Source organism: Zingiber officinale, chromosome 1A (genome assembly GCF_018446385.1).
Source record: "Zingiber officinale cultivar Zhangliang chromosome 1A, Zo_v1.1, whole genome shotgun sequence".
NCBI classification, from domain to species: domain Eukaryota; kingdom Viridiplantae; phylum Streptophyta; class Magnoliopsida; order Zingiberales; family Zingiberaceae; genus Zingiber; species Zingiber officinale.
Window position 1 is genome coordinate 12828130 of NC_055987.1, and position 72089 is coordinate 12900218.

Sequence of the window (72089 nt, forward strand, 5' to 3'; positions counted from 1 at the left end):
GTCGAGTTCCTCCGTGGAAAGCGTCACCGTGTGTTGTCGTCCAGCCTCTTCCATTGTTTCCGTTCGGATGCAGGAGCGTTCCCACAGACGGCGGCAAATTGATCCGGTCTGAATCGCTGAACCAACGGACGCTGGACACGTGCCACTCTCCTAGTCGATGACGTGGGCCTCCGTCTAGTCATACGAAACTCCGGCGAACCTGCACAGAAGTCGGGCCGGGAAGGGGTTCCCGGCGGCGACCCTCCGACGCTCAAGTCAGGCAAGCAAGCAGTGAAAAAAGTGGCTCCAAAGTTGTATATCGCGCGTACCTCCGGCAAAGTATGAGGCTCTTTATATAGAGTGGTGAAAGAGCTCCTGCACATCCTCCGAGGCACATACGTGTCCGCAACCCATACCTCGGTATGTGTCTGTCAGAAAGCTTACCTGACGCCATACTGCTACAGTCCAAGCACGTCTTCGATGGGACAACATAACACCTCGTTGTCAGACTTGGAGTATGGCCTAGCCGTAGGACTTGACAGCTGTCATAAGATGTTCTTGTCCTTCTCTACCGACCACAGGCCGGGGCGTTCGGCAGGCCGGCTGGACGAGGAGTCCGTCTGGCCAGCCCTCATCTTATGCACCGGTCGGACGACACTCACATCACGTCCGGCCTGCCGTTGGCATCGATATGCTGGGGATATTTTCGGTAGGGTACTATGTAGGGACTGTTTAGCAGTATGTCACCTTTTCTTAAGCCTTCCGCTTGGCTCTTTGCTACTGTTCAATTGAGCGTCGGAACCCCGACTTCTGTCGGGGCGACTTTTGCCATCGGCTATTCACCGGTCGGCCGGCGGGGAGGTCGGCCCATCCTTCTCCGGTCGGCCACCTGGCCTTTTGACTCCCGCGTGACATTGACCCCTCAGAATGGGGGTCCCCTGTTCTAACCGCCGGATCATCTACTATATAAATTAATTGAATAAATTACATTTAACAAATAAATGTAGATATTGACCACTGTGATTCTTTATTTCTAAATAAATGTTTATACAAAAGCTAGACTTTTAGTATACACTCTAACAATCTCTCACTTATACTAAAAGACTATGCTGCCATAAATGCTGCCATACATCTGATTCCCAACCCTTCAACATGGCCATCAAAAGCTCTTGCCTTAAGGACCTTAGTGAAAGGATTTACAGGTCATCACCTAATGCAATCTAGGCGGCAACAACTTCTCCTCGTTTATACGATTTCTCGTATTGGGTGGTACTTACGCTCTATTGTATTTACTTGCCTTATGGACTTATGGTTTCTTCGAGTTTGCTATTGCACCACTATTATTACAATAAATTGTAATAATTTTTGGGCAAACCAGAAAACATGTCTAAGTCCATCATGAAGTATCTGAGCCATACAACTTCTATGATTGCCTCAGAGGCTGCCACTTACTCAGCTTCTATGGTGGAGTCCGAAAAAGCACCTTTGCTTATCACTTTTCCATAGTTATGACTTTACCTCCTAAAGTAAACACAAAACCCCGAGGTCGACTTACTATTGTCCCTGTCAAAATCCGTGCAACCCACAGGGACCAAATTATCTGCCTTGTAAGCTAACATATAATCTCAAGTGCCTCTAAGATACTTCAATATATGCTTTACCGCAGTCCAATGTCCTTGTCCAGGGTTACTTTGATATCTGCTAACTATGCCCTTGGCAAAATAAATTTCTGATCTCGTGCATAACATACATTAGGCTTCCAACAGCCGAAGCATAAGGAACTGCCTTCATTTCCGCTATCTCCTTTGATGTCTTCGGAGACATCTCTTTAGATAAAGCTACTCCATACTGAAAAGGTAAGAAACCTTTCTTAGAGTTTTGCATGCTTAAAACGAGCAAGGATTGTTTCGATATATGAAGCTTGGGATAAGTAAAATATTTTTTTTCTTGTGATCCCTTATTACTTTGATCCCAAGAATATATGCATTCTCCCAAGTCCTTCATATCAAATTATTTGAACAACCATATCCTTACTTCTGACAACACTTTGATATTATTTTCAACTACCAAAAATGTTATCTACGTATAGTACAAGAAATACCATCACGTTTCCATCACACTTCTTGTATACACAAGACTCATTCAGTTATTAAATAAATCCATAGGTCTGGATTACTTTATTAAACCGAATGTTCCAAGACCTTGAAGCTTTACTTCAGTCCATAGACTGATTGAGCTTACACACAAGATACTCTTTGCTCTTTGTAATGTACCCTTCTGGTTGCTATATATGGATGTTTTCTTCAAGACTTCCATTAAGGAAAGCTGTCTTGACATCCACTTGCTAAATCTCATAGTCCATATGAGAAGTAATATATAAAAGAATCCGGATAGACTTAAGCATGGCTACCGGTGAAAAAATTTCCTTTTTCAACAAGCCTTACTTTGAAAGTTTCTACCTTCCTATCTATCCTTCTTTTCCTATTGTAGACTTATTTTTACCCAATGGCTTTTACACCATTTGATGATTTTATAAGCTCCCAAACTCTATTAGAATACATATATTCTAATTCTGTATTCTTTACAAAGATGCTGCGTCTTTATCTTGGAGTGCTACGTCATATGTCCGGGGATCAGGTTCATGTCCACCAGGGATCAAGTCCAAAGACTTTCCCAAAACATGAATCTTTTAGGTTGCCTAACAACCCTCCCACTACGATGAGGCACTTTCTGCAATTGTGTATCATTTGTGATACGTGTTGCAATTTCTTGTGATATTTCATTTTGTACAGTTGGTACTAGATTATACGTGTCCTTTAATTTCCTTAAGAACAATTTTTACTCATGGGCTTGTGGTTCATAGTATAGTCCTTTTCTAAAGTTGGGCATTAGTGCCAATAATGACCTTCCGATTTTAAGGACTATAAACCTGTAACAACCCACCCTTCTTACTACTACTCTCTAAGGGCGACCGTTACCTAACTACTACTCTACTTACTAGTGTCACTGATGCTATTATTAGAATCAGTTAGATTTATCACGGTTCAGAGGAATTCCTACCGAAAAATTTCGGCAGAGTCTCCCCTGTACCAGTGACCAAATCCATAGTACATAAGATATATACGCAGCCACAGGTGGCTGGAACACATTTTTCACAACCACGCAGTTATAAAAACAACAGTAAAAGAAAGAACTACTCTAGTAAAAACAACCAACTATATCACTCCACAAATAATTAAAGTGACTAAATGCATATGCGGAAATAAACTCAACTACAATCTCACAAACTTCATAATAGTGTTAAAGAAAAGAACTAAAGCATAAACTCTAATCAAATAGGTCTTGCAGGTTTGGTAGCACTCTCTGGATCTCTCCATAGTCCAGTCACCACACACCTTCATCACCACCACCACCCTATCGCCTCCCTTTCATATCTTAGCTTTTTCCTTTATCTGCAGTAGGAGGAAAGAAAACAAAACTATAAGCGAAAACGCTTAGTAAGTACTAATCTATCTCACAAAAACTCGAAGTGCATAAAAGTAATGCAATAATACTGAAACTGAAATGCTAAAGCAAAGCTGCATGTACTCATGTTATACAGAAATAAAACTGAATACTAAACATACTCACTAACTGACAAGAAAAATAAGGAAACTAACACTGTAAGCTTAGAATTAAAGAAACTAAACTTCTATTGATTCTAAGCATAAAGCTTATTTCATTTTCTTAGATCCTTGTACCAGAAATTAATCTTTTAATTTCTTTTTTACTTTCTTCTTTTCTTTTCTTTGGGCCCAGGCTTAGTACCATCTTTGTTTTGTGCGCTCTCTAATAGTGACTGAGGTAGCGAGCCTCTAGTCCTATGAGGTAAAGACCTTGGTCTTACCAGGGCCAAGACCTTGGAATTGGTCACCTGGATTTATTTAACGACAACCTTGGAAGTCGGGTACTAGCCTCTTACTTTAATTTACTAGTTATCTCTTTTTAACTAGACCTTGGTTTTTTCTTTACTCATTTTTCTCATAATCCTTTATTAGAGTTTATTGGAATCCTTTAGATATACCTAACAAGTGTAGGATTACAATTAACTAAGCATGCTATATAAAAACAATACAAGGGAAACAAATCTAAACTCTCTCTAAGCATGTTATAAAACAAAGCAAAAGAAAAGAAAATCTGAACTTTCTAAACATGCTGTAAAACAAAGGAAAAGAAAGCACATCTGAACTTACTAATCATGCTATAGAATAGAGCAAAAGAGAGCTAGTTTGAACTTTTAAAACATGCTGTGATAAGAGCAAAGAAAGCTAATCTAATCTTGCTAATCTAATCTTACTAATCATGCTACAAAATAGAGCAAAAATAAAACTAATTTGATCTTGCTAATCATGCTACAAAATGGAGCAAAAGAAAACTAATTTGATCTTGCTAAATGGCACAAACGTAACGAAAATGCTAATGTTTGCATGCTGGAACTTACGGCTATTCATGCTCTTGAAATGCCAAGAACTGAATCTGTTCATCAATAAGGAACATAAGGAGACATGCTTGAAGATGTAATTAATCAGGCTCTTCAATGGCAAGGAAATTCAAGCACAAAACACAACTCAAAGAACTAAAACAGCAAGCCAAATGAATGCCTAGTGTTGTCTTGAATCTAATCCAAAGGTTTTTAAGTAAAGATTTCTCTCACAGCAGTATCATAATTCTAAATGCTACACTTAGGTTCAAAACTGAAGTTTACAATCTCTAATGTTGAAAGGCATTGTTCGGCTTGATAAAAAGGGCAAGGAAAAATAAAGCCCTAGCATATAATTCTACTCGGCATAGCAAAAACCGAAGCAAGGAAACAAGAACCCTAAGTTTGGAGCAACTCCTACCACAGGTGAGTAGTACTTACCCTTGATTGCTTGGACTTACAACCGAGAGGGAGGGGCGGCTAGGGTTTCGGGTGAAGCTTAATCTTCTCGCGACTCCTTGCGTCCTCGTGCTCTCCTCGACGAAAAACTCGTGAAGATGGACATAACTCCTCAGGTTGGACCTTGGTCGATCACCGGAAAACAATCCCGAGCTCCCTTTTGCCTTCCGCCCGAGCCCGCCGTCGCACACGCAGAAGAGGAAGAAGGAACGGGATTTTTAGGTCACGGGATAGAACTTAGGTTCTCTTCTTATAACTAGGGTTTCCTATTACTAACTATACCTTAAATATCTATCTCTACTTATTCGGTTAACAAAACTCGCGTAGCTCAGTTGGTTGGCTGCGCCCGGTTAGGTCGGGTTCGACCCGAGGTCATGGGTTCGAGCCTCACCTTCAACGGTTTTTGTCAAAATTTCTTTCTTTTTGTAAACATACTAAATGACCTCCAAAAATTACGTAAAAATACTCTAAAAATTCCTAAAAATCTCTAGAATATTTTAAAAGTATTTCCAAATATTTTTATGGACTTTTAGAACTCGAAATAGGGAAAATTGGGTCGTTACAAAACCTCTTTTCATTTTTCTAGGATAACTCACAAACAAGTGAACACATGTCCAACTTATCAGTGTCTCTCATGTGCTAAACCACCCAAATCCAAATATGCTTCAGACTAGGCTTACACCCATTCTGCAATTCTATGAAAGTAGAGAGTTCTGACTTAGAAGGTACTATGTTCACTTTCGTTTCCAGTGTATATCCTTAAAATGAATTTGGTAATTTTCTGAATAACTCATCATCGATCTAATTATTCCATAAGTGCCTTATACCTTCTTTCTACTACACCATTCTGTTGGGGTGTACCAGGTGCAGTTAGTTGGGATTAAATCCTGACTTCTGATAAGTGACTCCTAAACTCTCCTAAGAGGTACTCGTTACTACGATTTCACAGTAGTGTCTTAATACTTTTACTTTGACGTTACTCCACATCAGCCTAGTACTCTTTGAACTAATCAAAGCACTTAGACTTGTGGTGCGTCAAGTAAATGTATCCTTATCTCGAATAGTCGTCTATAAAAGAAACGAAATATTCGAAATAACCTCTTACCTGGATAGTCAAAGGTCTACACAAATCAGAATGAACCAATTCCAACATATCTTTGGCTCCATACCCCTTAGATTTAAAAGCTTCTTGGTTATTTTTCCTTCCAAGTAAGACTCGTAGGTTGAAAATATTTCCACTACCAATGAACCCAAGAGTTCATTGGTTATTATTCTTTGAATCCTACTCAAATTAATATAACATAGCCTTAGATGCCAAAAATATGATTGGTTCATTTCCGAAGGTTACTTTCTTTTATTAAAGTTAGAAAATGTGTTATTAATTTTCATTTATTGCATCGTGGGAGTTATTGGATTATAAATTGTCAACCAACGTACCAGAACAAATAACTTCCCTATTTTTCTTGATAACAAGTTTGTTATCAAAATAGACAGAATATCTATTCTTTGATAGTTTAGAAATCGAAATCAGGTTCTTTCTAAACTTGGTATGTAAAGACAATTTTCTCAAAATCCACTTTTTATTCCTATCAGAGGATAAACATCTCCCACTGCAACAGTTGCTACTTTTGCAGTAGTGCCCATATAGACGGTGATTTCCCTTTTATATAGTTGTCGGGTTTCCTGGAACCCCTGCAATGAATTGCAGACATGATCAGTGGCTCCTGTATCTACACACCAGGTACCGGTAGATAACACCACTAAACATGTTTCAACAACAAATGAATTAATTACACCTAAATTGTTCTCAGTTCTAAGAGGACAGTCTACCTTAATGTCCAAGTCATATTTCCAATCATTATAATTGGGACTACTAAGTCTTTTCTATAGTATAACAACTAGGGGATTGACTAACATTTAAAATTCTAAGAATCACAAAAATATTTGGTCAAGACCACACTTTAAAATCCCCATGAATTTTGTATGCCACGATAGTGTGGACGTATACAAATTCAAAAAGGAGATTTTGTCCATTAATTTTATTATCTCATCATCCTAACTTCATGACAAATAAAATTAATAGTTGGTCAATCTTTGATCAAATATTTTGGTCAAAACTTTGAATTTAAAATAACATTGATTCCTCAAACAATATTATTTAAATTCACCAACACCTCAAATACTCGGAATTTTGTATGCCACGATAATGTGGACGTATACAAATTTGAACATTTGTAAGAGGAGGGTTTTACCCATTAATTATCTTGTCAATAAATCTTTATGACAAATAAAATTACCTCAAACACCGTGAATTTTATATGCCACGATAATGTGGACGTATACAAAACCAAACATTTGTAAGAGAAGTTTTTCCCATTAATTTTATTTTCTTGTCATCCTAACAAATAAAATTACCTCATACACCGTGAATTTTGTATGCCACGATAGTGTGGACGTATACAAAAACTTGACATTTGTAAGAGGGGGTTTTAATTTTATTATCTTGTCAACTTATTTTTTGACAAATTAATAGTTGATTTTCCTTTGGTCACACAAAGTAGTGACTCCGATGGGGAGGATACTATTAGACGTGCCTAAGTGTATACCATTACTTGTCACTAAGTCCATTAATAAGATTGTGCCCCTTCCGATGGGGAAGATCACACGCTCTTAATTAATTTCCTAGTCATCCTAAATGGAAGTTTGATCTAGTGATCCGCAAACAAACTCATCCGATATGGAGGAAGGCACTCAGAGCCAACGCGCAAGTTTGTTTGCATCACTTACAAACCAGTAATGAAGACCGTGGAATTTATTAAAATAAATCCCTCTCCCACTTAGTTATTTAAAGTGAGGAATTTAAACTATCCTAGCATACATCACATGCATACATACACATCACAGTAAATAAAATCAATAAATATGGAAATTATTTTTCCAACTATTATGGCCTTTTCCATCACTGTCCTCTGTGTGCTCCAACCCTAGCTGCTGCCACCTTTAGCCACCGCTATAGGGTCAAGACGTCGCATCCATCTTGCTTCTTATTCCACTGTGCCTCTGGTGCTTCAAAAGTACCACGCCTCGCAAGCATCCGATCCGCGACAAAAATAGAATTTTACATGTGTCGATCCTATATTCCACGAGGGAATGTACACAAAATCTAGATTGAAAATAAAATTCTAAAATCCTAGGGTTAATACAGCTCCTGCTGTATTAGTTACATACAATCATGCACACACACAATAATGCCCTTGACATGTCCAAGGTTCCAATCACACACAACATCTATATGTGTACAGGAGCTAAAGCTGGAGTGAAGAAGCCGAAAGGCAAGTGCTTCATCTGCAAGCAGTCAGGGCATTGGAAGGCGGTCTGTCCTCGTAGGAATCAAAACAACAAAGGTATATCTCATGCTCTGGTTGTTGAAACATGTTTAGCGGTGTTATCTACCAGCACCTGGTGTGTAGATACGGGAGCCACTGATCATGTCTGCAATTCTTTGTAGGGGTTCCAGGAAACCCGACGACTATATGAAGGAGAGATAACCGTCTACATGGGCAATGCTACTAAAGTGGCGGCTGTTGCAGTGGGAGACGTCTACTTATCTTTTGATAGAAATAGAAAATTGGTTTTAAGAAATTGTCTTTATGTACCCAGTTTTAGAAAGAATTTAATTTCAATTTCTAAATTGTTTTTGGATGGATATTCTATTTCTTTTAATAACAATGTAGTTATAAAGAGAAATAAAGTGATTATCTATTCTGGTGCATTAGTTGGTAATTTATATACTTTAAATCCAATTTCTCCTACAAAGCAAAATATGAAAATTTATAACACATCTTCTAACACCAATAAGAGAAAACAACCTTCGGAAATGAACCAAGCATATCTTTGGCATCTAAGGCTTGGTCATATTAACTTAAGTAGGATTCAAAGGCTTATAGCCGATGGACTCTTGGGTTCATTAGAGTTGGAAAATTTTTCAACTTGTGAATCTTGCTTGGAAGGTAAAATGACTAAGAGAACTTTTAAGGCCAAGGGGTGTAGAGCCAAAGAAGCATTAGAATTGGTTCATTCTGATTTGTGTGGTCCTATGTCTATCCAGGCAAGAGGTGGTTTTGAATATTTTGTCTCTTTTATAGACGATTATTCAAGATACAGATATATTTACCTAATGCGCCACAAGTCCGAGTGCTTTGATAAATTCAAAGAGTACAAGGCTGATGTGGAGAAACGACTAGGTAAAAGTATCAAGACACTACGGTCTGATCGTGGTGGCGAATACCTCTTAGGAGAGTTTAGGAATTACTTCTCAGAGGTCGGGATTCAATCCCAATTGTCCGCACCTGGTACACCCCAACAGAATGGTGTGGCAGAACAAAGGAATAAGACTCTTATGGAGATGGTTAGATAGATGATGAGTTATTCAGAATTACCAAATTCGTTTTGGGGATACGCTATGGAAACGGCAGTGCACATTTTGAACTTAGTACCTTCTAAATCAGTATCTTCTACTCCCACAGAATTATGGAATGGCCGAAAGCCCAGTCTAAGACATATTCAGATTTGGCGTAGTCCAACACATGTGCTGAAACCATATGCTGATAAGTTAGAATCTCGTACAGAAGTTCGCGTGTTTGTGGGTTATCCCAGAGGAACGAAAGGTGGTTTATTTTATAGTCCTAAAGATCAGAAGGTTATTGTTAGCACCAATGTCCAGTTTTTAGAAGAAGACTATATAATGGACCACAAGCCCAGTAGCAAAGTTGTTCTAGAAGAACTTAGAGAGGACACGTCTACTTTAGTACCAACAGTACAAGATGAAGTACCACAAGAGACTGCAACATGTGTCACACATGATACACAACCACAGACGGTGCCTCGTCGTAGTGGGAGAGTTGTGAGGGAACCTGAAAGATTCATGTTTTTGGAAGAGTCTTCGGACTTGATCCTGGGTAAACATGAACCTGATCCCCGAACATATGACGAAGCACTCCAAGATATAGATGCAACATCTTGGCAAAAGGCAATGAATTCTGAAATAGAGTCTATGTACTCTAATAAGGTCTGGGAGCTCGTAGAACCACCTGATGGTGTAAAAGCCGTTGGATGCAAGTGGATCTACAAAAGGAAAAGAGGGACAGACGGGAAGGTAGAAACCTTTAAAGCTAGGCTTGTTGCGAAAGGGTACACTCAGAAAGAGGGAATCGACTATGAGGAGACCTTTTCACCGGTAGCCATGCTTAAGTCTATCCGGATACTCTTATCCATTGCTGCTCATATGGATTATGAGATTTGGCAAATGGATGTCAAGACAGCTTTCCTTAATGGAAGTCTTGAAGAAAACATCCATATGAAGCAACCAGAAGGGTTTATTGAAAAAGGTAAAGAGCATCTAGTGTGCAAGCTCAATCAGTCCATTTATGGACTGAAGCAAGCTTCAAGGTCTTGGAACATCCGGTTTAATGAAGTAATCCAGTCATATGGATTTATTCAGTGTTCGGATGAGTCTTGTGTATACAAGAAGTGTAACGGAAACGTGGTGGTATTTCTTGTACTATACGTAGATGATATTTTGTTAATTGACAACAATGTCAAGGTATTATCAGACGTAAGGGTATGGTTGTCCAAACAATTTGATATGAAGGACTTAGGAGATTGTGCACACATTCTTGGGATCAAAGTTATAAGGGATCGCAAGAAAAGAATGTTGTGTCTGTCCCAAGCTTCATATATAGATACAATCCTTGCTCGTTTTAGCATGCAGGATTCCAAGAAAGGTTTCTTACCTTTTAGGCATGGAGTAGCTCTATCTAAAGAGATGTCTCCGAAGACATCAAAGGAGATAGAGGACATGAAAGCAGTTCCTTATGCTTCGGCTGTAGGAAGCCTAATGTATGCAATGCTATGTACGAGACCTAATATCTGTTTTACCGTGGGCATGGTTAGCAGATATCAGAGTAACCATGGACAAGGACATTGGACTGCGGTAAAGCATATATTAAAGTACCTGAGAAGGACTAGAGATTATATGCTAGTTTACCAAGCAGACGATTTGCTCCCTGTAGGTTACACGGATTCAGATTTCCAATCGGATAGGGACAACAGTAAGTCTACATCAGGCTATGTGTTTACTGTTGGTGCAACATCCCTCAGGTCAAGGTTGACCTGGTTGACCAAGCTTGAGTCTTGGTTTGGGTTTCGATGTTTGACAATGCAAGGTTGATTGAAGAAGAGTCAAGTAGGTCAAGGATGACCGGATACTTGACTGGGAAGTCCTAGTGAGTGAAGCTAGGCAGGAGGAAAATCCTGGTGAGTGAAGCCAGGTGAGAGACCTAGTGAGTGAAGCTAGGCAATTGGGAAAGTCCTGGTGAGTGAAGCCAGGTGAAAGACCTAGTGAGTGAAGCTAGGCAATTGGGAAAGTCCTGGTGAGTGAAGCCAGGCAAGAGAAATCCAAATGGGTCAAGGTTGACCAGACATTTGGTGAGAATCCAAGTAGGTCAAAGGGATTGACCGGATACTTGGCACGAGAAAGAAAAGTCCAAGTAGGTCAGAGGGACTGACCGGATACTTGGCAAGAAGAGAAAAGTCCAAGTGGGTCAAAGGGATTGACCAGACACTTGGTGAGAGAGTCCTAGCCGGTCAAGGGTGACCGGATGCTAGGTCTTATGTACCAACAAGTCATGGTTGACTAGATGTTGGTTTAGGGGGCTTTAGACTTGGTTTTGGACAAAAACCAAGGTTTGGATTGATCCGTGGATTGATCCAGCAGGTTTGGATTGATCCGTGGATTGATCCAGCAGGTTTGGATTGATCCGTGGATCGATCCAGCAGATCTAGATCGATCAGTGGATCGATCCAGAAGATCCGGATCGATCCGCCGATCGATCCGGTGAGTCCCCGCGAACAGAACCACTCTGGATCGATCCGTGGATCGATCCAGAGGTCCCAATCGATCAGTGGATCGATTGGGACGCTGTTGCTTCGCGCGATAAGCGCTGGATCGATCCGTGGATCGATCCAGGCATTTTTCCAGAGCACAGAGGCGCTCTGGATCGATCCGTGGATCGATCCAAAGCCTCCCCGATCGATTGGGAGCAATCCAATCGATTGAGATTCGACCGTTGGCATCGTTTATAGCTGTTGGCGTGCGATTCCTTCAGCATCACTTCACAGATTCATTTCAGATCTTCACCAGCTCCTCCATAACTCTTCTCAAGCTCGAGATCGCCAGTTCTTGAAGGTTATTGGAGGCTCTTCCAAGTCAAGAGGTGGATCAAAGCAAGAAGAAGAAACTAGGGTTAGGGTTTGTGCACTCATTGTAAGCTTGTAAGCTTGTATTTCTTTACTACCCTTTCTTCTTCTTGTATTGAGTCTTGTAGGGCTTCTCCGCCCTTGGTAGTTACCATAAAGGAGAGTTTCATTAGTGGAGGGTGCGTGCGTTGTGTGGATCCTTGGATTAGTCACCTCCCTTGGAGGTGGATACCAAGTAAAATCCAAGTGTTAGCGTATTTGTATTTGTTTCTTTGTATTTCCGCTGTGCATCCTTGAAGAAACAAGCAACGCCGAGCAACGAGAACGCGAAGAGCTATTCACCCCCCCTCTAGCTACTTTTCGGTCCTAACATTTACTTTGGGAGGTGGAGTCATTACATGGAGGAGTGTTAAGCAGAAATGCGTTTCGGACTCAACCATGGAAGCTGAGTATGTAGCAACCTCTGAGGCGGCTAAAGAAGCAGTATGGCTCAGGAACTTTCTAATGGACTTAGATGTGATTCCTGGTTTGCCCAAAATCATCACAATTTATTGTGATAATAGCGGTGCAGTTGCAAACTCGAAGGAACCACGAGCCCATAAGGCAAGTAAACATATAGAGCGTAAGTACCACCTGATACGAGATATCGTGAAGCGAGGAGAAGTTGTCATCGCCAATATTGCATCAGCAGATAACTTGGCATATCCTTTCACTAAGGCCCTTCCAGTAAAAGCTTTCGATCGGCATGTGGAGGGAATGAGAATCAGATGTAGATATGACAGCTTAGTCATTAGTATAAGTGGGAGATTGTTTGAGTGTATACTGAAAGCCTAAGTTTTTGTAAACATTTATTTTAAATAAAGAATCACATTTGGTCAAATTGTCTACATTTAGTTGTAGTTATTCAATTAATTTATATTGTAGATAACATAGTATGTGGTGCCACATAAAGAAGACGATGTTATCAGTACCTTATAAATTATAAACAGTAGCTCACGACCAAAATGGAAAGGAACAAACCATTGGAAGGTCGTATTGTATTTAGGAATTAGTTTATCTTAACTATATAATTACACTAGTACACTTAGAGTGTATTGAGTAGGATCATTTGAGGTCGTTTCTTTTATACTGACTTTATAAAGGAACAAATACCTCAGTTATTATGGAAGTGTGTGCTCTTAATCCTAATATAATAACAAGCACATATATTTGATATTTATTTCTTTAATTTATCAATGGATGAGATTTAGTTCTATGAATCAATAAGCCCGATAAGTTGAAAAATGATATCACTTATAGTGTGTGTTGTTGATTATAAAAGGAAACTGTGTCCTAGTAATCTAGGTTGATAATGTCCCCAAGATGAGCTCATAAAGATTGTCATGTTAAACCCTGCAGGTGGACTTAGTCCAACATGACGATATGGTTGAGTGGTACTATTCTTGGATTAAGATATTAATTAAATGAGTTGTCAGTAACTCACTTAATTAGTGGACATTCGACATCTTAAACACAGGGAGACTAACACACTCATAATAAGAAGGAGCCCAAAAATGTAATTTGGGATTGGTATGGTAGTTCAATAATAGTTCTCTAGTGGAATGAATTATTATTGATAAAATTAAGTTGTGTGTTCGGGGCAAACACGGGATGCTTAATTTTATCGGGAGACCAAAACCAATTCCTCCTCTCGGTCCCTATCATAGCCTCTTATTTATAGAGTACTATACCCACCTATACCCACCTTCATACCCATGATGTAGGGGCCGGCCAAGCTAGCTTGTGGATCAAGCTAGGGCCGGCCGATGGGTGGCCGGCCCTAGCTTGAACCCAAGCTTAGGTGGCCGACCCCCATTAAATTTAAAAGAATTTTAATTTTAAAATTTTCTTATGTGGAAGATATAATTTATTGGAGAGAATTAAAATAAAAATATCTCTTCTACAAAAGATTAAGAAAAGAGATTAGATCTCTTTCCTTATTTGTAGATAGGAAAGATATTTTATTTTTTCTCTTTGTAAATTATTCACATGTTGAAAAATTAAAATTATAGAGATTTCTTTTTATCAACCATGAAGGGATTTTAAAGGAAAATTTTATTTTTTAAAATTTCCAAAGACAAATAAGGAATTTTAATTATTGATTGAAATTACTTTGTTTGCCCTTGTTGATATAGCCTGCCAAGACATGGAGTTTTAAGGAAATTTTGTTTAATTTTTCTTAATTAATTCATGTAAAATTTCCTTATTTACCAAAGCTAAGGAATATAAAAGAGAGGGTTGGGGTGCCTTCACGAGATACAACCTCTATTATTCTCTCCCTCTTTTCCTTGGTGTTGTGGCCGGCCATCCTCTCTCCCTCTCTTCCTCTTTGTGGTGGCCGAAACTTTATCTTGCTTGGAGCTTTTGTGGTGGCCGGATACTACTTGGAGAAGAAGAAGAAGAAGAAGAAGGAGAGAAAGCTTGCATCCCTTGGAGCTTAGTTGGTGAAAAAAAGTTCTTCATCCTTAGATTTTGGTGCTTGGCCGAAACTTGAAGGAAGAAGAAGAAGGTGCTAGGTGGTCCTCATCTTGGAAGATCGTTGCCCACACAACGTCCGAGGTTAGAAGAGGAATACGGTAGAAGATTGATAACCATGATTTTGGCTATATTATCTTGATTCATAATGCACATTTTTAATGATCTTTTTATAGCTTAATCTCACATTTACACTATATATCATAATTGCATATGATTTTGAACCTAATTGCAAATTAGTCTATTTTCATGGTATTTGATGCTAATATTTGTTTATTATTTTGTAGGCATCAAAGGATCTTGGATTTGGATCTATTTGGACTGAAATTGGGCTCGAATCGGAGTTCAAACAAGAAGATCAAGCTTTGGGTCGTTTTGGGCCGTTCATCAAGAATAGGACAGATCTGGACCATCCGTTGAAGATCTGGCTGATCCAACTTAATGGGGAGTAGATCTGAGCCATTTATGAAGATCCAGAAGTTTTGATCCAGATCTAAGTTCATCCAGCCATTGACCCAGTCGGATTAATCTGGACCGTTCATTGAAGACTGGGTGGATCTGGACCATCCAGTGATGATCTGATCGATCCAACCTACAGGAGAGTAGATCCAGACCCTAGATTAACATCAGTACCTTCAGATCATATTTCGGGCAAACTTTCACCGTTGATTTAGCTCAGAAGTTTCTCAGCCGTCCGATCAGATTGAGAATTGTTTAAATAGCGAGAAACTACAGTGCATAAGACGAGCTCGGCGTCGCGATTTTCTCCACAGTGCCATCTTTTTCTCTGCTGCGACGCCGGTGTTCCCCATCTTCTTCCAGATTACTCTTCGGTGAGTCTTGTTGGCGTTGGAGCTCCCATCTGTTGGCTTCCAAGATTTGATCGTCTGCACGCGCCAGCACTTGTCCACCCGGAGCTTAGATCTGTGAGCGATTCCTCTGTTTCAGCCATCATCGGAGGATTTCCTTAGTGACAGTGGCTTGCCCTCCATCAGAGAGCATCGATCCAAAGAATTTAGATCCCAGATCTGCAGAATTTCAAGCTTGGCAGTGTTAATCTTTTCCAGCTTTTCTGGAAAAGATTTCTTTGGTGCTGGATGAGATTGTACTGAGTTGGTGGTCGAGAGTTCCTTCTTCATTCAGGTTCCTTGTGTGACGGCAAGGAAAGACTTGTTAGAAGAGTAGATTTGAGTAGAGATGGTTTAGATTTAAATTCTGCAGTTTATTATTTTTGAATTCTGTTATCTTTAGATCTTGATTTCAAATTCTTTGTTTTCTCTATATCTGAACTGAATGCTTGTAGTTTGTTGCTTTAGATCTCAGTTCAGCAGTTGAATTCTGTTCTTCTTACTTCTACAGCAAGATAATTCTGTTCTGCAGATTTTCTTTCTGTTTAATTGTACTGAGTTTAATTGTTGCTATAATTTAGTTATTGGTTGAAAGCTTCACTTAAGGTTTTGATTGTTTATATTTGAACAATATATTTTGAGTGAGCAGTTGAGTATAATTGTGACTTTGATTACGAATGTGAATGGAAAACAAATTTGGTTTCTATAAGTTTGATTGGTGATTCTATATGCTGTAATTGAATTATGAATGGGACGAGATTAGATTATGCTTAGACCTTGTTGATGTTATAATTTCATTTGAATCAATGCTAGAATTCACACATTCCGCTAGTTACCCTTGGAAAAAAATACGACTTGGGACTCGTTGCTACAACGCTTGTATTAATCTTAATGAGTTTCAATTTTAATTAATTTGATGTACCACGTGACATGAAAATGGCTAACACCAAATTTTGGCGCCGTTGCCGGGGAAATAACTAGCAACGTGCCAGTGAAGGGATGGAAAGTAGCGATTCTGTCAAGCCTGACCCTACTTCCATTAATTCACATGATTTTTTAATATTTTTTGTGATAATGATGTAATTATGTAAATTTCTGATCCTAATGATTTTGTTTTTGAGGATGTTGTTAGTGATTCAGGTTCTGAACATATTTTTGAAGATGATTTAAGTGTAGGGGAATGTTTACTGGAAGCATTACCTCAAGAATCACCAAGAGTTGAGGATGAAAGTGTAGGGACTTGTGCTATGGAGCCAAGCAACCAAGGATCACCACATGAGGATGAACATTCACTAGAGCAAGAGCTTGAGCCATATCATGATGAAGAAGAGGTAACAATCACCACTCCAAGTACCTTCCAAGATGAAAAGGTGAGTATTATTTGTGATTCATCAGAAAATTTAATAGAGGTACCATTCATTGATTTCATTAGTTGTGATTCATTCTTTGCTAAATTTTCTACCCACACTAATAATCTCCTATTTTCTTTTTACCCCACATGCGTGTGGGAGTTGGTTTCTTGTATTGATGCTGTAGGAGAATACAAGCTCCCGGAGTGGATGCTTGAACTGAACCGCCTAAGACCTCCGGAAAGAATTTGCGATGGAAAAATGAAGAATAAAAAGAATTTTTGTGGAACCACAATTACACCACTACCGGTGTGGATTTTGTTGTTAAATCTACTTCGACCTCCGGAATTAAAGGGAAGTTGGTTCTAATTTTGCTTTATCTTGCATTTTAATTCATGCTTAGTTAATAAATTCTTTTTATGCATTTCTTTAGTTTCATACTTTGCATTTTGCATTTTATTTCCACATTTTGCTTCCATATTTTGCATTTTTGTTTAGTACATAGAATTTTATTTTGAATAAATTCTTCATGGGAATTTTCTAAGTAATACTTTTAAGATGGTAAGCGTTTCTTAAATTTGATCATCAATTTAGGTCATGTGACATGATTGGATACTCTACTTACATGATATTGGTTAAAATGGTGGTGGAATCTATTTTGATTGATTGAGCTTGTTTGCATGAATAATACCTAGAGAGGACCACTTTAAGCCTAAACACTATTGTATTCTTTGTGTGGCATGTACTCATAGCAATTGAACTCTAGAACTTGCTTAGCTTCTTTTCAAGGTCACAATAGCATTTGTGTGCATGGAGATAAAGGATATTTATCATTCTTATTCCATTATTATTTCCATTTCTTTCTCCATAATTTTCTTGAAATATTCTCATCTAGCATTCTAATCTTAATCATCTTTGCTTGTCAATTCTTCTTTTATTGAGAGTTTTGGTTGAATCCTTGATGAGTAAGATTGCCGAGATGGATTAAATTTTAAGTGTGGGGGAAGATTGAATATGCTCAAAGTTCATGGAGATTAGGAGTTTTGAGATTAATTTGTTAGATTGAATGTGCTAACTACAATGCAGGATGGGAAGCTTAAAATTCAGTTGAGAGGCACAATTTAGTTGGTTTGTTGGAATGATACATTAATGGCAAGTTTTTAGCATCAATTGGTTGGTGGGAATTCTGATTTATCAATATCAATAAACTTCAAGAAAAGCCCTACATGTCTATTGTCAATTGGTGCTGTTTCCTTTTCACTTCTTGCATGATTAGAAGCTGGAAACTGTTGTGTATCGGATGGTGTATCAAAATACAGTAGCAATTTTCATTTCTGCAGAATTCAGAGCAGCAGAATGGAAGCTGCAGAATTTTTGAAGATGTACAATTCTGCACATGGATGCTTCATTAGCCTTGTTTCAATTCTGTACTTAAGCAATAAGAATGCAATTGTTAAGATGTTAAGAGGACAAGTTCATTGACAGAAAAGAGTGCAGGGAAATAGAAGCAATGCACATTCAAACTGTGAAATCTGTGAGATTGCAGAAAACAGAGAAGAAGTTTCAAGCAACAGATTTAAGAAATGTAATTCGACTCTTGGAACTGTAATGCTGACCATTTCATTCAAGAAAAGTTCTAGATTGGAATAGAAGTTTTGGGAAAGGAAAGATTAAATTGGACAGATTCGGATTTCTGAATTTGGAATTGCTGGAAGAAGTTTGAATTTGGAAGAAGTCATCAGTGGCTTTGAATACAGGAATGGAAGGAATTGAAAGCTGAATCTGCAAGATGAAGTACCAGAGAAAGGTTCGCAGAATTTGATTCTTTGTTTATGATTCAAACTGGAAACTGGAAATTCTGAAGCTAAAATCAGGAAACTGAAACTAAGTGCTGTAATTTTCAGAAACTTACAAAATCTGTGTAACAAGTTCTATGCAAACTTATTGAAACTCTATAACTGACTGCATTAATGAAACAGAAATTTCAGCTGTAGTTGGTTCTTCAAACATAGGATGAAAAGGGATCAGTGAATTTGAAGGAGATTTACATAGAGACAGATAAAAAGAAAAGGAAACAGTGGAAGCTGTAAATACAGGAATTTGATGCTGAATTGTCACTGCTGGTTATATAAATTCGATTTGGCTATATATTGGTGCATTACGAGTGTGTTTTAGAATGAATTTGCCATTTGGTTTTCTCACCTTTTCAAACTTTCTGTGAATTTAAGCATGTAGCTACAAAGAATGTGAATTCTGATACAAAGGAGAAAATGCAGAATTCTGCAAAATGATGAATATGACATTTTTGTGCTAATTTGGGAATTGAATTTTAATGAGCTGAAATCTGCTGTGGAATCTGAAACAATCAAAAATTCTGAAATTCAGAAAGTGCTGGAGATGAATCTGGCTGAAACTGATGTATGCTGTCAAATAGTTGTTGTGCAGAAATTAAAAGGATGTTGCAATGCTACAATATTTCAGAATGTTAATGAAGAATGCTGAAATATCAATGTGGCAAATCTGAAGAAGTTTAAATGCAGTAATTCAACAGAAGTAAAAAGATTGAAAAGGTCTCTCAAATTGGGATAACCCAAGGTGGATTAAATGTAACCAATGCTGCTGGAATGCAGTACAATTGCAGTGGTAAGAAGAGTTTCAGAAATGAAGATGAAGTTTTGCAGCTCCAATTTTTATGCAGTCTTGATTAATGTTTGAACACTTAACGAAACCTTCATTTAGACTAAGTTCTTTATGTTTTAAAGTGAAATAGAATTTGGTCCAAAATTTTGAAACTCAAGAGCTGGAACTATGCAGAATTAGTGTTGATGCTGGAATTGGAAATCAGAATCAGAAATTCTGAAATTCAGAGATTGCTAGAGATCATAGAGCTAAACCTTGATATTTTGCAGCTTCATTTCTAAGTTGTGTGGATGGATATCTGAATTTGACCTATGCATTCATGAATTGCAGAGATTAACTCCATTCTAGAGTCTTTGTAGCTAGTGTTGAAATTCCATATGTGTAGGAATTTATTTGGAAATGCAGGATTTGTGCCAAAAGGATATCAGAAATCAGGAATAAAATGTAAACAAATGAGAAGCTTAAGAGAACCTTTGGGATTTGCAGTAACAAATGGTTTTTCATTTCCTTCCATGCCTTTTCAAACTAAATTTTGGCAGAGATCAGAAGTATTAAGTATATGAAAATAGATAATTTGAAGCTGCAGAATTAGTGGTTAACATGCTGGAAATTTGAATAGTATGGATCTGAATTTCTGGAGCTAACCTGCTGGATTTCTATGAACAGGATTACTTTGATTCTGAAACTTTCTGAATCCTGTTGAGTGCTATTTCTTTAAGCTGCTGTTGCCAAATACAACTGGAATTTAATCTGCAGTTATTGACAGTGTTGTCTGAATATTCTGCTTATGTTAGTTCTGAAATTTTTCTTCTTGCTGTCATGATCTGAGTTCCTGCTGGAATTGAGGTTTGGAATCTAATTGCTTGTTTACTTGAGTTCCAACGGAATGAAAACAGAGAGAATATATCCTGCAGATTGAGAATAGAAACAGTGGAGTTCCTTATTATTCTGATGGTATCTGAGTTTAGAGGGAAGTGCATTGCAGGAAAAAAGTTGTGGACCTTTGTAGTACCAGAACCTGCTGCTGTCTCTAACCAGTAATAGCTTGAATTTTAAATGCTACCAGTGTAATGCCTGAAACTAAAATTTAAAGAAACAAAAGGAGTCTTCAGGCTGTCTTTAAAATTGGTTCTGAAGTTTCTTCTGTGTGATGGGGCAATACAACATTTTCATTCCAATTTTTGAGACTTAAAATTTTTGTAAGATCTGATTCTGCAGAGAGGAAGACATATGGAATACGAGTAGAGAACAGAAATTTCACCTTATAGATTCTGAAATTGACAGATTCAAAAATGTAATGGATTGTGCCATCAAATTAATTTTGGCACCAAATCATGGTTGTCAAGAGCTCTTGAGTACTACTGTGAAGAACATTGAACTATTGAAGCTGATTTCTGATATGCATTCTTCTTGCCATTGCTGTGACAAAATGTGTTGTTGTGCTTGGTATAAAATTCAGAATTTCTGAATCTCATTTGAAACAAGTGTTCTTGATTCATATGTGGCAATGTTTGTCTTAAAAAGCTGAACTGATACTGTCTTTCAAAACCTGATTCTCTGAAGTTGGAAGCTTTCTGATACTGAAGTGGTGATAAATTAGATAGTAGAATGATTTCCAAGGCTTATTTGATGGAAAACTTTGTTGAAATGTCATGTTAGTGTACCTGAAAGCTGAAGGACAAAATTACACTAGTCTGAGCATTATCTGAAAAGTTATCAGAGATGGTTGTTGTTGACCAAAGATAAATGGAATTAAGAGCATTCGAGCTATCCATTCAATGCATGGGAGAATTCGAGGTCTGAATTGTAATTTTGAAGCTGATTCTGGAAGCAAATTCTGATATGTTTGAACTGAATTTGAAGAGCTGGATCAGTGATACATAAGGATGACTCTAGTAATCTCGGAAGTAAAAGAATGGAAATCAGTGTAGTGTTTAAACAGTTATGTGATTTGCTGGAAATCTGTTCGACCCACAGAACTACAAATGTAGAAAATAAGGGAATGGATTGCCTGATAAGGAAATTACTGGAAATGAAGCTCCTGCTATTTCATTACTATTTGATATCCTTACATTTGAATTCCAGCAATGATTGCTAATTGCTATTTGGGTTACAGATTTCATAATCCAGAATGGAGATGTCAAAATACTGTTTTTCAGTTCTGTTTTCAGTTCTGAATTTCTTGCTGTACTCAAGTTTTAATTCTGAAATGGCACAGCAAGACTACTGATCTTTGTATGTTATTGCTGATTAAGGTGTATATTCAGAATTTAAGTCAATTTTGAGCGGTAATAAGCTGTTGCTGCAGTAGGTAAACTCTGTTTTTGAAACTGTTACTGCAGCATTTGGTTGCAGAAACAGAAAGGGGAACGATTTTAACTGCTGAGAAGATTTTTGGTTCCAAGTTTTGGAACTTAATTTGTCTAGAAAAAATATGGAATTTCATAAATGAACTGAATTTTTTATTTATTTTGTGCAAGTTGTGGATGCTACTCTGTGAACTGGTGAGATGCATAGAAATGCAGGAAAGAAGGTCAACGAGCTGATGTTGAATCTGATGTTGGGTATTTTGGAACTTTGTACAACTACATATTAGATTGTACCAATCTTTTTACTAGTTTGCTTATCAGAAATGGGGTTTGTAATTTTGGGATAAAGCTGCTGTAAGTCAACGAGCTGAGTTCAGAAGCATATATGTTGAGTGTCAATTGGAGTTTAAAATGCTAAGTTTCAGTTGATAGCTAAAGTTAACACAGATATGCAGTAATTCCAGAAATCAGTATTCAATCTTGATGAATCTGATAGTGCTATAATAGAAGCTGAAACCAGAATTCCATCAAACAGTACATTCTTTATGTTGCCTAACCGCTGAAACCTTGAATTTATCTGCTGAAATTGTTGGAAACCTGAAACTGAATGAAAAACATAGAAAAAAATAGAAACAGAACAGAGAAAGAGAAAAGAACAGAAGTTGCAGCTAAAATGAAAGAGAAACAGTGATTTCAAGTTTTGGTCACATGTTGTGTTGAATTGTCCGAGACGGACATTGTTTTAAGTGTGGGGGAGGGAGCTATTTTCCATTAGCTAATGTGAGTTTGTTTTTGTTTTAAAATGCTAGAATTGAAGTGGAAGAACAGTGAAAAAAAAAAAACAGTGAAGAAGAGAAGAGAAAAAGGGCACATCCAAAGAGTGTATCAAAAGAGTATCAAGATTCTTTGTTTGCCATCAAATTGAAGGGGAGGTTAGCTTGATATGTTGAATTGTTAAAAACAAATGGTATTCATCTCTTTTCACATCAAATGGTCAACTCATCAAGTATATTCCTCCAATACTCTTATCTCTCATTTTCTTCATTAATACCTTTTCTTTTGCCATTTCATTCATTTTCATTGTTCTTTTTGCTTCCATTTTAATTCTTGATGATAAAATCCTTTTGATTCATGTATGCTATGTTTATAGTGGTGGAGAATTAGAAAATAAGCAAGCTTATGGTAGTGAAATGTTGTGAGTGACATTGAGTGAGCTCCACTTATACACATTTTTAAGTGTGAGAGTTAGAATAGGTAAATCCATTGTGAGATTGTAATTTGCTTAATTTTTCAATTGGATTGAAACCACCATACCTACTGATTATTGTTTGGATTGTATTCATGATGTTTGTGATCTTTAAGATGATCTTAGTTAAATTCTTTTTACTATCTTCTAGGTATTGCTAGGGGAATTTATATGGAGATGATTTTAAGTTTTCTTGACTTGAACGGGACGTCCAAGATTAAGTGTGGGGGATTTGATAACCATGATTTTGGCTATATTATCTTGATTCATAATGCACATTTTTAATGATCTTTTTATAGCTTAATCTCACATTTACACTATATATCATAATTGCATATGATTTTGAACCTAATTGCAAATTAGTCTATTTTCATGGTATTTGATGCTAATATTTGTTTATTATTTTGTAGGCATCAAAGGATCTTGGATTTGGATCTATTTGGACTGAAATTGGGCTCGAATCGAAGTTCAAACAAGAAGATCAAGCTTTGGGTCGTTTTGGGCCGTTCATCAAGAATAGGACAGATCTGGACCATTCGTTGAAGATCTGGCTGATCTAACTTAATGGGGAGTAGATCTGAGCCATTTATGAAGATCCAGAAGTTTTGATCCAGATCTAAGTTCATCCAGCCATTGACCCAGCCGGATTAATCTGGACCGTTCATTGAAGATTGGGCGGATCTGGACCATCCAGTGATGATCTGATCGATCCAACCTACAGGAGAGTAGATTCAGACCCTAGATTAACATCAGTACCTTCAGATCATATTTCGGGCAAACTTTCACCGTTGATTTAGCTCAGAAGTTTCTCAGCCGTCCGATCAGATTGGGAGTTGTTTAAATAGCGAGAAGCTACAGTTCATAAGACGAGCTCGGCGTCGCAATTTTCTCCACAGTGCCATCTTTTTCTCCGCTGCGACGCCGGTGTTCCCCATCTTCTTCCAGATTACTCTTCGGTGAGTCTTGTTGGCGTTGGAGCTCCCATCTGTTGGCTTCCAAGATTTGATCGTCTGCACGCGCCGGCACTTGTCCACCCGGAGCTTAGATCTGTGAGCGATTCCTCTGTTTCAGCCATCATCGGAGGATTTCCTTAGTGACAGTGGCTTGCCCTCAATCAGAGAGCATCGATCCAGAGAATTTAGATCCCAGATCTGCAGAATTTCAAGCTTGGCAGTGTTAATCTTTTCCATCTTTTCCGGGAAGGATTTCTTTGGTGCTGGATGAGATTGTACTGAGTTGGTGGTCGAGAGTTCCTTCTTCATTCAGGTTCCTTGTGTGACGGCAAGGAAAGACTTGTTAGAAGAGTAGATTTGAGTAGAGATGGTTTAGATTTAAATTCTGCAGTTTATTATTTTTGAATTCTGTTATCTTTAGATCTTGATTTCAAATTCTTTGTTTTCTCTATATCTGAACTGAATGCTTGTAGTTTGTTGCTTTAGATCTCAGTTCAGCAGTTGAATTCTGTTCTTCTTACTTCTACAGCAAGATAATTCTGTTTTGCAGATTTTCTTTCTGTTTAATTGTACTGAGTTTAATTGTTGCTATAATTTAGTTATTGGTTGAAAGCTTCACTTAAGGTTTTGATTGTTTATCTTTGAACAATATATTTTGAGTGAGCAGTTGAGTATAATTGTGACTTTGATTACGAATGTGAATGGAAAACAAATTTGGTTTCTATAAGTTTGATTGGTGATTCTATATGCTGTAATTGAATTATGAATGGGAAGAGATTAGATTATGCTTAGACCTTGTTGATGTTATAATTTCATTTGAATCAATGCTAGAATTCACACATTCCGCTAGTTACCCTTGGAAAAAAATACGACTTGGGACTCGTTGCTACAACGCTTGTATTAATCTTAATGAGTTTCAATTTTAATTAATTTGATGTGCCACGTGACATGCAAAAAGGTTAAATGCATGGACTGAAGCATGTAGAGTTACTGAAACCTATAAACTTCTCATTCATGTATTGTAAAGGGTTCTTAAGAGACAAGATGAAGGAGATTTAAAATTTCTTGTGGCTAAACATGATAGATTGATACAAAGTTCAGCACTAAGACAAACTGAAATCAGAGGTTGAACACAAACTGAACTAAATTGTAGTCTGAGTTCGGGGCTGTTTGTAGCAGGTGAAAGCTCAAAGTGAAGCTGAAATCTCGTGCTACTGAAAAAGATGAGGTTAAGTATGAATGAAACTCAAGTGCAGCAGATGAAGAATGTTGTAAAATGAAGATTGTTGTAAGTTGCAGCAGTGAGAAAGTTAGACAAGAGATCAGTCCTGTTTAGTGCTAATTTTGTGTGCAGATTCTGACATTTCAGTTTTTAAATCAGTGAGTTGGAATGTGAGAAACTTATAACTGAAAAACATCATGGAAACAGAATAGAAGATTATAAGAAATAGCTACTGCAGAAGAAGCAGTAAGCAAAAAGAAAATGCAGTTGAGATGTACCACATGTATGCCAGAATTTTATTAGCAGTTTTCGAATCAGAGAGGGACTTTAGTGAAGATTTTGTATTTTAGTTTGCTCTACAAATGAAAGTTGATGCCCAGAGATGCATTCTGATATCATTTTGTAAAGTTTTCTGTTAATATCAGTGTTGCAGCATATCTTTAGCTTATTTCCATTTCTGGCCTGCTGGGATTGAGCCTTGGTTTGAGAAGTTGAATTGCTGGAATAGTGTACAATCAGCAGAACCAGAATATGGAGAGAAGGTATTTTCGAGTACATGTTTGATATATGTTTTGTATAAATCCTCTTCAAGTTTTCCAATGAATTTTACCTCTGAAACTGCTCAACTGAAGTTGTATTAGCTGGAGAAACTGAATTTTGACTCTTAAAAGTCTCACTGCCAGTTCTGAATGTGTCAACTTTAATTTGTATGCCAAGTTTTTGTGGCAGTTTACTATCAGTGATAAACTCAATTGATGCAACTCTTAAAAGATTTCTGAAGTTGTAATATGACAAGAAGTAGTCCTTTTGAGTTGGAATTCAAGAGATGCAATTTAATGTTCTTGCAATCGTTTATAACCTGAACCATGATGCAGAATTCAGAGAGCATGGCAATTTTATGTTGACACAGGAACTGAATGTAAATGTTTAGGTTTGCATGGCAATTTTAGAGCAATTTTTCTATAAAAATATGTTATAAATCTAATTTTAATAAATCAAGATTTATCTAATCAAATCAGGAAACTAATTTCTAAATTTAAATAATATATTTCATCTAAAATTTTTCTATCAATCAAGAATCTTTAATTATTTTGGAAACAAATTTTCAAATTAATTTTTTTTAATAATTTAGGAAATAAATAATTAATATTTCTTAGTTTATTACAGAATGATTTAAATCTAGATTTTTTATAATTTTCTAAATCTTTCTAAATTTGATATTTTCTAGTCATTTAGGAAACTTTTCAAAAATTGAATATTTTAATAAATCTAAAAATTCCATAATAGATCATTTTTATAATTTAATTCAGAATATCTTAAATCTAAATTTTTTAAAAATTTCAAAATCTTTTCAAATTTGGTATTACCTAACAAATTAAGAAATTTTTAAAAAATAAAATATTTTCTTAAAATTCCAGAATTGAGAATTTCTAAATTAACAGAATATTTCTAAATTTAATTTTCTAAAATTATTTTTAAAAGTTTCTAAAAGTGGAATTTCTTAACAATTTGGGAAACTTCCAAAAAAGAAAAATTCTTGATAATTCCATAAAAATCTCAAAAATTAATTACAACACTAATTACGAACCTTAAAATAATTTTGTGATCATGTCGAAGCACGATCGAGCTCTAATACCACTGTTGGGATATGTCTGATGTAGTGTGTGCTAAAAATATGTTTCGTAAATATACACAGCGGAAGACTTAACGATAAATAAACTAATTTATTACATCACACACATCACACACACTACACGCATACAAGATACAATCGTACAAACAAAATCATAAAATAAAATAAAATCAAATAACAATTATTCTAGGTATACCTTACGGATGACATGTAATAAGAAGGGTATTAACCTTTTGCGACGTTATCGAACATCACCACTATTCGTATCCACACCAAACTCTTCAAGAAAACTCTAAGAGAACAAGCTTCTGTTGGATTGAGATCGCGCTAGAGGGGGTGAATAGTGCTCGTGGCTTTCACTTGGCGTAATCGAAAAAACTCGACGAGTAACGCAGCAGAAATTAAAAGAAAAACAATCACACACAAGACCCAAGAATTTACTTGGTTCGGAGCCTAGGACGACTCATACTCCAAGGCCCACACTCATTGAGCGTTTACTTTGGGCAACTACTATATCGCGCAAAAAGGTTACAAGAGTATTACAATTTTAACAGTATTTAAAAAGCTATACCGACAACAAGAGTTGAAGATTTGAAGCTCCGGGTCGTCGGGGACATGTAACAGCACTTCTGGGTTGTCTTGTTAGTAGTACACAGGAGAAAGAACACTTGTGAATTGATGATCTGAAGTGTTGGTTGAGACAGCCTTTTATAGGTCGTTGAGGGTGCCTCCAATGCCTCATGGAGGAGCCTCAAACTCCAAGGTTTATCCCGAAACTGCGCTGCGATAAGTCTTCGCGTCGCTGCTGTTTATTCGCCTAAGGGCGCCACCATCACCAGTCCAAGGCGCCTCCAAGCTGCGGTCCAGGGCGCCTCCAAGTCCCATGGAGGCACCTCCAGCTCCTCTGCGCAGCTAGCTCACCTTTGCACCCGAGGCGCCTCCAAGCTCCATGGAGGAGCCTCGGATACTGTTCATCCGAGGCAAACTTTATTCCTTTGTACCTGTAAGATATGTTAGTCCCAAAAATACCCTGCAAAATAAAGTTAGCACATAATAGCAGTATAAATATGATAATAGAATATTCTGACAATCTCCGGACTCTCCGGTTCTAACTTTGGATTTTCGACCGGAAACCCTAGGTCGAACCGATGCCTACTGTTCTCTCTTCCGGGCAACGCGTCCTCACCTACTCCACTCAGGAGAGTATACCTGTTTGCCAGTCCTGTAATGACCCGCCTCCTACTGGTCTATGGCTGCGAGACCGGACCGTTACATTATGCTGTGCTAAACTATAAGGTGCGGAAATCTGTACTGATTAAAAATCTTACTCTGCTTATGACTATTACAGCCTGTAAGATTAGGTTCAAAGACCTTTCCATTGGCATACATACACTAGGGAAAGAACCCAACTTTCTATTTACTCAAAAGACTGAAATGAGACCCTTCCAGCTGAAAATTCTACACTCCAATCGATCGGCTGATCGATTGGAGTCATCTGATCGATCCACTGATCGATTCAGCGTGCTACTGTGCACGGAAGAATTTATGGATCGATCGGCTGATCGATCCAGACTTGTTGTGTAATACCCCGGTTCTGAAATTCTGGTTAAGTATGACTTAAAAGGTTAGATGGTACTATCCATATCACCAAGGTGCACCTTCCTTTTCGGAAGCCCAAACTTAAGAACTCCAAAGTTAAGCGTGCTTGGCTTGGAGAAATCTGAGGATGGGTGACTTCCTGGGAAGTTTTCCAGGGTGCTTGTGAGTGAGGACAAAGCACGCTGAAAGGACCTCCGGTGGTCTGTGGAGCTAGTCATCAAACCGATAGGTAATTCTGGTGTCGTTCCTGGTTCGGTCCGGGTGGAGCCCGCCCGGGCCGGGGCGTTACAGATGGTATCAGAGCGACCTTGTGACCGTGAGTGCGCCTGTGGTAGGAGCACCCAGGGCACCACCTAGCGAGGGAGATTCTGGGATTTGTTTGTGGTGTGATTTGTGGTTACACAACGAGGACGTTGTGTCTTTAAGTGGGGGTGATTGTAATATCCCGGTTCTGAAATTCTGGTTAAGTATGACTTAAAAGGTTAGATGATACTATCCATATCACCAAGGTGCACCTTCCTTTTCGGAAGCCTAAACTTAAGAACTCCAAAGTTAAGCGTGCTTGGCTTGGAGAAATCTGAGGATGGGTGACCTCCTGGGAAGTTTTCCAGGGTGCGTGTGAGTGAGGACAAAGCACGCTGAAAGGACTTCCGGTGGTCTGTGGAGCTAGTCATCAAACCGATAGGTAATTCTGGTGTCGTTCCTGGTTCGGTCCGGGTGGAGCCCGCCCGGGCCGGGGCGTTACTGAAATAAAACCTATGTCATGCTTAAAGAATTCAAAGATCTGCATTGCTTCTACAGGCTGTTCATGTTATTCCAATAGCGAATAAATCAAGAAATCTGCTCGTGCACATTTAATAGTAAGGAAACTAGAAATAAAGGAATCAAATGCTTAATGAAATCTAAGTTTCTGCACTGCTACTGAAAGGAACTAAAACATGAATCATCATCTTGTTATGTGCCATGACTGTAATGGAAAAACACAGAAAAGTGCCTCTGTTTCAATCCACAGCAAAAATGGAAGAAAAGAAAACAGAAAAGTGCCTCTACTTTAATCTACGGCAAGGAAGGAAAACCACAATACCACCAACCTCCTATTCAGTGCTACGGTAGGGAAAACAAAGAGACCAAATTTGCTACTTATAGTCATTCCAACCTAAAACCTACTGAAGCTTAAAAACTATGTGAGACTTATGCAAAACCTGTACTTTCATTAAGTAATATAGAGATCTTCAAGCTTACTACAGCAGGGATGCAAGGGAAAAAGCAAACACCCAAAGCTACACTTCCTCCAGCAACCTTATTCTGCATAGCATAATCCGAATCCCAAAAAGGAAACTAGATTCTTAGCAAACCACAACTTTTTCTACAGCATGTTTTGGAAACCCAAAAAAACAGATATCTAAATCCTTGGACAAACCCAACATTCCTCACGGCAAAAATGACAAATTCACCATCTTAACAGCTTAAATCCGAACATTCATCCTCTACTTCATGGAGTTCATATCAATATATAGGATGTACTTGGTCAACTATATAATCATCCTCTTTCTCGTTCTTTCTTTGAACCTCACGGCAACAAGCCCTAAACAGAAATCTCCATAGCAAAATTCGAAAACAAGGAAGAAACGAGAACTCGGAGCTACTCTACTGCAGGTGAGGAAGCACTTACCCCTTGTTTGCTTGGACTTACAACCGAGAGGAGGAAGGAGGTCTAGGGTTCGGGTGAAGCTTCAAACCTCGAGATTTCAACCCTTCCTCGTGCCCACGAGCTCTCTTCGACTAGGGAACCTCGAATCTGTAAAGACCGGCCGAAAAAAGGCCTTCGCCGGCGCCGGAGAACAAAGCCCTAGCTTTTCTGCGGTTCCGCCGATCACCGTCGCGCGCGTGAGGGAGGAGGAGAAATTTGGTTTCGGCTAAAACCTAAGTTCTCCTTTTAATACTCTCATATTTCTGTTAACTAATACTATTTAAATATATTTCAATATAGATTTAGTTAAGAAAAGTTCGGCTGGTCTGTTGGTGGGCTGCGTTCTGCTTAAGGCTCGGCTCATTGGTTCGAATCCCGGCTGTAATCTATTTTCTTCCTATTATTTCTTGCTATTAACTTCTATTACTTAAATAAAATTCTTCCTTTACTTAATCAAATAACAATTGCTAGCCCAGTTGGTTAGCCGGCTTTTAACCGAATCAAAGGTTTAGGCTTCGATTCCTCCACCGCGCACTTTTTATTCCAATTTATTTTAAACGTTCTAACTATAGCTTAAATATATTTCACTGGTTCAAATCTCGGCTTGGACATTTTTTTGTCAAAACTTCTTTCGTTTAGTAAAAATACCAAACGACCTCCAAAAATTGCATAAAAATATTCTAAAAATTTCTAAAAATCTCTAGAATTTTTCTATAGCATTTCTAAATATTTTTAAGAACTTTTAGAACTCCTAATGAGGAAAATTGGGTCGTTACAATCCCCCATACCTTATAAAAAGTTCATCCTCGAACTTAGAATAATTCTGGATATCTCTGTCTCATACTGCCCTCACGTTCTTAAGTAATTTCTTCGTACTTCTAGTTCTAAATGACTTTCACTAATGGTACTCTTTGTTCCTTATTCTCTTAACTTCTTGGTCCTCTATTATTCATATCTGATCGTACCCATTAGTGGTCCTTGGAAGACTTGATATCTTCTCTATTCTTTCTAAACATACTTATATATATGAATATAAGAGAACAAAATTTCTATCTTACTAAAGCGCATATAAGCAATTACTCCATACTGCAAATAATAAAGAAAGTATAAAAGGAAAACTTAAATACTTTCTTACTTGAAGACGGTAAAGATGGTGCTGATGTGTGATGCTGGAGAATGAGAACTGCTCTGATACCAACTGTAACGACCACCCTTCTTACTACTACTACTCTCTAAGGATGACCATTACTTAACTACTAACTCTACTTAACCGGTATGATTAAAAATCACATAGAAACCCTACTGAAAAATTTCGACGGAGTCTCCCCTGTTCCGGTGACCTTATTCAACAATACATGCAATATATACTCAGCCACAAGTGGCTGGAACACATATCAATCAACCACGCAGTATAATAAATCCAAAATAAAGAAAACAACCCAAGAAATCATCACACAAGATTACAATTCTTCTACTACGTCCTAATCATATCAAAATAACAAATACTATCTCAAATACTCCTAACATAGCAAAAGACAATAAAAACTAAACTAAAACTTCTTTCCTAGTCCCAAGGCTTCCATAGTCCTGGCATCACACATCCTTCGAACACCTCCTTGTCGCCTTCCTTTCTATATCTTTTCCTTTCTTGTATCTGCAGTAAGAGGAAGTGTAGTCTATAAGCAAAATTTTCTTAGTAAGCGCTATCTAACTCACAAAATCTCGATATGCATGTATATAAATAAAAACATGCTAAAACTGAATGCTAACATGTAAAGCTACTCATGCTCATACATAGCAAAGGAATCATACTAACTGAAATACTAAACATGTATAGCTAAACATGCTCATAAATAGCAAAGAACAGTAAACTAACTCATGCTCTTCTATTAGTAAAGAAACATACTGAAAGGCTAAACATGTAAGGCAAGTCTATACTATCATGCTTGCATAAAGAACTAAGCTTACTGAATTCTAAACACCTTCTGAATCTTATTTCACTTGTTTAAAGACTTATTCTTTAAATACTTTATACTTATGTAAAACTTGCTTTACATGTTCAAAACTTATACTTATAATACTTCAAAATAATAATCAACTTCTTCTTGGGCCCGACAACTGTACTTACTATGCGCGCATCCCTAATTAGACCCGAGATAGCTGGTCCCAAATCTAGTAGGATTTGCTAGGTTATCTAAACCTAGGGACCGACTATGGGAGCCCAGCCCAAGGACTACTGAGAGTCCTGCATACTAGGTTATCTAAACCTAGGGACCGACTATGGGAGCCCAGCCCAAGGACTACTGAGAGTCCTGCATACTAGGTTATCTGAACCTAGGGACGACTATGGGAGCCCAACCCAAGGACAACTGAGAGTCCAGTACAGTGCCACTGATAAAAGTAAAATACTTGTTATCTTTTAATACTTCTAATACATAATGCCTTGGCATTTTAATAAGCACATTGTGTGCCAAAATCCCTAAAGTCTTGACTTTGGGATCTTCTTAAGGCCTTGGCCTTTTTCTTTCTTTTCTTTATCTGTCTTATACTTGTTAATACTTCTAAAAGAATTTAATGGAACTCTTATTTTTCCACTAGAATACATGGCTGTTCATGCTTGTTAAAATCGCAAATGAAAACTAGAAAATCTGCATATCATACAAGCTTAAACTAAATCTAAAACTTGTTAGAACTAAAACCTTAAAGCTTGCTACAATAGAATTAAATAACAACATGAACTTAGAACTAAACTTGGGTATAAACAGTTAGAGCTTAAGGTAAATCATGTATAGGAATATGATGGACTTAAAGCTATACATACCAGAAGCAATAAATTCATATTGAAATAAAACCTATGTCATGCTTAAAGAATTCAAAGATCTGCATTGCTTCTACAGGCTGTTCATGTTATTCCAATAGCGAATAAATCTAGAAATATGCTCGTGCACATTTAATAGTAAGGAAACTAGAAATAAAGGAATCAAATGCTTAATGAAATCTAAGTTTCTGCACTGCTACTGAAAGGAACTAAAACATGAATCATCATCTTGTTATGTGCCATGGCTGTAATGGAAAAACATAGAAAAGTGCCTCTGTTTCAATCCACAGCAAAAATGGAAGAAAAGAAAATAGAAAAGTGCCTCTACTTTAATCTACGGCAAGGAAGGAAAACCACAATACCACCAACCTCCTATTCAGTGCTACGGTAGGGAAAACAAAGAGACCAAATTTGCTACTTATAGCCATTCCAACCTAAAACCTACTGAAGCTTAAAAACTATGTGAGACTTATGCAAAACCTGTACTTTCATTAAGTAATATAGAGATCTTCAAGCTTACTACAGCAGGGATGCAAGGGAAAAAGAAAACACCCAAAGCTACACTTCCTCCAGCAACCTTATTCTGCATAGCATAATCCGAATCCCAAAAAGGAAACTAGATTCTTAGCAAACCACAACTTTTTCTACAGCATGTTTTGGAAACCCAAAAAAACAGATATCTAAATCCTTGGACAAACCCAACATTCCTCACGGCAAAAATGATAAATTCACCATCTTAACAGCTTAAATCCGAACATTCATCCTCTACTTCATGGAGTTCATATCAATATATAGGATGTACTTGGTCAACTATATAATCATCCTCTTTCTCGTTCTTTCTTTGAACCTCACGGCAACAAGCCCTAAACGGAAATCTCCATAGCAAAATTCGAAAACAAGGAAGAAACGAGAACTCGGAGCTACTCTACTGCAGGTGAGGAAGCACTTACCCCTTGTTTGCTTGGACTTACAACCGAGAGGAGGAAGGAGGTCTAGGGTTCGGGTGAAGCTTCAAACCTCGAGATTTCAACCCTTCCTCGTGCCCACGAGCTCTCTTCGACTAGGGAACCTCGAATCTGTAAAGATCGGCCGGAAAAAGGCCTTCGCCGACGCCGGAGAACAAAGCCCTAGCTTTTCTGCGGTTCCGCCGATCACCGTCGCGCGCGTGAGGGAGGAGGAGAAATTTGGTTTCGGCTAAAACCTAAGTTCTCCTTTTAATACTCTCATATTTCTGTTAACTAGTACTACTTAAATATATTTCAATATAGATTTAGTTAAGAAAAGTTCAGCTGGTCTGTTGGTGGGCTGCGTTCTGCTTAAGGCCCAGGGCATTGGTTCGAATCCCGGCTACAATCTATTTTCTTCCTATTATTTCTTGCTATTAACTTCTATTACTTAAATAAAATTCTTCCTTTACTTAATCAAATAACAATTGCTAGCCCAGTTGGTTAGCCGACTTTTAACCGAATCAAAGGTTTAGGCTTCGATTCCTCCATCGCGCACTTTTTATTCCAATTTATTTTAAACGTTCTAACTATAGCTTAAATATATTTCACTTTCTAATTTAATAGCAATGACCGCCAACACAGTTGGTTAGGATTGTTTTGATCGAGTCAAAGGTCGCTGGTTCAAATCTCGGCTTGGACATTTTTTTGTCAAAACTTCTTTCGTTTAGTAAAAATACCAAACGACCTCCAAAAATTGCATAAAAATACTCTAAAAATTTCTAAAAATCTCTAGAATTTTTCTATAGCATTTCTAAATATTTTTAAGAACTTTTAGAACTCCTAATGAAGAAAATTGGGTCGTTACAATCTCATCTCATTTGGTTACCAGGATTCATAAATTCTAATACTTAAGCCTGGAGCTTTAGAGTTCGAATCCTGGGGGAGGCAAAAATCCACTGCCATGGGTGGAAAGTCCTAGTGAGTAACGGCACGGCCAAAGGGTCGTCGGTCGACGACATAAGAGGTCGCCAAATGGGCCGACGACATAAGGGCCGCCAGTTGGGCCGCCACAAGGGCCGCCCAAGAGGCCAAAAGGGCCGGGTCGTTACAATAAAAAGGCGCCGGCCCGGGCGGGCCCCACCCAGACCGAACCAGAAACGACACCAGAATTACCTATCGGTTTGATGACTAGCTCCACAGACCACCGGAGGTCCTTTCAGCGTGCTTTGTCCTCACTCGCACACACCCTGGAAAACTTCCCAGGAGGTCACCCATCCTCAGATTTCTCTAAGCCAAGCACGCTTAACTTTGGAGTTCTTAAATTTGGGCTTCCGAAAAGGAAGGTGCACCTTGGTGATATGGATAGTACCATCTAACCTTTTAAGTCATATTTAACCAGAATCTCAGAACCGGGGTATTACAATCACCCCCACTTAAAGACACAACGTCCTCGTTGTGTAACCACAAATCACACCACAAACAAATCCCAGAATCTCCCTCGCTAGGTGGTGCCCTGGGTGCTCCTACCACAGGCGCACTCACGGTCGCAAGGCCGCTCTGATACCATCTGTAACGCCCCGGCCCGGGCGGGCCCCACCCAGACCGAACCAGAAAGGACACCAGAATTACCTATCGGTTTGATGACTAGCTCCACAGACCACCGGAGGTCCTTTCAGCGTGCTTTGTCCTCACTCGCACGCACCCTGGAAAACTTCCCAGGAGGTCACCCATCCTCAGATTTCCCCAAGCCAAGCACGCTTAACTTTGGAGTTCTTAAATTTGGGCTTCCGAAAAGGAAGGTGCACCTTGGTGATATGGATAGTACCATCTAACCTTTTAAGTCATATTTAACCAGAATCTCAGAACCAGGGTATTACATGTTGATCGATCCACTGATCGATTCAGCGTGCTACTGTGCACGGAAGAATTTATGAATCAATCTGCTGATCAATCCAACTTAGTCAATCGATCCAGTGATCGATTCCAGAGCTCTCTGTTCGCGATAGAATGCTACCGGATCGATCGGCTGATCGATCCAAGAGCTTACTGTTCGTGGAACAAGTTGCCCAATCGATCAGTTGATCGATTGAGGAGCCTCCAATCGATCGGCTGATCGATTGGGGTTTCTGATTTCGTATCAGGAGTCTGATTTCAGCACTGTTTCGTGCTCAAATCACATATATCAACTCTATAACAACAACAAGGCTACTAGACCTGTCATTACTCATGGCTAGCTAACTAGGATCATGACAATCAGTAATCTAAGCATAACTATCACAATTCAAGACGCTTAATTAACTAAAAGTGCAGAAAAACAATACTACAAGAAATACTAAGTTCTTAAGTTGCTATGTTCTCCAAAGATCTTCGTTCTAAGTTCCTCTCCACACACATCTCCATTGCATCGACCCAGCCTCCGCTAATCCATCCTTCCTTTACCTTTATCTGCAGTATAAGTAAAAAGAAGTATCTGTAAGCTTGGGAGCTTAGTAAGAAACCATCTACCTCACAAAACATGCATACGATGCAATTTATCCTTTTAAAACATGCTATTTGAAATATGTGCTGAACATGCTAAAACATGCATTCTGGCATACAAAACATAGAAAGCAAAAATTGATCATGGCAATATCTTCTAGTATCAACAAGATAGAACTAAACTAATACAATAGCTAACTAAATAAATGCTAAACTAATATAAATCCTGAACTGTAATCACACAACTAAATTGTGAAGCTTTGAAAAACTATATATCATAAATAGATGAAAATACTAATCATGCTGCTGATGGGCCCGACAACTGTACTTGCTACGCGCGCATCTCTAACTAGACCCGGGGTTGCAAGTCCAGAATTTAATAGAGTTACTAGGTTATCTAAACCTAGGGACGACTATGAGAGCCCAGCCCAAGGACAACTGAATTCCAGTATAGTGCCACTGAAAAGTAAAATACTGATTTGTAGCTAATAAACCTTATCTTGCTCTTACTAGGTTATCTGAACCTAGAACTAGGTTATCTGAACCTAGAGGCAACTATGAGAGCCCACCCATTGGACCGTAGTCCCATATAAGCTGAAGCAAGGCTAAATATGATATTTTAGATGCTTCTACTGCATTTATTGAGCTATTAAAATGCCTACTATAGCATTTTACTGATCTAAACATTCTATCAAATACTTGGTGTGTACTAAACCACACCCTACGTACTAAAAATCTGCACACAACCAAACTAATGCAGAAAAACATGCGAATAGCTACTTATACTGTAGGTGAGGGGTTTCTTACCTCCTGCTCGAAGTTTCTTACAAATATAAACGCTAGGTTTCCCGGAGAAGAGATCTCTTCGACAATCTTCTCGCGTCTATGCGTTCTTCTCGCGGAGAGGAGCGTCCTCGTATCCTTGATGTTGCCGGGAGATGCTCCTACGACCCTAGGGATGAAACCTTAGGCTTCCTTGAGCTTGTGCGCCGAGAGGGTGAAGAGGAGAGGGTTCGGCGGTGAGGATTTGAGGGAGAGGAATTTAACAATTCAAATAAACCAATCCCCACTTAAGTCTCCTATTTATATTAAGTGATAAATTTCACCCCAACTAGACTTTAAGTATAATTGTTCTTGTAACGACCCACCTTCTAGTAACTAAGCTGTGAGGCCGATCGCTACATAATGCTGTGCTAAATTACTATTGCGGAAATCTGGATTGATTAAAATTTTGCTAAACTGATTACTGTAAAATCTGAACTTAATATTCTAGGTGTACCTAGGAGTTGTATACATGCTAGGGAAGATAATCTATGCCTCTCGGATGACCTGCTAGCTGTAATCAGGCATTTCAATCGATCAATGGATCGATTGGCCTGTCGGATCGATCCAGTGATCGATCCAGCTTGATACTGGCACGGAGAAAAACCCCGGATCGGTCGACTGACCGATCCATAAACCATATATTGCTTCTGTATGCGGCTGGATCGGTCTACCGACCGATCCAGGAGCACACTGATTGGTCGGTTGACCGATCCAGTGGCTCACTGATCGGTCGGCTGACCGATTAGTAAGCCTCGGTGCTCTCTGTTTGCACCTGGATCGGTCGATTGACCGATCCATAACAGATGCTAACTCTCTGTTCGCGACTGGATCGGTCAGCTGACCGATCCAGTGGCACAACCCCATTTCTGATCGATCTGTGGATCGATCTGGGTTTCTGATTTCGAATCAGAACTCCTGATTTCAACACTATTTCGTGCCCAAATCATACACATCAAGTCTATAAAAGCTAGAAACATTTCAACATGTATTAGCTAACATTTTAAACATGATATCATGCATGGTTCACTAATTCATGGCATACAAATATTCTAAGTGCGGAATGATAAGGTTCTAACAGTTAACTAATTTTGCTGAAAGTTCTAATGCATAAATAAAACTTGTTAGATCCCTCAGATCTTTTATTCCAAGTTCCTTCCACACACATCTTCATCGCATTGTCCTCCAGCCTCCGCTAGTCCATTTTCCCTTTTCCTTTATCTGCAGTATAAGGAAAAGAAAATATCTATAAGCTTTCGCTTAGTAAGAAACCATCTACCTCACAAAACATGCATTCGATGCAATATGCTTTTAAAACATGCTATTTGCAATAGGTACTGATTAGACTAAAACATGGCATGCTATCAAACATGGAAATCAAAGCTAGTCATGGCATACTAAACATGGAAGTAAGGAACTGACATGTTATAAAAGCTAACCATAAACTATCATGTGTATCAACAGAACTAAACTGATACAAAAGCTGAACTGAGCTGATTCTAGCTAATGCTATAGCTGTACTGAATTCACCTAGCTGTTTTGTGAAAGTTTGAAAACCATATACATATAATAGGTGAAAATACTAATCATGCTGCTGTTTGGGCCCGGCAACTGTACGTGCTATGCGCGCATCCCTAACTAGACCCGGGTTTGCAAGTCCCGAATTTAGTAGGATTTACTAGGTTATCTAAACCTAGGGACGACTATGGGAGCCCAACCCAACGGATATCTAATCCTTACAGTGCCACTGAAAAGTAAAATACTGAATATAACTAATTGTTGCTTGTCTTGCTCTTTCTAGGTTATCTGAACCTAGAGCTAGGTTGTCTGAACCTAGAGGCGACTATGGGAGCCCACCCATTGGACATTTAGTCCTGTAAAAACTGTAGCAAGACTCGATTATGCTGTAAGATGCTTCTATTGCATTTTAGCTAAGCTACTGAAATGCCTATATTGCATTTGACTGGCTAAACATTTAATCGGACACTTGGTATGCGCTAATTCGTATCCTTTGTGTCAAAAGTTTACATACTACTAAACTAAAGCATAAAAATCCACACGGAAGCTACTTATACTGCAGGTGAGGGGTTTCTTACCTCCTGTTCGGATTTTCTTACGATTCTAATCGCTAGGTTTCCGGAGGAGACAATCCTTTCGATGATCTTCTCACGTCTAAGCGTTCCTCTCGCGGAGGGAAGCGTCCTCGTGCCCTTGATGTTGTCGGGAGGTGCTCCTAGAACTCTTGGCTTGGTGCGCCGAGAGAGAGAGAAGGAAGAGGTGGGCGGCGGTGAGGGTTTGAGGAGAAGAAAGTTCCCGATCGAATAAAACCTCACTTAATAATTCTCTATTTATATTAAGTGGTAATTCCGGCCCAACTCTAACTTAAATAAAATTGTTTCCCTTTCCTTTCAGCACGGCTCTGCTGGGTTCACTTGGTTACCATGGTTCACCATAAGGCATAGGACCCAATAGATCTCGGGTTCAACTCCCGCGTAAGCTATTTTCGTTTCCCCATTTATTTTTGCTGCTTACGCTACTCTAAAAATTTCATAAAAATATTCTAAAATTCTAGAAAAATCGTAGAATATTTCTAAAATTATTTTGAGAATTTTTGGGTGTTATAATCCCCCATACCTTATAAAAAGTTTGTCCTCGAACTTAGAACAACTCTGGGTACTTCTGTCTCATACTGGCTTCTGTTTCCCAAGTTACCTCTTTTGCTGTGTGATTTTGCCAAATAACTTTGACTAATGGTACTTCCTTGTTCCGCAATTTCTTAATTGCTCGATCTACTATCTGAGTAGGCCGACTGTCATAGCTAAGGTCTTCGCGGACTTGTACCAGCTGGGGCTCGATCACCTGGGTGGCATCTGGGATGTGCTTCTTCAGCATAGAGACATGAAATACATTATGGACAGCTGACATCTCCTGGGGTAGCTCTAACTCATATGCTAGCTTGTCAACTCTCCTGCTAATAAGGTATGGTCCCACATATCTGGGACTGAGTTTGCCCTTCTTCCCAAAACGCATTACTCCCTTCATGGGAGCTACTCTGAGGAACACTGTATCCCCAACTGAAAACTCTAAGGGTCTGCGCCGTGTATCAGCATAGCTCTTCTGGCGGCTCTGAGCTGTCTCTATCCTCTGGCGGATCTGCTGTATAGCTGCTGTGGTATCTGCTACTAGATCTGTCTGAAGCTCTAGTTCTTTCTGTTCACCACTCTCATACCAGCAGATTGGAGATCTACACCTCCGCCCGTAGAGAGCCTCGTAAGGTGCCATACCGATAGTGGCCTGATAGCTGTTGTTGTATGCAAACTCTGCTAAGCCCAGATATTTGCACCAACTTCCCTTAAAGTCTAGGGCACATGCTCGGAGCATATCTTCGAGTACCTGATTTACTCGCTTCGTCTGACCATCTGTCTGAGGATGGAAAGCTGTGCTAAATTTTAACTTCGTGCCCAAAGCTGTTTGTACACACTCCCAGAAGTGTGATGTGAACCTACTATCTCTGTCTGAAATAATGGTTCGTGGGACTCCATGCAGCCTGACGATCTCCTTGAGATACAACTGAGCTAACTGCTCCATGGAATAGGATATTCTGATAGCTAGGAAGTGGGCTGATTTAGTCAACCTGTCGACTATTACCCAGATGGTGTCAAAACCATTCGTGGTTCTGGGTAGTCCCACTATAAAATCCATAGAAATGTCTTCCCACTTCCATTCTGGAATCTGAATAGGCTGCAGAACTCCTCCTGGTCTCTGATGTTCTGCCTTGACCCTCTGACAGGTCAGACAGGTGCTGACATATCGAGCGATGTCTCTCTTCATCCCAGGCCACCAAAAATGTTTCTTCAAGTTCTGGTACATTTTGGTGGAGCCCGGATGCATCGCATAGGGAGTCTTGTAAGCTTCATCTAGGATTTTCCTCTGTAGTTCCTCCTGATCTGGAACACATAGCCGGTCACCGAAATACAACACCCCGCTATCTGATATTCTGAACTCTCCACCTTCTGATTCTGCTAAACCTTGCTTGATTCTCTGAATTTCAGGATCCTGCTCCTGAGCTGTCTGGATGTCACCAAGCAAGGTAGACTCTAATGTCATAGTAGAGAGCTGTCCGACTATGAGTTCGAGACCGAAATCTGAGATCTCCTTCTGTAGGGGCGGTGACATAGCTGCTAGAGATAATAGGGTAGCGCTGGACTTTCTGCTGAGGGCGTCTGCTACCCTATTCGCTTTTCCTGGGTGGTAGAGGATATCTATGTCGTAGTCTTTGACCAGTTCTAGCCATCTGCGCTGTCGCATATTCAGATCCTTCTGAGTGAAGAAGTACTTCAGACTCTGATGATCTGTATACACCCTGCACTGAGCTCCATACAAGTAATGTCTCTAAATCTTGAGAGCGAACACTACTACTGCAAGCTCAAGGTCATGGGTAGGATAATTCCTCTCATAATCCTTGAGTTGTCTGAAGGCATAGGCGATCACCTTGCCATCTTGCATCAGTACTGCTCCTAGTCTCAAATTCGAGGCATCACTATATATGTCAAAGCTATTTGCATTCTCTGGCAGAGTCAGAATAGGTGCACTGGTCAATCTCCTTTTCAGCTCGCTGAAACTGTTCTCGCAGTCCTCTGTCCACTGAAATTTTCTGTTCTTTCTGGTAAGAGCTGTCAGTGGGGAGGCTATCCTGGAGAAGTCCTCTACGAATTTCCTGTAGTAACCTGCTAATCCCAGAAAGCTTCTAATCTCGCTAGCGTTCTTGGGTCTTTTCCAATTGCTCACAGCTTCTATCTTACTGGGGTCTACCATGATACCATCCTTTGAGATGATGTGACCCAGGAAGGACACCTGATCTAGCCAAAATTCACATTTTGTGAACTTGGCATACAGCTGATTCTGCTGAAGGGTCTGCAATACTGTCCTCAGGTGCTCTGCGTGTTCTTCCTGAGTTCTGGAATAGATAAGGATGTCGTCGATGAACACGATAACAAACTTATCTAAATATTCCCTGAATACCCTGTTCATAAGGTCCATGAAAGTAGTTGGAGCATTTGTCACGCCGAAGGGCATGACTACGAACTCGTAGTGTCCGTATCTAGTGTTGAATGCTGTCTTGGGTATACCCCCTTCTTTAACTTTCACCTGATGATAACCTGATCTGAGGTCTATCTTCGAGAACACTGTTGCTCCCTTTAGCTGATCGAACAGGTCGTCTATTCTGGGAAGAGGATACCTGTTCTTGATTGTGACTTGGTTCAGTGCTCGGTAATCTATACACAGGCGCATGCTCCCGTCCTTCTTTTTCACGAACAATACAGGTGCTCCCCATGGTGAGTGACTAGGACGTATGAAGCCCTTGTCAAGCAGTTCCTGTAGTTGCTCATGAAGTTCCTTCAGTTCTGCTGGAGCCATGCGGTAAGGTGCTTTGGAGATAGGATTTGTACCGGGAATGAGCTCTATCTCAAATTCAATCTCCCTGTCTGGTGCTAGGTCTGGTAACTCTTCAGGGAAGACTGCTGGATAGTCACATACAACTCGGACCCCTTCTAGTTGTTGGTCCCTGTTCTGATTGGTGCTGACCACATGTGCTAGAAATCCCGTACATCCTGAGTCCATCAATTTCTGTGCCTTCAGAGCTGAGAGAAACTTCTTGGCCTTCCTCCTTGGTTCCCCGATGTATTCAAACTGTGCTTCTGCTTCGGGTTGGAATACGACTTTCTGTTTACGGCACTCTATGGAAGCACCGTATCTGATCAGGAAGTCCATTCCAAAGATGACATCGTAGTCAGTCATATCTAGCACTATCAGATCACAAAAGAGTTCTCTGTCTGCTATAGTAACTGATACTGCTCTGAGCCAGTGCGTAGATGCCATAATTTCTCCCGAAGGTAATGTCGTCAGAAACTGACTACTGAGTACCTCTGGAGGTATTGCTAACTTGTTGCGAATGCCCTGGCTATATAAGAATGGGTTGTCCCAGTATCGAATAAGACAGTTGCTATTTGCTGAAAAATACTAATCTGACCTATAACAACTATTGAGGCATTTGCTACGTCCTCTCTGGTGAGTGAGTAGATCCTCGCATTCGTCATGGCTGAGGGGGCTTCTAGTCTGCCTTGGCTGATGTGGGAACCATCTATAGCAGCCTGCATCTGATGTAACTGTGCTGACTGGCCTCCGTACTGAATCGGCTGTGGTGCAGGAAAGCTAGTCTTATTCGGGCACTGCTTAGCCATATACCCTTCCTGTCCACATTCAAAGCATCCCCTTGTGCCCTTGCGACAAACTCCCGGGTGAAATTTCCCACAGGTAGCACATTTGGGATAGCTGGGCTGTTTGTTGGCTGGTCCTCCTTTTGGGTAACTCCCTGGTTTGCGCTTGTTGCTGGAGTTCCCTTTCCAGTTAGAGTCGTGGGAGCTGTGGCCCTGTTGTTTCTGAGTGCCTGAGCCTCCTTAACCTTTAGCTTCTGAGAGGACTTGCTTCTGCTGCTTAATGCTATTCTGGTAATGCTCAGTGATTAGAGCACTGCTCACTAGCTCCTCTGTGGTTTGTGGCCTATGAACACCACCAGCCACATTCATCGCTATTTTCGGCCTCAGCATCTTAAGCATCAACCAGACTCGTTCTTTTTCTGTGTTGACCAGTTCGGGGCACAACCGAGCCAACCTGTTGAATTTCTTCACGGCTTCCTCAACGGATAGGTTGCCCTGACGAAACTCAGTGAACTCGTCGTAGTGGCGGTTTGTGACCCGCATGTGAAAGAACTCCTCGAAGAATTCTTTCTCGAAGTCAACCCATGACATCTGATTCACTGGGCGCTTCGCTCTGATTCTCTCCCACCACATACTGGCGTCTCCTGTCAGGCAGAAGGAGGCACACTTCACTTTCTCCTGTTCCGGCCAGTCCAGAAGCTCCATCGTCCTCTCCAGTGTTTTGAACCATGCTTGAGCATCCCATGGTTCGCTAGTGCCTAAGAAATTCTCGGGCTTAACTCTCTTCCACTGGATCAGGTAAGCTTCCCTCTTTGCCTCTGCTACTGGGGCTGCTGGTGCTGTAGGCTGGACTGGTGGAACCTCTATAAATGCTGGGGTTGCAAGGTCAGGTTCAGGGGTGACTGTGGGAGTATTCTGCTGATTAGCCCTAAGAGTGGCTATTTCTTGCTGCTGATCAGCTAACTGCTGTTGTAACTGAGCTACTAATGCTGTGAGATCTGGGGGAGGCACTGAACTGCCTGCCTCTTGCTGGGGCTCAGTAGCTGGTGTCCTCTTAGCTGGGCGTCCTCGTGCCATTTCTAGATACACAGAAGACATATATAACTAAAGCATTCATGTTTGTAGAATTTCTACTATCATGTTTAACTAGCTACTATAAACATGTTAAAGCTATCATATATAAGAATGCTATAATTATCCATAAACATGAAAGCAAGACATAATTAAAGTAGAGGTATTCTTACTTGGGCTGCAAGTTCAATGCTGATGTGTGTGTAGGAAGTATGGAAGCTGCTCTGATACCACTCTGTAACGACCCACCTTCTAGTAACTAAGCTGTGAGGCCGATCGCTACATTATGCTGTGCTAAATTACTATTGCGGAAATCTGGATTGATTAAAATTTTGCTAAACTGATTACTGTAAAATCTGAACTTAATATTCTAGGTGTACCTAGGAGTTGTACACATGCTAGGGAAGATAATCTATGCCTCTCGGATGACCTGCTAGCTGTAATCAGGCATTTCAACCGATCAATGGATCGATTGGCCTGTCGGATCGATCCAGCTTGATACTGGCACGGAGAAAAACCCCGGATCGGTCGACTGACCGATCCATAAACCATATATTGCTTCTGTATGCGGCTGGATCGGTCTACCAACCGATCCAGGAGCACACTGATCGGTCGGTTGACCGATCCAGTGGCTCACTGATCGGTCGGCTGACCGATCAGTAAGCCTCGGTGCTCTCTGTTCGCACCTGGATCGGTCGACTGACCGATCCATAACAGATGCTAACTCTCTGTTCGCGACTGGATCGGTCAGCTGACCGATCCAGTGGCACAACCCCATTTATGATCGATCTGTGGATCGATCTGGGTTTCTGATTTCGAATCAGAACCCCTGATTTCAGCACTATTTCGTGCCCAAATCATACACATCAAGTCTATAAAAGCTAGAAACATTTCAACATGTATTAGCTAACATTTTAAACATGATATCATGCATGGTTCACTAATTCATGGCATACAAATATTCTAAGTGCGGAATGATAAGGTTCTAACAGTTAACTAATTTTGCTGAAAGTTCTAATGCATAAATAAAACTTGTTAGATCCCTCAGATCTTTTATTCCAAGTTCCTTCCACACACATCTTCATCGCATTGTCCTACAGCCTCCGCTAGTCCATTTTCCCTTTTCCTTTATCTGCAGTATAAGGAAAAGAAAATATCTATAAGCTTTCGCTTAGTAAGAAACCATCTACCTCACAAAACATGCATTTGATGCAATATGCTTTTAAAACATGCTATTTGCAATAGGTACTGATTAGACTAAAACATGGCATGCTATCAAACATGGAAATCAAAGCTAGTCATGGCATACTAAACATGGAAGTAAGGAACTGACATGTTATAAAAGCTAACCATAAACTATCATGTGTATCAACAGAACTAAACTGATACAAAAGCTGAACTGAGCTGATTCTAGCTAATGCTATAGTTGTACTGAATTCACCTAGCTGTTTTGTGAAAGTTTGAAAACCATATACATATAATAGGTGAAAATACTAATCATGCTGCTGTTTGGGCCCGACAACTGTACGTGCTATGCGCGCATCCCTAACTAGACCCGGGTTTGCAAGTCCCGAATTTAGTAGGGTTTACTAGGTTATCTAAACCTAGGGACGACTATGGGAGTCCAACCCAACGGATATCTAATCCTTACAGTGCCACTGAAAAGTAAAATACTGAATATAACTAATTATTGCTTGTCTTGCTCTTTCTAGGTTATCTGAACCTAGAGCTAGGTTGTCTGAACCTAGAGGCGACTATGGGAGCCCACCCATTGGACATCTAGTCCTGTAAAAACTGTAGCAAGACTCGATTATGCTGTAAGATGCTTCTATTGCATTTTAGCTAAGCTACTGAAATGCCTATATTGCATTTGACTGGCTAAACATTTAATCGGACACTTGGTATGCGCTAATTCGCATCCTTTGTGTCGAAAGTTTACATACTACTAAACTAAAGCATAAAAATCCACACGGAAGCTACTTATACTGCAGGTGAGGGGTTTCTTACCTCCTGTTTGGATTTTCTTACGATTCTAATCGCTAGGTTTCCGGAGGAGACAATCCTTTCGACGATCTTCTCACGTCTAAGCGTTCCTCTCGCGGAGGGAAGCGTCCTCGTGCCCTTGATGTTGCCGGGAGGTGCTCCTAGAACTCTTGGCTTGGTGCGCCGAGAGAGAGAGAAGGAAGAGGTGGGCGGCGGTGAGGGTTTGAGGAGAAGAAAGTTCCCGATCGAATAAAACCTCACTTAATAATTCTCTATTTATATTAAGTGGTAATTCCGGCCCAACTCTAACTTAAATAAAATTGTTTCCCTTTCCTTTCAGCACGGCCCTGCTGGGTTCACTTGGTTACCATGGTTCACCATAAGGCATAGGACCCAATAGATCTCGGGTTCAACTCCCGCCTAAGCTATTTTCGTTTCCCCATTTATTTTTGCTGCTTACGCTACTCTAAAAATTTCATAAAGATATTCTAAAATTCTAGAAAAATCATAGAATATTTCTAAAATTATTTTGAGAATTTTCGGGTGTTACAGTTCTCCCTTCCTTTCAGCACACCCCTGCTGGGGCCACATGGTTACTAAGTCACCCTATAAGGCATAGAGTTCGCTAGGTCTCGGGTTCAATTCCCGCTTAAGCTATTTTACGTTTCTATTTGATTTTGCTACTTCCGCTACTCTAAAAATTCTACAAAAGTATCCTAAAATTCCATAAAAATTGTAGAATATTTCTAAAATTGGTTTGAGAATTTTCGGGCGTTACAATCCCCCATACCTTATAAAAAGTTCATCCTCGAACTTAGAATAACTCTGGGTACTTCTGTCTCATACTGGCTTCTGTCTCCCAAGTTGCCTATTCTGCTGTGTGACTTTGCCAAATAACTTTCACTAATGGTACTTCCTTGTTTCGTAATTTCTTAACTGCTCGGTCTATTATCTGAACAGGCCGACTGTCATAGCTGAGGTCTTTGTGGACTTGTACCGACTGGGGCTCAATCACCTGGGTGGCATCTAGGATATGCTTCTTCAGCATAGAGACATGAAATACATTATGGATAGCTGACATCTCCTGGGGTAGCTCTAGCTCATATGCTACTTTGCCAACTCTCTTAGTGATGAGGTATGGTCCCACATATCTAGGACTTAGTTTGCCCGTCTTCCCAAAACGCATTACTCCCTTCATGGGAGCCACTCTGAGGAATACCGTATCCCCAACTGAAAACTCTAGGGGTCTGCGCTGTGTATCGGCATAGCTTTTCTGGCGGCTCTGAGCTGTCTCTATCCTCTGGCGGATCTGCTGTATAGCTACTGTGGTATCTACTACTAGATCTGTCTGAAGCTCTAGTTCTTTCTGTTCACCACTCTTATACCAGCAGATTGGAGATCTACACCTCCGCCCATAGAGAGCCTCGTAGGGTGCCATACCGATAGTGGCCTGATAACTGTTGTTGTATGCAAATTCTGCTAAACTCAGATATTTACACCAACTTCCTTTGAAGTCTAGGGCACACGCTCGGAGCATATCTTCAAGTATCTGATTCACCCGCTCCGTATGACCATCTGTCTGAGGATGGAAGGCTGTACTAAACTTTAACTTGGTGCTCAACGCTGACTGTACACACTCCCAGAAGTGTGATGTGAATCTGCTGTCTCTGTCTGAAATGATGGTCCGTGGGACTCCATGTAATCTAACAATCTCCTTGAGATACAACTGAGCGAGCTGTTCCATGGAGTAGGATATCCTGATAGCTAAGAAGTGGGCTGATTTAGTCAATCTGTCGACTATTACCCAGATGGCATCAAAACCATTCGTGGTTCTGGGTAGTCCCACTATAAAATCCATAGAAATATCCTTCCACTTCCATTCTGGGATCTGAATAGGCTGCAGAACTCCTCCTGGTCTCTGGTGTTCTGCCTTGACCCTCTGGCCGGTCAGACAGGTACTGACATATCTAGCGATGTCTCTTTTCATCCCTGGCCACCAAAAATATTTCTTTAGGTCTTGGTACATCTTGGTGGAGCCAGGATGCATCGCATAAGGAGTCCTGTGAGCCTCGCCTAGGATCTTCCTCCATAGTTCCTCTTGATCTGGAACACAAAGTCTGTCACCAAAATGTAGTACCCCACTTTCGAACACTCTGAACTCTCCACTTTCTGATTCTGCTAACCCTTGCTTGATTTTCTGAATTTCAGGGTCCTGCTCCTGAGTTGTCTGGATGTCACCAAGCAAGGTGGATTCTAACGTCATAGTAGAGAGCTGTCCCACTATAAGTTCGAGACTGAAATCTGTGATCTCCCTCTGTAGGGGCGGTGACATGGCTGCTAGGGATAGTAAGGTGGCACTGGACTTCCTGCTAAGTGCATCTGCCACCTTATTGGCTTTTCCTGGGTGGTAGAGGATGTCTATGTCATAATCTTTGACCAGTTCTAGCCATCTGCACTGTCGCATATTCAGATCCTTCTGAGTGAAGAAATACTTCAAACTCTGATGATCTGTATACACTCTACACTGAGCTCCATACAAGTAGTGTCTCTAAATTTTGAGGGCGAACACGACTGCTGCAAGCTCAAGATCATGAGTAGGATAGTTCCTCTCATAGTCTTTGAGTTGTCTGGAGGCGTAGGCGATCACCTTGCCATTCTGCATCAGTACTGCTCCTAATCCCAATTTAGAGGCATCACTATAAATGTCAAAACTGTCGGTGTTTTCTGGTAGAGCCAGAATGGGAGCACTGGTCAATCTCCTTTTTAGCTCACTGAAGCTGTTCTCATAGTCCTCTGTCCACTGAAATTTTCTGTTCTTTCTGGTAAGAGCTGTCAGTGGGGAGGCTATCCTGGAGAAGTCCTCTATGAATTTTCTGTAATAGCCCGCTAGTCCTAGGAAGCTTCTAATCTCACTGGCGTTCTTAGGTCTTTTCCAATTACTCACAGCCTCTATCTTGCTGGGGTCTACCATAACACCATCCTTGGAGATGATGTGACCTAGAAAGGACACCTGATCGAGCCAGAATTCACACTTCGTGAACTTGGCGTATAGCTGGTTCTGCTGAAGGATTTGTAGTACTGTCTTCAGGTGCTCTGCGTGTTCTTCCTGAGTCCTGGAATAGATAAGAATGTCGTCGATGAACACGATGACAAACTTATCTAAGTATTTCCTGAATACTCGGTTCATGAGGTCCATGAAAGTAGCTGGAGCATTCGTCACGCCAAAGGGCATAACTACGAACTCGTAATGTCCGTATCTGGTCCTGAAAGTCGTCTTAGGTATATCACCCTCTTTAACCTTCACTTGGTGATATCCTGATCTGAGGTCTATTTTAGAGAACACTGCTGCTCCCTTTAACTGATCAAACATGTCATCTATTCTGGGAAGAGGATACCTGTTTTTGATCGTGACTTGCTTCAGTGCCCGGTAGTCTATACACAAGCGCATGCTCCCGTCCTTCTTCTTCACGAACAATACAGGCGCTCCCCATAGTGAGTGACTAGGGCATATGAAGCCCTTGTCGAGTAGCTCCTGCAATTGCTCATGAAGTTCATTCAGTTCAGCTGGAGCCATGCGATAGAGTGCTTTGGAGATGGGATTTGTACCGGGAATGAGCTCTATCTCAAATTCTATCTCCCTGTCTGGTGCTAGGCCTGGTAACTCATCAGGAAAGACTGCTGGGTAGTCACATACGACTCGGACCTCCTCTAGCCTCCGGTCCTTGTCCTGGCTGGTACTGACTACGTGTGCTAAGAATCTCGTACATCCTAAATCCAGTAGTTTCTGTGCCTTCAGAGCTGAGAGAAACTTCTTGGCTTTCCTCTTTGGTTCTCCGATGAACCCAAACTGCACTCCTGCTTCGGGTTGGAATACAACTCTCTGTTTACAGCACTATATGGAGGCGTTGTACTTCATCAGAAAGTCCATTCCCAAGATGACATCGTAGTCAGTCATATCTAATACTATTAGATCACCAAAAAGCTCTCTGTCTACTATGATGATCGGCACTGCTCGGAGCCAATGCGTGGACGCCATAATCTCTCCCGAAGGTAGCGTCATCAAGAACTGACTATTAAGTACCTCTGGAGGTATTGCCAACTTTTCGGCGAATGCCCTGGATATATAAGAATGGGTTGCCCTAGTATCGAATAAGACAGTTGCACTTTGCTGTAAAATACTAATCTGACCTGTAACAACTGTCGAGGCATTCGCTACGTCCTCTTTGGTGAGTGAGTAGATCCTCGCATTCGTCGTGGCTGAGGGGGCTTCTAGTCTGCCCTGGCTGATGTGTGGACCGTCTAAAGCAGCCTGCATCTGATGCAACTGTGCTGGCTTGACTTCATACTGAATCGGCTGTGGTGGAGGCAAGCTGGTCTTGTTTGGGCATTGTTTAGCCATATGCCCTTCCTGGCCACATTCGAAACATCCTCGAGTGCCTTTGCGACAAACTCCTGGGTGAAATTTTCCACAAGTGGAACACTTGGGATAGCTGGGTTGTTTACTAGCTGGTCCTCCTTTTGGGTAACTCCTTGGTTTGCGTTTGTTGCTGGTATTCATTTTCCAGTTAGAGCCGTGGGAGCTGTGGCCCTGGTGTTTCTGAGTACCTGAGCCTCCTTGACCTTTCGACTCTGAGAGGACTTGCTTCTGCTGCTTGATACTGTTCTGGTAATGCTCGATGGTTAAAGCACTACTCACTAGTTCTTCTGTGGTTTGCGGCCTACGGACACCGCTGGCCACATTCATTGCTATTTCCGGCCTTAACATTTTGAGCATCAACCGGACTTGTTCCCTTTCAGTGCTAACTAGTTCTGGGCATAGACGAGCCAGTCTGTTGAATTTCCTCACAGCCTCCTCAACTGAAATGTTGCCCTGACGAAACTCAGTGAACTCGTCGTAGTGGTGGTTTGTGATCCGCATGTGGAAGAACTCCTCGAAGAATTGTTTTTCGAAGTCAGCCCATGTCATCTGATTCACTGGGCGCTTCGCTTTAACTTTCTCCCACCACATACGTGCGTCTCCTGTCAGACAGAAAGAGGCGCACTTCACCTTCTCATATTCTGGCCAGTCTAGAAGCTCCATCGTACTCTCCAGTGTTTTAAACCAGGCTTGAGCATCCCATGGTTCACTGGTGCCTGAGAAAATCTCTGGCTTGACTTTCTGCCACTGGATCAGATAGGCTTCTCTCTGTGTCCCAGCTGCTGGGGCCACTGGTGCTACAGGTTGGACTGGTGGAACCTCTATCAGGAGTTGCCAAGTTAAGCTCTGGAGTGACAGTGGCAGTGTTCTGCTGATTAGCCCTTAAAGTGGCTATTTCTTGTTGCTGTTCAGCTAATTGCTGCTGTAACTGAGCCACTATTGCTATAAGGTCTGGGGGAGGCACTGAACTGCCTGCCTCATGCTGGGGCTCAGTGGCTGGTGTCCTTCTAGCTGGGCGTCCTCGTGCCATTTCTAGAGACATAGAGGACATACATAACTAATACAATCATAATTGTGTAACTACTGTAATCATGTTAATACTATCATAAACAAACATGCTTTAGTTATCTCTAAACATGAAACAAGAAACATAAATAAAGTGAGAGATGTTCTTACTTGGAAGCTGCAGGTTCAATGCTGATGTGTGTGTAGGAAGTATGGAACTTGGCTCTGATACCACTCTGTAACGACCCGCCTCCTACTGGTCTATGGCTGCGAGACTGGACCGTTAGATTATGCTGTGCTAAACTATAAGGTGCGAAAATATGTACTGATTAAAAATCTTACTCTGCTTATGACTATTACAGCCTGTAAGATTAGGTTCAAAGACCTTTCCATTGACATACATACACTAGGGAACGAACCCAACTTTCTATTTACTCAAAAGACTGAAATGAGACCCTTCCAGCTGAAAATTCTACACTCCAATCGATCGGCTGATCGATTGGAGTCATCTGATCGATCCACTGATCGATTCAGCGTGCTACTGTGCACAGAAAAATTTATGGATCGATCGGCTGATCGATCCAGACTTGTTGATCGATCCACTGATCAATTCAGCGTGCTATTGTGCACGGAAGAATTTATGAATCGATCTGCTGATCGATCCAACTTAGTCAATCGATCCAGTGATCGATTCCAGAGCTCTCTGTTCGTGACAGAAGCTACCAGATCAATCGGCTGATCGATCCAGGAGCTTACTGTTCGCGGAACAAGTTGCCCAATCGATCAGTTGATCGATTGAGGAGCCTCCAATCGATCGGCTGATCGATTGGGGTTTCTGATTTCATATCAGGAGTCTGATTTCAGCACTGTTTCGTGCTCAAATCACATATATCAACTCTATAACAACAACAAGGCTACTAGACCTATCATTAATCATGGCTAGCTAACTAGGATCATAACAATCAGTAATCTAAGTATAACTATCACAATTCAAGATGCTTAATTAACTAAAAGTGCAGAAAAACAATACTACAAGAAATACTAAGTTCTTAAGTTGCTAAGTTCTCCAAAGATCTTCGTTCTAAGTTCCTCTCCACACACATCTCCATTGCATCGACCTCCAGCCTCCGCTAATCCATCCTTTCTTTACCTTTATCTGCAGTATAAGGAAAAAGAAGTATCTGTAAGCTTGGGAGCTTAGTAAGAAACCATCTACCTCACAAAACATGCATATGATGCAATTTATACTTTTAAAACATGCTATTTGAAATATGTGCTGAACATGCTAAAACATGCATTCTGGCATACAAAACATAGAAAGCAAAAACTGATTATAGCAATATCTTCTAGTATCAACAAGATAGAACTCAACAAGATAGAACTAAACTAATACAATAGCTAACTAAATAAATGCTAAACTAATATAAATCCTGAACTGTAATCACACAACTAAATTGTGAAGCTTTGAAAAACTATATATCATAAATAGATGAAAATACTAATCATGCTGCTGATGGGCCTGGCAACTGTACTTGCTACGCCCGCATCTCTAACTAGACCCGGGGTTGCAAGTCCCGAATTTAGTAGAGTTACTAGGTTATCTAAACCTAGGGACGACTATGGGAGCCCAACCCAAGGACAACTGAAGTCCAGTACAGTGCCACTGAAAAGTAAAATACTGATTTGTAGCTAATAAACCTTATCTTGCTCTTACTAGGTTATCTGAACCTAGAACTAGGTTATCTGAACCTAGAGGCAACTATGAGAGCCCACCCATTGGACCGTAGTCCCATATAAGCTGAAGCAAGGCTAAATATGCTATTTTAGATGCTTCTACTGCATTTATTGAGCTATTAAAATGCCTACTGTAGCATTTTACTGATCTAAACATTCTATCAAATACTTGGTGTGCACTAAACCACACCCTACGTACTAAAAATCTGCATACAACCAAACTAATGCAGAAAAACATGCGAATAGCTACTTATACTGTAGGTGAGGGGTTTCTTACCTCCTGCTCGAAGTTTCTTACAAATATAAACGCTAGGTTTCCCGGAGAAGAGATCTCTTCGACAATCTTCTCGCGTCTATGCATTCTTCTCACGGAGAGGAGCGTCCTCGTATCCTTGATGTTGCCGGGAGGTGCTCCTACGACCCTAGGGATGAAACCCTAGGCTTCCTTGAGCTTGTGCGCCGAGAGGGTGAAGAGGAGAGGGTTCGGCGGTGAGGGTTTGAGGGAGAGGAATTTAACAATTCAAATAAACCAATCCCCACTTAAGTCTCCTATTTATATTAAGTGATAAATTTCACCCCAACTAGACTTTAAGCATAATTATTCTCCCTTCCTTTCAGCACACCCCTGCTGTGGCCACATGGTTACTAAGTCACCCTATAAGGCATAGAGTTCGCTAGGTCTCGGGTTCAATTCCCGCTTAAGCTATTTTACGTTTCTATTTGTTTTTGCTACTTTCGCTACTCTAAAAATTCTGCAAAAGTATCCTAAAATTTCAGAAAAATCGTAGAATATTTCTAAAATTGGTTTGAGAATTTTCGGGCATTACAAGTCCAGTCCTCCAGACCGACTAGACTTTCTGCCTATGGTTACCACCCCCTACGACCTAGGGTTACCGCCCCCTAGGGTTTTTCTCCACCTAAGGTTACCTCCCCCTAGGACCTAAGGTTACCCCCTCCCCCCCTCTTAGGGTTTCCACCACCTAAGGTTACCACCTCCTAGAACCTAAGGTTGTTGCCCCTTAAGGTTTTTCTTCCACCTAGGGTTACCACCCCCTAAGGGTTTCCACCTTCCTGAAAAGGCTCATTCAAACACATTAGATAACAATTAAACTTAACTTTTAATCCCTTTTTCCATTATCAAAACTAAGGTTCGATCGTCAGATGCTTCCCGCACCAACAGCTTCACCTTCAAAAGGTACTAACCATGAGCGAAGGAAAAAGATCAAGAAGAGGAAAAAGAAAGATCTTCTTCCTTTAGGGTGGCTCATGACAACAAGAGGAGACCCTCTTGTTGTGGTCAGCGGCAAGAGAGAGGGAGAGCGAGAGAGAGGTATTGGGTTTAGATTTCCAAAACCTAATTGAGCCTATAATGAATTGTCTATTAAATCTCTCTTAATCATATCAATATATCGTCCTCTTTAATGAATTGGATTAGAAAGTCCAAATCTAACCCATTATGCCTTAACAAAAAATTAGTCTATTAACCCCTTGGTTTGGTTCACAACTAAATCAAGTTAGTTTATGGCTAAACTAAATTGGTTCATGACTAAACCAAATAGGGACCAACTTTTTTATAAGAAATGTGACCCATCTGCGCTTTCGTTTTGACAAATATTTTCATATTTATCTTATGTATAGTCCAATCAAATATTTATCTATTGATCTGAGTGTTGGAATGTATACTAAAAGCCTAGCTTTTGTAAACATTTATTTTGAAATAAAGAATCACATTGGTCAAAAATATCTACATTTATGTTAAGTGTAGTTGTTCAATTAATTTATATCGTAGATAACATGGTGTGTGGTGTCACGCACAGAAGATCATGTTATCAGTTCTTTATAAATTATAAACAGTTGCTCACGACTAAGATAGAAAGGAACAAACCGTCGGTAAAGTCATAGTGTGATTAGGGATTAGTTTATCTTGACTAATAAATTATACTAGTACACTCTAAGTGTATTGAGTAGGACCATTTTAGGTAAATTCTTTTTATACTGACTTGATAAAAGAACTAGACCTTAGTTATTATGAAAGTGTGTGCTCTTAATCTTAATATAATAATAAACACATATATTTAGTATTTATTTCTTTGACTTATCAATGGGTGAGATTTAGCTCGATAAATCAATAAGCCCGATAAGTTGGGAAATGATATTACTTATAGTGTGTGTTGTTGATTATAGAAGGAAATTGTGTCCTAGTAATCTAGGTTGAGAATGACCCCAAGAGGAGCTCATAAGGATTGTCATGTTAAACCCTGCAGGTGGACTTAGTCTGACATGACTATGAGGTTGAGTGGTACTACTCTTGGACTAAGATATTAATTAAGTGAGTTGTCAATAACTCATTTAATTAGTGGACATTTGACATCTTAAACACAGGGAGACTAACACACTCATAATAAGGAGCCCAAAATGTAATTTGGGATTGGTGCGGTAGTTCAATAATAATTCTTTAGTGGTATGAATTATTATTGATGAAATTAAGTTGTGTGTTCGGGGCGAACACGGGAAGCTTATTTTCATCGGGAGACCAAAACTAATTCTTCCTCTCGGTCCCTATCGTAGCCTCTTGTATATAGAGATTTATACCCACCACATACCCACTTCTTACCCAACCCAAGGGGGGCGGCCAAGCTAGCTTGGAACTCAAGCTAGGGTCGGCCAAGACCCAAGGATAGAGCCAAGATTAGTGGTCGACCCTAGCTTGGAGTCCAAGCTAGGTGTGGCCGGCCACATAGAAAATAAAAAGGGATTTTTATTAAAATTATTTCTTATGTGGATATCATGGTTTTTAAAGAGAGTTTGAAATTTAAATCTTTCCTTTTATAGCTTTCTACAAAAGATTAAGAAAAGATTTGAAATCTTTCCTTATTTGTAGATTGAAAGGTGGATTTTAATTTTAAGAAAACTTTCCCTTTTTAACCATGTTCATGATTTAAAAGAGAGTTTAAAAATTAAATATTTCTTTTATAAATTTCTACAAAAGATTAAGAAAAGATTTGATATCTTTCCTTATTTGTAGATTGAAAGGAGATTTTAATTTTTAGAGATAACTTTCCTTTTTGGAAATCATCCACATGTTTAAAAGAAAGATTTTAATTTATAAAATTTCCTTTTTACAAACCACCATGACGGGAAAAATTATTGGAGAAATTTTTATAAATTTCTGAAAATAAATTAGGAAGTTTTAATTCTTGTGTTAATTAAAACTCTCCTTATTTTGGAGATTAAGGTGGTCGACCATGTTATGTGAGAAAAGGATTTTAATTTTAATTAATTAAATTTTATCTTTTCATGGCAAAAGAATTAAGGAAGTTTTTATTTAAATTTCCTTATTTGCCAAGGCCAAGGATTATAAAAGAGGGGGTAGAGGTGCCTTCATGGGTGCAAACTCTATTCTTTTTCTTCCTCTCTTTTCCTCCTTGGTGTGGCCGACCCTAGAGGTTCTCCCTCTCCTCTTCTCTTCTTCTTTAGTGGCCGGTTTCATCTTCTCTTGGAGCTCTTGTTGATGGCTAGTTCTAGCTAGGAGAAGAAGGAGAGAAAGGAGGGTTTGTTTCTAGCATCCCTTGGAGCTTGGTGGTGGTGGTAGGACCTCTACTTCTCTTGGAGAATTGATGGTGGCCGAATCTAGCTTGGAGAAGAAGGAGCTTGGTGGTTCTCGTCTCGGAAGATCGTTGCCCACACAATGTCTGAGATTAGAAGAGGAATACGGTAGAAGATCAAGAGGTTATTTGCTTACAAAGAAAGGTATAACTAGTAATTGTTTTCCGCATCATACTAGTTTTATTTGTATAGTTATTTTTGGAAATACCAAACACAAGAGACATATGATTCTAGAGTTTTCGGATTTGTTTCGAATTTATGTTTTTCTTTGTTTTTTGAATTTGTGATTCGATTGTTCCTTTTGGTTAAACCTAGAGTTATATAAGGAAATTAAATATTAGCTTTCCTTAAAAGGCTTTGTCTAGGCGGTGGTGGATGCTCTCATACCCAAGAAGGTCATATGCCTCACCATGCAGTCCTGGAAGTCAATTTTGGAAATTAATATTTAATGGAATTATAACGTAAGTGGATTTGAATCAATAGTGTTAAGTTCCGCTTGCGATTCAAATCTAAACCATTAAGAACAGATAAGTTAAATTTGGAATCAATGATGTTAAGTTCCGTCTGCGATTCCTAATTTAACTTCTAAAGAACACAATAGGTTATTTAAGAAAGGTTCAACACTTGTTCAAAATTTTTGTACAGTGGAACCGGTACGATCTTCCTAGGACTAACTAACACTGAGAATCCTATTCTCTAACTTATTTTACGTCTTTTAGAGACTCATAGTGCGTGTGATCCAATAGATTCCTTATTTATCTTGGTCGTCCATAATTAACTACTTAATTATGGAATGATTATGAGTGACACCTAGTAGTACATTATGATTCCCAATTAGTCGAAAAATCACAGTTGATCTCAGAACTAATTCTGAATCCTTCAATAGCTACAGTGAGTCGTGCCTCATTTCTTTCACTCATCTTATACTCACTTGGTTCAAGACATGGTCTATGTGTCTGCCCCCACTAGGCTAACTACGTCACACCTAGCCCAAATAATACTTCCTCATTCTGCATATTCAAATTACTCATACATGTGTACAAGAGTCTCATACTCTTAACATGTGGTGCTTTAGTCTAAGACTTTGAGTAATAATTCTAACGAGTGGTCATAGGGTATACGTCTCCTCACAAAGAGCAGTGAATTCTCTGTGGGCTATCCAAACACTTTCAGGTATTTTAACTTATATCCAATCATCTCGCGTCCACACCTCCAAGAGATGTTTGCTTAAGATGTCAAAGTATAAGACTCCATGACCAAAATGACTTGTATACCTCAAGTCAAAGGAAACTTGCACTCGAGATACAATAAAAACTTCACAAACATAGTCATATATGTAGAAAACCATATAAAGTCTTACAGCAAGTTACTCCAATAAACTAGTTATCATAACTAGCATCCACGTTTAACTCTTGACATCCCAATATCTCCAGTTAGTGAGAAACAACTACTTGGCCGAATCAAGGAGTATAACTCGTACTAATCTTATAGAATTAATGATGTCCGAATGCACCAATTCGATGACTAGGAAAATTTCAATACGTTCATAATTACACATGTAGATATAATCACAAGTTGTGATCTAATTATAAATTCTCTCATGCTATAAATTATATTGCGGCCATTCAGTAAATAATTTTAAGTCTATTCAAACATATAATATGTACTCAAATAGCAAATATATATTTATCAAATAAATAGGAAAATCATAAGGTGATTACCTTAAGACATATCTCAAAATCCAACAGGGCTGCCCACAGTGATCTATGGTAGAGTGATCTCATGCAGCCCGCAGCTAGATAGCTACTTTTTATCTGCCTACAGTGATCTGTGGTAGAGTAATATCCTGTAGTCTATAGCTAGATAGCTAGATGTCTTGGTCATTTATATTGCTTGTGGTGGAGCATTTCTCTCACATATGATGATCGATTACTACTATATGTACTGGCACAGGCTTAGACTTTACAATACCCATGATGATCATTATTTGGCTCTGCTTATCAGTGCATTATTTACAGTTGAGTATATTGCTTATATTGTAGATGCATGTTGCATATATTTGACATCTTGTCATGATTCATACATGTGCATTTATCATACATGGATATACTGTTATATATATTACCCAGATATTATGAGCAGATCTGTTGTTGATCTCTAATGATTTACTGATTGTTATACCATGTGTGTTAGACCAGTACTAGTATGTGTTGGTGCGGGTAGCACTAACGGTCTAACCTAGGTTTTGATGAATGACAAATAGGTTAAGTTAGTTTTGTTGTTGTCTAACACTTTGATCGAGTGTGCAGGACAAGTCCAGACAGATCGACGGGCTGACCGGATGTCTGGCACGAAGTCCAGCTAGGTCGACAGGCTGACCGGATAGTTGGCGAAAAGTCCAAGCGGGTCGACGGGCTGACTGGACGCTTGGCAAGAAGTCCAGCTAGGTCGACGGACTGACTCGATAGCTGGCGAAAGGTCCAGACGGGTCGAAGGGCTGACCGGATGTCTGACAGGTAAGTAAGGTAAGTCACTGGAGGGGAGTGACTGCGAGGACGCGTTCCCGGGAAGGGAACATTAGGCGTCGATCCGGCTTAGATCCATTTCGGAAATCTAAGTCGAGATCGTGACTAGATTCCGGTCTCGGAAAGACGAAATCTAAGTCATACTTTTTCTGTTAATTCATACTTTATAAATTGTGCTAACAATCTGTGTTGTAGGGTATATTTTGCCTCGGACTAACCTTGTTTTGCAGGAGAAGGAATCTCTGGAAAAAGGTGGTCCGGGCGCCCGGAGGGGATCCGGGCGCCCGGAGGCAACTTTTATCCTCTGCGTCGCCTCACCACGTGGAGCATCCTGACTGGACTTGCCACGTCGCACCAGGGCGCCCGGAAGGGATCCAGGCGCCCGGAGCAGTATATAAAAGAAGCCCCAGGGGTGGAGCTTCAAACATGACTGAGAACTCTTCGACTGCTTGCTCTACTGCTCTACGCTCCTGCGACGCTAACAAAGCTCCGACAAAGTGCTCCTTCTTTGGTTAATTTCCTTGTCGGTATCACTTTGTTTCATTAGCATTTCTTGTACTATTTCTGTAATCATATTCGAATTGCTAGTGATTGCCCAACGAAAGTGGTCAAGGACCACGGGCCTTCGAGTAGGAGTCGTCACAGGCTCCGAACGAAGTAAAATAAACTGTGTTCATTTACTTTTCCGCTGCGTACTTTTACACTCGAATTTTCGAATCGATATTCACCCCCCCTCTATCGAACGATCACGGTCCTACAAGTGGTATCAGAGCAGGTACCGCTCTGATTTGGTGCAACCACCAATCAGACAGGGGGTGAAAAATTAATTTTTTTTCGATTTTCAGTTTTACAAATTTTTTTCTCCATTGCAATTAAATCTAAATTGGTGCAACACCAATTTAGATACTTCTATAATTTTTTTTTCTTCCGCACTACTAATCCAAGACCAAGTCTTGGGATTTTTTGTTTTTCTTTTCTTTCTTCTGTGCGCAGGACTAAAATGTCTCAGACAGAAGGATTCAGCACAGTACGACCTCCACTCTTCAACGGGGACGATTTGTTGTACTGGAAGAAGCGCATGGAGGTCTACCTCAAAACAGACTTCGGCCAGTGAATGAGCGTTACGAGACCCTATAAAATTCCAGCGGACAACTCCGGGAATATACTGGATCCTGAAGACTGGACAGCAGATTTGAAGAAAAAGGCGTCAACAGAAAATAAAGCGATCAACACTCTACAGTGCGGATTAAGAAGAACTGAGTCGGTCCACACAAAAACGCTAAAGAGCTGTGGGACAAATTGAGCACGAGGGAACGAGCAATGCCAAGGTAACAAAATGAGACCTGCTTTTGAATAAAATTCTTAATATAAAATGCAGGAAGGTGAAATGCAACTCCACGCGAGGATCAAGGACATCCTCAACGGGCTTCATGCGATAGGCCACCAAATGAAAAATAGAGACTTAATAAGGTACACATTAAATGCTTTTCCACGTAATAGTTTGTGGGCATCAATCGTAGATGCCTACAAAATTTCTAAAAATCTTTCTAAGTTAAAATTAGACGAGCTTTTCTGTGAATTAGAATTACATGAACAAACTAATGCTGGAGCCGAGAAAGATATAGCTTTATTTGCAGGTTCCTCCAAAGAAAAGAAAAGCAAACCTGAATTTGAAGAAGATTCCGACCAAGACTCTGAAGACGAAGAACACCTGGTGAACTTGGTAAGAAAAATGTTCACCAGGAGAAAAAGGAGCTTCAGCAAAAAGGACCTTCAAAAGATCAGTTCTCCCTCAGAACAAAGGAACGTGACTTGCTTCGGCTGCAATAAAAAGGGACACTACAAGAACGAATGCCCAAAACTGAAGTTCGACAAACCAAAGCCAACCAAAAAGAAGGCACTCAAAGCAACGTGGGACGACTCCTCGGATGAATCGGAGGAAGAAGAGCAGAAACATCAGAGCCACCTCGCACTGATGGCCCACGAAGCTGAAACAGAAGACGAGTCGGAAGATGAAGACGGGTCTGAACCCGAAACAAGCCACGAGTCCGTACTCGTTTCCGAAGGCCCGAATGAGGTATATTTTAATTTAAACAAAAAAATTTTTAGAATTATTTCCTGTTTAAATAGTAAATTAATTAAAATAGAAAATGAAAACAAATCACTTCTTGAGGAAAATCAAAACCTCAAGGAACAAATCAAAAATTCAAATCCAACTCAAGATCTAACACTTGAGGAGGAGAATTTATCATTAAAAAATGAGATTAACAATTTAAAAGAAATGTTAGAAAAATTTACAACAAGATCAAAAAATCTAGACTTAATCCTAAATAATCAAAAAGCATGCTATAATAAAACCGGACTAGGATATAAGTCGAATTCAAATAAAACCTTCAAATCATTAATAACCCAATACAAATCAACCAATCTAGCTTGGGTTCCGAAAGCGTGCTTAACCACGCAAATAGGACTTAATCAATATTATATACCTAAAGAAAAAATACATTATATAAAATCGAATAAACCAAACCAAAATCCAAAATACAAACCCAAATCAAATTCAAAATCTAAACACTTTAAAAATCTACAAAATTATCACCAAGTTAACCATAACTATAAAAGGAATCGACACAAACCTAAAACTAAAATTTAAATTAATGGCCAATAATTCAGGGGGAGGCTCCAGAATAGCTGGCACCTCCAAAACTAACTTACCCGACAGGGTAACCTAAAACAAACTAACCCGGCAGGGTAATTAGGATTAGAGACCAAGTTTAACTTGAATCATGGTACTGGTGAAGTTTTTGGATGATAGTACGTTAGGGAAACTTGGGCATCGCATGTCTAGAAAGATATGGTTTCGATCTGGTGCATTTGGCCAAGTGGAACTGACCGAAGCTACCCTTAAATGAATCCTAACCAGTTAGACCAGGATTTAGTACTAAGCTCTGTGGATAGGACTATTCGGAAAACCTCGAAAGGTTGGTTACTTCTAATGACGTCCATGTGACTCACCAAGCTTAGAAGTTTATCCGAAGATTGCCTATTTGTGGAAACCAAAGCTAAATCTGAATCTAACACAAGTTAAACCAAAACTCCATAATTAACAATCCAATTTCATATCACAAAATCATAGGATTCCCTGATTGATAATATAGATCGGGTGAGATGAATAAGGCTTAAATTTTAAATTTAAAAATTAATGTCAAAATTTTAATTTTAAATTAATTTTAAAATTTTTTTTAAACTTAAAAATTAATTTCAAAATTTTAATTTTAAACTTAAAAATTAATTTTAAAATTTTAATTTTAAACTTAAAAATTGATTTCAAAATTTTAATTTTAAACTTACAAATTAATTTCAAAATTTTAATTTTAAATTAATTTCAAAATTTTAATTTTAAACTTAAAAATTGATTTCAAAATTTTAATTTTAAACTTAAAAATTAATTTCAAAATTTTAATTTTAAATTAATTTCCAAATTTTAATTTTAAACTTAAAAATTAATTTCAAAATTTTAAACTTAAAAATTAATTTCAAAATTTTAATTTTAAATTAATTTCCAAATTTTAATTTTAAACTTAAAAATTAATTTCAAAATTTTAAACTTAAAAATTAATTTCAAAATTTTAAACTTAAAAATTAATTTCAAAATTTTAATTTTAAACTTAAAAATTAATTTCAAAATTTTAATTTTAAACTTAAAAATTAATTTCAAAATTTTAATTTCAAACTTAAAAATTAATTTCAAATTTAAAAATTAATTTCAAAATTTTAATTTCAAATTTCAAAATTTTAATTTCAAACTTAAAAATTAATTTCAAAATTTTAATTTTAAATTAATTTCAAAATTTTAATTTTAAATTAATTTCAAATTTTTAATTTTAAATTAATTTCAAAATTTTAATTTTAAACTTAAAAATTAATTTCAAAATTTTAATTTCAAACTTAAAAAGTAATTTCAAACTTAAAAATTAATGTCAAAACTTTAATTTTTAAAACTTAAAATTAACTTAAATAATGCCTGCTAAAAAATAGAAAGACTAACTTTAAATCCTACTTACTGTAGGAAACCAAGTAGATTTTGGACAGTGGTTGCTCCAAACATATGACTGGAGATCACACCAAGTTCACTCAACTCACTTACAAAAGCTTAGGAACAGTTGCCTTTGGAAACAACGGCAAACTCAAGGTAATTGGTATAGGTAATATTGAATTAAAAATAGACTTTATAATTACAAATGTTTTACTTGTTGAAAATTTTAAATATAATCTTCTGAGTATAAGTCAATTATGTGATACTAGGTATAAGGTCAAATTTCTATCCACAGAGTGTTTAATTAAACATCTAGATAATCCTACCATAAGCCTAAAAGGTTTTAGAAAAGACAACATTTATGCCATCAACCTAACCACTTCTTCCATTAAGTGTTATTTAACACAAAAAGAAGAAACATGGTTATGGCATAGAAGAATGTCTCACACCAACTTTAGAAATATAAGCAAATTAAATGGACTAGTGAGAGGCTTACCAAAATTACCTAACATAGATTCAACCATATGTAATGTTTGTCAACAAGGTAAACAAACTAAATCCACTCACAAACCAATAAATCAGCCACAAACCAACTCAATAATTGAACTTCTATACTTAGATCTTTTTGACTCCCATGGAGTCAAATCCATAAATGGAAACTTATATTGTTTAGTCATAATAGGTGATTATTCTAGGTTTACTTGGGTAAAATTCTTAAAAAATAAAGACGAAACTTTTGAAATCTTTACAAACTTTTGCAAACAAATTGAAAATGAAAAAGGTCTTAAAATTAAAAGAATTAGGAGTGACAATGGGGGAGAATTTAAAAATCATAATTTTAACAAATTTTGTCTTGAAAATGGCTACCATCACGAATTCTCATGTCCTAAAACCCCTCAACAAAATGAAATTGTAGAAAGAAAAAATAGAACCTTACTAGAAGCCTCTAGAACTATGTTAAATGAATATAACCTACCTAAATATTTCTGGGCAGAAGCTGTTAGCACAGCCTGCTATGTGCAAAATAGAACAACATTAAATAAAAGACATAATAAAACATTCTTTGAAATATTTTATAACAAACAACCTAACATAAAATATTTTAAAGTATTTGGGTGTCCAACCTTCATCCTAAATACTAGAGAACATTTAGGAAAATTCGCCTCTAAGATAGAAAATGGAATTTTTATAGGATATTCTCTAAACAGTAGGGGTTACAGAATATATAATAAAATTACGCTAAAAATCGAGGAAACCACAAATGTAAAATTTGAAGAAACCCAAGGACAAACTCAACTTCAACCTACTGAAATTAATAATTCTAAAGAAACCAATCAAACCCTAGACTATGAAGAAGAGGAACAACATCAAGAGAGTCAACCCCCTAGAACAATAATGGTTAACCCAAATCACCCAACTGATCAAATAATTGGTGACCCAGACTTGAGAGTTCAAACCAGATCATCCTTTAGAAACCTAAGTCAAATTTCTCTAATTTCAAAAATTGAACCCAAAACTATGGATGAATCCCTACTAGACCCAGATTGGATTATAGCTATGCAAGAAGAACTAGCCCAATTTGAGCGTAATGAAGTTTGGGACCTAGTACCACCACCTAAGAATAAGAAAATAATAGAAACAAAATGGGTATTCAGAAACAAATTAAGTGAAACTGGGGAAATTACTAGAAATAAGGCTAGGCTAGTTGCCAAAGGGTTTAGTCAGGTTGAAGGACTTGACTATGATGAGACCTATGCCCCAGTAGCCAGATTAGAATCCATTAGAATGTTACTAAGTTATGCAGCCCATAAGGGATTCAAACTATACCAAATGGATGTTAAGTCTGCCTTTCTTAATGGACTAATTAAAGAAGAAGTTTATGTAGGTCAGCCTCCTGGGTTTGAAAGTCTAGAACACCCTGATTATGTTTTTAAGTTAAAGAAAGCATTATATGGACTTAAACAAGCACCCAGGGCATGGTATGAAAGGCTAACATCTTACTTAACATCTAAAGGATTCAACCAAGGTCAAATTGACCCAACCTTGTTTGTTAAATCATTAAATACAGACATATTTATTGCACAAATATATGTAGATGATATAATATTTGGTTCAACAAATTCAGATTTTTTAGAAGAATTTATTAATCTAATGGAAAAAGAATTTGAAATGAGCTTAGCAGGAAAATTAACTTATTTCTTAGGATTACAAATCAAACAAACAAATGAAGGAAATTATATTTATCAACACAAATACAATAAAGAATTACTTAAAAAATTCGGAATGGAAAATACAAAAGAAATAAAAACACCTATGGCAGTAAACACAATCTTAGATAATGACCCAAATGGAAAACCAGTTGATTTAAAATATTATAGGAGTGCAATAGGTAGCCTACTGTACTTAACTGCAAGCCGACCTGATATTTTATTTGCAGTTAGTATGTGTGCTAGATACCAAACTTGTGCTAAGGAATCCCATTTGACACAAGTTAAAAGAATTTTTAGATATCTTAAGGGAACAACAAATGTAGGAATTTGGTATCCTAGGACAAATAATTTTAAATTAATAGGGTATTCTGACTCAGATTATGCTGGATGTAAATTAGACCGCAAAAGCACAAGTGGTGGATGTCAATTATTAGGTTCATCACTTGTTAGCTGGTTTAGTAGAAAACAACATTGTGTTGCTCTATCTACAACTGAGTCAGAATACATAGCTATAGGCGAATGTGTTGCACAATTATTATGGATGATGCATACTCTAAAAGATTTCAACTTAAATATCACAAATGTAAAAGTGTTAATTGACAATATAAGTTCAATTAATTTAACCAAGAACCCTGTGCATCATTCAAGAACCAAACATATTGAAATTAGGCACCACTTTATCAGAGATCATGTTACTAAAGGTGATATTGAACTCAAATACATTGAGTCCAAATCAAATTTAGCTGACATTTTCACAAAACCACTCCCTGAAAGTGAATTTAGCAACTTACGTCGAAAATTAGGGATGTGCTTAATAGACTAGGATTTTTCAAAATTGTTTTCAAAAATAATTGTTTTCAAATTATAAGTTAAAATTGTTTGTTTTCAAAACTTTCCATTTTTAGATTTTCAAAAACAGTTTTGGCCTTAGACTAGCTTTGAATCCTTAGAAAGCATGTACCCATAGGACTAGTTTTTGAGCATGTCACCAACACCTTAGGTTTACCTTGCTTGTGTTTGACAAACATAGAAAGGGGTGAGATGCATAGGCCAACTGTCTGGACTTAAGATGCTTATTTCAGTGCATCGGCATAAGTCTGGATGTTAAATACAAATCAGACATTAATCAGATTAAGTTCATCAGTCAAGTCAAACAATGACTGCTTATAATCAACTTAATCTGACTAACCAAGTGACAGCTACTATTTTCTGATAGTTAGTTGTACCTAATCGGTTAGACAGCTGTTTAATTTTAAGTGTCAAGTTCAGGGGGAGAAATTAATTAAAAATTTTGTATATTTTTGTACATCTATTTTAAAACTAACTTATTTTTGAACACTAGTTTTCAAAAAGTTAAAATTAACTAAGTGTTTGAAAAATTAGAAGTTTAAAAATCCCACCAAATTTTTAAACTTGATTTTAAAGTTGAAAATCATTACAAACTTAAACTTATTCAGTTTTGTAACATATGCTTGAAAATTAAACTTTCCAAAACTTAGCTTTTTAGCCTTAACAAATTTATTTTTGCTAAAACTTTACTTGTTTTTGAAAAAATTGTTTTGCTTTGTTTTGAAAAATCAAATTTGAAAACTAGATTAACTTTAAACTTGATTAACTTTAAACGTATACTTTTTTAATTCAACTTAAATCCCCCAAGTCAACTTGACTATCTTTTTAACTTGGTTTTAAAATTGTACTTTTATCAGTATCTTTGAATTTTGAATCAAACTTAAATATTTTCTAAAATTAGCTGTTTCTTAACAGTAACTCTACACTATGCTTGTTTACCCTTGCCTATTTTTTTACCTATTTTTTGCTGAATGCCAAAGGGGGAGGGTTAGGTGGTTAAGTTAGCTAAACCAAATTGGCTAAACCAAATTGAAAACACTAAAACTAACTTTAAAAACCATGTACCTGTTTTATTTATTTTTTGCGTCTTTTCACTAACTTAACCAGGTTGTCATTCCATCAAAAAGGGGGAGATTGTTGGTGCGGGTAGCACTAACGGTCTAACCTAGGTTTTGATGAATGACAAATAGGTTAAGTTAGTTTTACTGTTGTCTGACACTTTGATCGAGTGTGCAGGACAAATCCACACAGGTCGACGGACTGACCGGATGTCTGGCACGAAGTCCAGCTAGGTCGACGGGCTGACCGGATAGCTGGCGAAAAGTCCAAGCGGGTCGACGGGCTGACCGGACGCTTGGCAAGAAGTCCAGCTAGGTCGACGGGCTGACTGGATAGCTAGTGAAAGGTCCAGACGAGTCTAAGGGCTGACCGGACGTCTGGCAGGTAAGTAAGGTAAGTCACTGGAGGGGAGTGACTGCGAGGACGCGTTCCCGGGAAGGGAACATTAGGCGTCGATCCGGCTTAGATCCATTTCGGAAATCTAAGTCGAGATCGTGACTAGATTTCGGTCTCGGAAAGACGGAATCTAAGTCATACTTTTTCTATTAATTCATACTTTATAAATTGTGTTAACAATCTGTGTTGCAGGGTATATTTTGCCTCGGACTAACCTTGTTTTACAGGAGAAGGAATCTCTGGAAAAAGGTGGTCCGGGCGCCCGGAGGTAACTTTTATCCTCTGCGTCGCCTCACCACGTGGAGCATCCTGACTGGACTTGCCACGTCACACTAGGGCGCCCGAAAGGGATCCAAGCGCCCGGAGCAGCATATAAAAGAAGCCCCAGGGGTGGAGCTTCAAACACGACTGAGAACTCTTCGACTGCTTGCTCTGCTGCTCTACGCTCCTGCGACGCTAACAAAGCTCCGACAAAGTGCTCCTTCTTCTTTGGTTAATTTCCTTGTCGGTATCACTTTGTTTCATTAGCATTTCTTGTACTCTTTCTGTAATCATATTCGAATTGCTAGTGATTGCCCAACGAAAGTGGTCAAGGACCATGGGCCTTCGAGTAGGAGTCGTCACAGGCTCCGAACGAAGTAAAATCAATTGTGTTCATTTACTTTTCCGTTGCGTACTTTTACACTCGAATTTTCGAATTGATATTCACCCCCCCTCTATCGAACGATCACGGTCTTACAATATGTATGTTTATCATGTCATATATGGTCATGTTCTTATTCTATTGAGACTGTATCTTTTGATCTCCTTACACATTTGTCCATACACTACCATTTGTCTATTACCCGTGGAGTCACCTAGACTTACCACCCTTTTACTATTTTTCATTCTCCAAGTAGCAAATAGATGATGGTGGAGTCGCTTGGAAGATCCTAGTTGCTAGTCCCACTTCACACTGAGATCGTTTTGTTTCTTTTATCATATTTCCTACTGTACTACTTGTATTTTTGTTTTTCGGAATTGGTATGTAATAATTTGTCTTGCTCATGGATTTTAGCCTTGTAGCTACTTTTATTCGATTATGTATTGTGTGTGTAAGTCATGCTGACATGCAGTCTATCGATTCAGCTTATTTTCTTGTGTGGTTTGTATTTGTACCAGCTGTGTGGGCTGAGTAACAGTTTTATCTTCCGCTATGTTTAATTCCAACCATGTGAGGTATAGCTTATTGTGTTATTTTTAATTGTGTGGATTCTAGGTATTATACTTGTACAGCTATGTGGCAATGTACCATGTTTCATATGTTATCATAAGAGGGGATATGTTGTCCATTTATCGAGTAGGGACGCCTCCAAGGCGTGACAATATCCTTCGGATTGTGCCATCATTCTTGCAAAGAAAATTTAACAGAAATTTTAAGACTTTATCTTGGGGTAAGTAGTGTAATAGAAGGAAAAGAACATAATAAATAATAAATAAAAATAAAGAAAAGAAATTCTTGATTGGTGGTTGCACCAAAATCAAGAGTCTTTGCTCTGATACCACTTGTACGACCGTTGAGAACGAGAGGAGGGGGGGGGGGTAAATCCCATCACTTTAAACACTTTCTTTTTAAAAACTTATCAAGTATGCAACGACAATTGAAATAAGAAGATTAAAAGAAATGACAAATTGATTTTTTACTTAGTTCGGAGGTCAGCCAACTCCTACTCCAAGAACTCACATCCCGTCAGATTGTATTGATAGGTTAATTCACTAACAATATTTCAAATACAATGATATGATAAAATATGCAATTAAGCATAATATTACCAACAAAGGAATGGTAGTATTTGAAGCATTTTGTCGATCTAGCTCTCGATGCGGAGACTTGTTCAAAGACGAGCTTGGCGCAGAGAATGAGAGCACGATGTAAAGTAGTCATTTCCTCAGCAAAAGTGATCATGGACTCTATCCTCAAGCCCTCTTTTTATAGCCGAGCTACCACCCGATCAGATCCCACTGATTCAGCTAAACTTTCAAATTCAGACTTGATTCATTGACTAATCCTAATGATCCATCAACAAAACCCAGTGAACCTCCCCAGGTTTCCGTCTAACTTCTCAATCTGATTCACTGTGAAATCAGTTTGATCCATCGACTAATTCCTTCTATCTATCGATTGAACCAAAACTTTCCTTTCTGCTGGATCTGGCTAATTGGTCTGATCTTTGTGATATCATCTGATTCGTCGATAGAACAAGCCTATCCATTGACGGAACAAATATTTCCTTTTTGCTAGATTTAGCTGATCAAATCTAATCTCCATAAATCTCTTATCTATCAACTGATAAATTTGATCAGTCCACGGATCCATCAACAGAGCCTTCTTGTCCATCGACTGAACCATTAAAGTTCACTTCCTGCAAAATAGTATTAGTACAAAGATAATATTTACCTTGCAAAACAGAGTTAGATCATATATATGCATGAGTAAGACAGTTAAGACTGTCTTGATCTCAACTTAGAAATCTCGGTTGGTTTCTTCAGTTGGATCAGCACCTAAGGTTCATCCCTACCTAGACAAGACTTCACTGCACTCCCACCAAGAGCTTACCTCAACTCTCCTGCCAAACATCTGGCCCTCCAAACCTATTTGAACTTTCTCTGCTAAGTGTCTGATTGTTTGATCCACTAAGACTTTTCCTGCAAAACTAAATTAACATAACAACAAGAATAGTAATACAAAATAGTGTTGGTAAAACTATACTTAGGTTTACTAAAATTTGCTGGTTCGTTGACTACGCGTGGTCGACTGGAAACTTTTTGATTAACCTTGCTTGGAGTTTACTCCTCTGAGGCTTCTCATTATCTAAGGTTACCTCCCCCTAGAATTTTTCATTACCTAGATTCACTCACCAGGATTTTTTCACTGCCTAGCTTCACTCACTAGAACTTTTCACTACCTAGCTTTACTTACCAGGACTTCCACTATCTAACTTCACTAACTAAGGTATAGCTTTACTTACTAGGACTTTCACTTTGCTTGAAGTTCACTCCTCCAAGACTTCTCATTATCCTTGCAGTCATTCGGTAAACTACTCACTCAACTAGGTCAACCTTGACCAAGCTTCATTAAATATATTGTCAAATAAACATCAAAACCCTAGAGGTCGATTGCACCAACAATGCATTCATCCACTCTTTTTTTATAAAAGATACATTCATCCAACTAAAATAAGTCTATTAATTAATCACTAATATGAATGAATTTGATTTTTTTTCTCTTCATACATCTTAGCGATCTTAGATGCATTATTACGATACTGAATACTCATCAACTAAATCTAGCTAACTATTATTAACTTCAATAGTTCTTCAGTCTGATTCATCTTTTGATTAGAACTTGAAGTGGAAATTGAAGTTGGCCTGAAGTTGAGCTCGAACCTCTTTGGCAAGCAGGGGTAAAGGAAACACATTGTCTCTCCTTGTATGAATTAAAAGCTATCAATATTTCCTCTTTACAAATATAATTTGTGCAATGCACTACTATATTTGTTAACTTGAGCATAAGTTTTTCCCAACTATCATAAATATCGGGGTTTTGTTCAACAAAATAACATATGTTTTTCTTATATTATAATAAATAAACATTTTAAATATAAATTTTAACTGTATAGTATGCATTGCAAAATTTTAATAGTAAGTTGAAATCACATCAAATCAAATTAAATCATAAGGGCTCACCATTTAGTATAAAATAAAAATATGACACATAT